General features: G+C 35.5%; 2 protein-coding genes, 1 long non-coding RNA gene and 1 pseudogene across 19 annotated transcripts; all 4 read left to right on the top strand.

Moving 5' to 3' along the window:
- Positions 1–22,217: 22,217 nt before the first annotated feature.
- Positions 22,218–24,907, top strand: LOC145107335 (scarecrow-like protein 13). Its single transcript, XM_079044206.1, has 2 exons — positions 22,218–22,327; positions 23,048–24,907. The coding sequence occupies exon 2, from the start codon at positions 23,161–23,163 to the stop codon at positions 24,790–24,792; it is 1,632 nt and encodes a 543-aa protein (XP_078900332.1). The 5' UTR covers positions 22,218–22,327; positions 23,048–23,160; the 3' UTR covers positions 24,793–24,907.
- Positions 24,908–25,928: 1,021 nt separating this feature from the next.
- Positions 25,929–29,064, top strand: LOC145107333 (uncharacterized). 14 transcript variants are annotated; one of them, XM_079044198.1, is made up of 8 exons: positions 25,946–26,381; positions 26,476–26,659; positions 26,799–26,904; positions 27,095–27,201; positions 27,287–27,400; positions 28,128–28,225; positions 28,315–28,744; positions 28,841–29,064. In XM_079044198.1, exons 2-6 carry the CDS (start codon positions 26,543–26,545, stop codon positions 28,137–28,139), a joined length of 456 nt encoding a protein of 151 aa, XP_078900324.1. In that variant the 5' UTR covers positions 25,946–26,381; positions 26,476–26,542; the 3' UTR covers positions 28,140–28,225; positions 28,315–28,744; positions 28,841–29,064. The 14 variants fall into 14 exon arrangements, with proteins under 14 accessions (XP_078900331.1, XP_078900324.1, XP_078900320.1 ...); XM_079044194.1 differs by having other exon boundaries at positions 26,466–26,659; XM_079044201.1 differs by having other exon boundaries at positions 25,946–26,659; positions 28,514–28,543; positions 28,638–28,744.
- Positions 29,065–35,399: 6,335 nt separating this feature from the next.
- LOC145107332 (uncharacterized) lies at positions 35,400–38,169 on the top strand. Of its 4 annotated transcripts, none has more exons than XR_013707821.1 (3): positions 35,400–36,302; positions 36,374–37,234; positions 37,329–38,169. It is a non-coding gene; the product is annotated as an uncharacterized LOC145107332 (long non-coding RNA). The 4 variants fall into 4 exon arrangements; XR_013707822.1 differs by having other exon boundaries at positions 35,400–37,096; positions 37,182–37,234; XR_013707823.1 differs by having other exon boundaries at positions 35,400–37,234; positions 37,329–37,370; positions 37,706–38,169.
- A 6,317-nt stretch (positions 38,170–44,486) lies between these two features.
- LOC145104992 (kirola pseudogene) lies at positions 44,487–44,950 on the top strand (annotated as a pseudogene).
- The last annotated feature ends 27,139 nt before the right edge of the window (positions 44,951–72,089 follow it).

The raw sequence follows: 72,089 nt of genomic DNA, 5'->3' as shown, positions 1-72,089 counted from the left end.
AAATAAAATTGGAAATTTATAAGTGTTTAGTTACTCTGTATTTTCATTATACTTTTAGTGGGAGTTTGTGTCCTATCCTACCCGTTCGGCTAACAACCCTCCACCAATTAAGTAAGCGGTGGGTCATAGTGGACCTCCGTTCAACTGTCATTTTATAGGCAGTTTCCTTATACCCCCCTTATAGATTGGCTTCGTTAATGAGGCCTACTAACGGTAAGACTGAATTTTTAATTATACATATATAATATATTAAACTTTTAGTGTTATATAGTATATGGGTGTATTTTAAACATTTAAAATACTTGGTGGTTTAATCTATTAATTAAACTAGACTTTTAATTTAATTAAACTCAAAGCATATAATTATGGATTTATTAATACTCTTTTAATTAATTATCAACAAAACCATAATTAAAACTTTTAATCCTAAACTTAAGTTATGAAGTCAAAAGGTTTAGTATTTAATATTTCACAATTAAAACTTTTTAATCAAATTTTAAATTCCAAAACTTGAGGGCAAGTTTTGTAACTCTTGAAAACTTTTAGAATTCCATAAAATAGACTTTCCAAGTTCCATAACTTGAGAGAAAGTTATGAAACTCTTCAAAGCCATTTAAATAAAATTTTGTAACCTTTGAAGACTCTTGGAATTCATAACTTAAGGAGTTAATGAATGAGACTTTTCACATCATAACTTATGGAAGTTTCATAAACTCTTTAGATCAAACTTTAAAAAAAACTTTTCATATCCATAACTTATGGAGGTTTCATAAACTCTTTAGATCAAACTTTTAAAACTAATAAAATAATCATATCATTTTATCTTTTAATAAATTGACCTAATTCAACCCTTGTAGCAAAATGATGTAAATTTTACAAATAATTAGTTTTTCATAAAATCAAGTAATTATCTTAAAATTTGGCAATCATCATGTTACTGGATGGGGATAATCATTATCATATCAACAAAATCAAAATTTATGAACCAAAACAGTTTGTGGTAATTATCATAATCCAATTGAGGCCAAAAAAACCCGAAAAACTGCAAACAGCCTATCCAACTCGTCAAGTCTGATAATGGACTCGTCGAGTTGGTTGATGTTCTTCATGGACTCGTCGAGTTCATGTATGGACTCGTCGAGTTCATGTATGGACTCGTCGAGTCCACTGTCCATAGTGCATATTTTCAGTTTTTCCAGCTTTGAACAATTAGCTATGCATCTATATAACAGAAAACAACCTGGCTTTGATACCACTGTTGGGTTTTATGTACTAGAACATTCCTATGGTGCACATACAACCCTAAATGCTTTGGATCTAAGTTTTCTCTAGTTATACATGCAATAAAAATTTCCAAAGCATTAAGCCTACAACTAGCATACATTTGATATATGAATCATAAAATACTAGTTAGAAGATTACATCTTTGTTGTAGCTTGTAGAAGTTGGTCTTTCAAGAGCTTAGCACCCCAAGTGTTGTGCCTCAAATAAGTCACAAACATCATGAACAATTGGAGAATAATGAGAGAGGTTATGGAGCACACAAAATCTTCCATACTTAGAATGTCACTCTTGTTTTCATTTTGGCTAATGAAGGGTTACATTTATAGTGTGGGCTTCCTAAGGTTTAACTTGTAAACCCTATTACATTTACTTAAGCCTTTAAGCAATCCAGTAATCTATATGATGGGCCTTATGGACTAACTCTTCATGGACTTCCACATATAATTAGTCCATCCTAATCAATATGGATCATTGGTCCAAACTATAAATATTACTGATTGACTTAATCAGTCCCCGTTAATTTAATTAGTCTCTTTGATCACTAAATTAATTCCAAATTAATTCTTGATCAATACTAATTAAATAATATGATTTCTCAATTAATATATTATACTTATAATATATTAATAAATCACAAATAACCTCTTACTCAAATATCCATCCTATCAAATTGTCCTGATGAAGGCAACCCGAAAATGGACCATGCTACTATCGGGTCAAGTACATACCAATTATATTTATGGGCTTAGACACCTAATCCAACACTATGGGCAGATAGAAATACAACAAAAATGACAACATGTCAAACCCCATACTCCTTAGTATTTGGAGCAGAAGCCATGATCCCAACTGAATTTTTGATTCTGACAGCAAGATACTAACTCCATACTCAAGATAATAACAATAGGATCTTGGCTCAGGATCTTGACACGATTAATGAACTAAGGGATCTTGCCAAGATCCATGTCATTTCCCATCAATAAAGGATTGCCAAAGCTTACAATAAAAATACCAAGGTCATAAGATTCCAAGTAGGTTACTTGGTCCTCCGAAAGGCGTTTCAAAATACCAAGGATCCTAGGGCAGGTAAACTGGCATCCAAGTAGGAAGGACCCTATCTCATTAATTCAGAAGCACCAAAGGGGCATATTGGATGGCTATTATAAAAGGTTGTATCTTTCCAAGATCCTAGAATGTTATACACCTCATACTTCATGTAATTCAATTTCATCACACTTGATTACGATAAAGTCAAGTTATACACCTACTCCTTACCCTTAATTTTCCCTTTGATTATTTTTTCTCAAGGTCATTACTGAGTTAAGCATCGGAGGGGCGTTAGCCAAGCCAATGCCCACCCCAAGCTAATATTTTCAATATACAAATACTTAATGATCTTGACAACCATGAATGTATCATCTCTCCTCCGATCAAGGGTACCTAATCCCATCTAAGGTTTAAAGAGTTAATGACCTCTTTCATATGTGTTTAGGTTTCTCCGCCCCACTTGAACGTATTATATCTAAGTATGGAATGCGGATAAGTGGATAATTTCACAATTTAGTAACTTAGTAATCCTCTTATCTCTGAACATATGTTAGATCCTAAGTGGTAATCTATGGTTTATAACATTATCATGTTATCTTACGATTTGGGATCTTCCCCGGTATGATCTAAGTTGGGATCTTCCCAAGTATAATCTAATTTGGGATCTTCCCTAGTATAATCTAAGTGGGGTTCTTCCCCGGTATAATCTAAGTTGGTATCTTCCCCAGTACACAATATAAGTTGGTATCTTCCCTAGTGAATTCTTAAGTTAGGTTTTACCCCCGAAAATGTATTTAAAGGATCTTCCCCAGTCATTCTTGAGTTAGGATTTCCCCAAGAATGTATTTAAAGGGATCCTTCCTAGTTCAAGTCTCAATATTATGAAACACCAAGACCTTTCAACATAAAACTTCTCCAAAGTCAGAATTCCGAAGAAGAGATTAAAAAGAAAAATGAAAGTTTGGTTAAAGTTTAAGGAATGGAATTTGAAAGATATCATCGGGTTCTATCCATCCTTATCTTCTAATCTATGTTTACTAAAACACTATGCCTGAAATTATCCCTAAAATGAGGAAAAGTTATCATTGATAGTTCCTTTTCTTCTAAAGATTCTCCTACAACTCTTAAGACTTTTTAACCAAAGTTTATCTCTCTCAAACCTTAGGATCCCAACTATTTCAAGATCCTGATCAAAAGACTGTCTATCTTAGATTTTAACATCCCAATAATTTTTGTAAAACCTAAAATTCTTAAAATCTTTAGGATCTTAATGATTCAGAGATCCTTAGACCCTTAGAAAAATATAATTTGACCCTATATATTTCTACAACCAAACCATTCACATAGATAAAATAATTAAACCTAAAGCATTGAAATTAAACCATTCACATAGATAAAATAATTAAACCTAAAGCATTGAAATTAAAAAGGGTTACCCACCAAAAGATTAATTATTTACAAACCAAATTAAAAAATTGTTTTTAACTTATCAAACCTAAATATTATTCAAGGTTTGATCACCACCCGCTGGAGTTGCCTTTGCCTCCTCCTTCATCACTTCCTCTTTATTTTCTCTGTCCTTTTTCTTCTTCCACTAGCCCCACGAGATCCTTACTAACACTAACTTGCTTGCCAGTTAACTTGTCCAAGGCGTCACTGTAAGGACCCGAATTTTCTTACTCCGTCTTTGACGTTAGTTCCATTACATTTTCGTGTTAAGTTACTTTTTATTGATTAAATTTAACTTATGGGGGCTAAAGTGTAGATAAATGACTTCTTGATCATGTGTATGGTTCATATGGCCATTTTTACACATTTTGAGGGGCCTATATGAAAAATGGACTCATATTATACCACATTTAACCCTAATCCAGGATTAATATCTCATTTGCAGCTAGCAAACCCTACCCTAAGCCTCCATCTTCTTAAGAGAGTGTTCTAGGGTTCTTGCCCTTGGTCGTGTGTGGAAGTGAAGAAGAAAGGTGAAATATTTGGTGTATTTGGTGGACTTGCGGTGGGATTCATAGAGCTTCTTCCTTAGCATCCTCTTGGTGGTTCATTTCTGGATCTCCAGAAGGTAAGGACACTTATCTAAGTTCATTTTTGTTGTCCTTAAAATCACACACAAGGAAAGACCATGAATGATGCAAAATTCTTGGTTTTGGTGTGCTAGATTGTCCCACTCTTGTCGTTAACATTGTACCCACTTAGAAATTGTCTTGAGGGGTTAAGATCACCCCAATAGACGTTTTGATCGAACCCAAATTAAGCAGAATAAGTTCATCAATCGATGATAAAAAAAATCTGTAACTGTCCAGTTTTCACAACATTAACACTTCCTTATCACGTCACGACGCCGAGACCTAAAACGATTTTTATCGCTTTTGTTTTCTTAGTCACGACATGAACATACCCTTTGTCATGTCGTTATGATGTAGATTTGACTGGTCTAACCCTAGCGGTCGCCTTGTGTCACGACATGGACATCCTAGTGTCACGACATGATGATGGAACTGGTCGGGCCAAAATCACAATGGACCCTAAGCTCATGGTGTGACAAGTTCTTGGTCATGACGTGAGACTCGTTTGGACAGAATCATTTTGATTTTTATGATATGTTTTTGATAAGTTCTTTGGGGATTCTTTTAGGGCATTAGAGTTCTTGTGAGAATGTGGTTTTCCTGTATTCATAACTCCACATAACTTGGAATAGAGGTGAGTAATTTCTTGTGTGGTTTAAGCACTAGTTTGGAAGGAATTCATTCACTTTTACTTGTTTTCTTGTCTATTTGATGTTGTAAACTGAATGTAAAGAGTTAAACATAACCTGAACATGTAAATTTATTGATGAACACAACTGAATTTAGGAAACCTTGTATTCTAGAGTTCTTGAATTAAACACTTGTTGCAATTTTATAGGGTTAGGTCCATGCTAGAAAGGAGGAATTTTGTGTGGTTATATTATGATGATAAGCATGTTATGTTTTGTCACCTTTGAATGAAACTAGGGTATGCATGCTAGATGTTGTTTGGTTGTAGGGAGCATTTCATTATATGCTATCACATGTTGCTATGTATTCATATGTTGATATACCTTGATATGTGTTTGGAAGATGTAGTATACCATGGGTTAATCATTATAATAATTCACTAGGATGATTACATAATTATACTAGTGAGGTGTATCTTTTACCCATATGAGAGGACTTAATAAATTTTCTAATTAATCAAATAAAATGGGAAATACATATAGTGGGGGTAAAGGATAGTAACCTAACTTAGGTACGTGACCTTACAGGATATCACAGTGGAAGGATATCATTGGAGGAAAATATCATAATACAAGGCGACGTCCAATGGTTTTCTAGCTGACCATTTCGAGACATGGTCCTGGTGTATGTGGGTATATTAGGACTGGAGTGATGTTGATGATCTTGGATGTCATGTACAAACATCACGTTTAGGTGTAGGTATGCTCGTGGAGGTACCCAATACCACCCTCAAATGACAATGCATCGTGGTTGTACATGCAAAGTCGGAGTAGCGAAGGTGGAGAACCAGGGATAGTGATATGGGTGGGAGTCGCGCCCCATTTTATACATTAGGTCGCCATGTCACGTTAGTAGTGAACATGGTCTTTGTAACGCCCGCGTTTCCAGATAAGCATTATTATGATGATGTAATAGTTAGGGTCAACAATTGTAACCTGTTTGATGTAATGATGAAGAATTATTTGAGTATTATGTGATTTACGTGTAAATTATGTGGAATATACGTGCTTATAACGATATAATAAAAAAGAAATAAAATACACGTCTAAAATAGAATAATAATTAGACCTAATATCTTTGAATAAAGTTGAAGTAGTCGTAACAAGGATTCCAGAGATATAAGGAACGCTAAAATCCGACTTATAACGAAGAAGTTATGACCCGTCTAAGTTTCACGATTAAACTGGCACAACTCCCTGTATCGTAAAAAGTAAATTTTTGACAAAATACTTTTTATACTTATAGATCTAAATAAAAGTCGTAGTAGACGTTAAACCGAGAGCGTTCATATAGAGAACATCCAAATTTGACTTCATTTGAGGAAGTTCTAATTTTTCTAAGATTCAACGTAGCAGTGTACAACTTGGAAATCGAATTTTAGATCGATTGATTATTAGCCGACACAATCTAAGTTAGAATTGACGATCTCATTAATAGGAGTCCAACGATAAAAAGACAGTCGAGAACGGAATCCGTATGTAGAAGTTATGAATTTTACACAGTTATTAACAATGTAATCTTCTTAGAGTGTTAAATTTAAGATCGTTAATGAATTAACTGATGGAGTCAAAAGGAAATGTATAGTACTCGTAAATACCTACGCATGGATATAAATAACGAAAAAAACGGAGCTCATATGCGACAGTTATGAATTTTTGAAGATTTGCAATTTTACTTTCGTCCGGTGTCAGCACCAGGCGAAGCCTTGGTGCCTATGCAAGCTCATGACGTGAGAGGCATGTCTCACGATGTGAGAAGGCCTTCGGCAACCTATAAATAGAGCCAAAATTCACTCATTTATTCATACCTTTCCATTCCATTCTCTCCCAAACCCCCAAGATCCCTAGGCCTTGTTCTAGCATTTCCTAAGGGCTAGTAGCAAAGCTCCGGAGCGCCAGAAAGCCCAAAGAAATAGAGCTTTTGGTGTAGAAGTTCTGCCCGTGCAGAGTCCAATTTCTCGCTAAACCTCATGTAAGATAAGTTATGCTTACTATACTTTAAGTATAACTTATATTTAAGTTCATTATCGTTATTATGAACCTATAAACAAGATTTATAAGTGATTCCAAGTCGTTATACTGATTTATCTACTTATGGGGATGATGTCTAGGTTGGATTTAGTGAGGTGTTTAAAGTGGGATTTCCAAACAGTATACTTTGTATACCAAACAGACCCTACCTCTGATATGATCCTACCTGGTTGTCCTCTATCAGCTATAGATCAGTAGACTTTGAATTAATGATGAATCTAGACTAATAATTAGTCACAATAAATATTAGACCAAAACTTAGTGATAATGATACTAGCTTACGTTAAAGGAAAAGACAGTTTTTAGAAGCGAAGTGTTGTCCGAATTTCGAATCGTCACTTTAACAAGTGAGTGCACAGTTACTTCATCTTACACATAGATATGAAGTATTTAATATAAACTGCATGCTATATGTACCTATTATATGTGTTCTTGATATCTATGTTTGATGAATGATTTATACATGTTTTACTTGATTTAAACTGCATACGTATTTTATACCAATAATTATGTTGGGTAAAGATGGGTAGATGAAAGATGATGAAAGATGAAAGATGAGATAAATGATAAGATGCCTTGACTTTAAAGATGATCCAGTCATCTGGCGGAGTATAGATGACGACCACAGACTATTCTAGACACTCTAGTGGAATACTGGCAGACTCGCAACCTGTAGGTGTTTTTGAACTGAGTGTTCACCAGGTGTACTCCATCCCCCTCATGGTTGCCTTACTGACATATATTGCTGATGAATCCCTTAAGAACTATTGTCTATCCCGAAGATAATCCTTAGGATAGCTCCCTTAAATTAGATGCTTTATGGACATAAAGTGAGGATAACGGGAATGGGTAATCGGGTTGAATGATTTGATGAAAATAAAGAATTTAACTATTATAGGTTGAAAACCCTATGTGCTCACCAGGCTCCCAAACTTGAGCCACTCAGTTTCTTATAATACAGGTAGTGGCACAAGAGCACATGTGTGATGATTAGATGAGAGATTTATGGACATCCCAGTAGAATAATAGATGTTTGTAAGGTCTATGTTATTTCTGTTTATGCTTATGTATTGTATTGATGATGACATCCCAACGTTTTTAATACAATAAAAATACATTTCTTCGGAAATGCTTTAATAATATCTTTATCATTTTTTGGGAGCAAATTCCGCAATATTATTCTTCAAAATGATACTCTGATTTTTAAATAAAGCATAAACTAATTGGTCTTTTCTCGCTGTGAAATTGGGGATGTCACAATATTTATGTGGGGAGTGTTAGCGATGTAGTAGACCCTAGTCAGCAAGGGACATTAATAGTTATTAAAGAGAAGCAAATTAATTAATAATTACTATGATGTAAGAATGTACGGATTAATTAATATATATATATATATATATATATATATATATATATATATATATATGTTAATAATTATCGATATATGCTGCATGGATTGATGTGATTACATGACTTGACATGGTGTATGTGCATGTTTTGTTTCCATGCTTATGTGCTTGAGATTAACTCATTGTGCTGATGCTGGCAATTTGTTTCTTGCATGTTGTTATGGCTTTTGCATTGGTATAGGTAGCTTGATATTGATGGCCTAGTGAGGTTGGGAACTTTGGGTGGTTTTAGTTCTTTGATTATCAATGATGATACCAGTTTGAGACATGGTGTGATGTTTCATTTACATTTGGTTTTGACATTTTCTTTAGTTTGGTTTTTACAACTTTGGATTTTCATGGATTTTTTTCGAAAGATTTTCTAATTTATCATTGATGATGTTTTTATAAGACTTCCGCTAGCGTTTTCTGATAAAAATTGAATTAAAATAAAAGAAATTCTTTGGGTGAAAAATCACGGTGTTACAGTCACGCTAACTGCTACATTCAGGGATCTCGCATATCCTTTCTCCACGTCCTACGCCATCTTGATCTTCGCCTCCCAAACAGATTCGGCGGTACTGCTCTTGAGCTCAACGATCATGTCCTCAAACTCTTGGGCATGCTCATCTTCCTTCTCTGCATTTTCCTTGCTTATCTTCTCCACCCACATCAAGAGATCCTTGTTGGTCGTATTCTAGATCCTCTCCTGCTCCTTCAAGGTGTGATCTGCCTCCTCAACCCTGAGCCTTAGATCCTCGGTAGATCGAGAAACATGATCTCAAACCTAATAAAGATCATAATTAGTAAATTAAAATCAAGCAAAAAAGAACTCAAAAGTACTTACAGTCTGTGAGAAAGAGATCAACTTCTTCATAGCCTCCTCTGCCCCAAAGCTCTCCAGGATAAGATCCAGGAACTCATACAACTTTCTCTTCCTAGATCCATGAGTCTTTGTGGTCAAATAAACCGCATCCCTATTTGGAGGAAGAGAAGAGGGAGTCTTTTCTTTTTTAACCATGAGTTGACCACTAGACATGGCCTCCTCAAGATCTAAAAGGGCGAAGCGAGTGCTAGAACGTGTGGCCTTGGATCCTAAAAATTACAAAGGATCTTCCTAAGTTCAAGATCCTCAAAATAGAATAAATGAATAGAGGATCCTTACTAGTAGACATTGGGAGAGTAGTGGTTGAACTTTCTTGAAAGGTGGACTGTTCAAGCTTGAGGGATATTTCGACTACATGCAAAGTGAGAAAGCTCTCGATCTTCTCTTCAGTCTCTTCGGTGGCAAGAACGAGTTCCCCAAACTTGGTGGCTGCATAAAATCGAACAAAATAAGAAATTGTGAATTTCAGGATCTTTAACATAATAAATCAAATCCTACCCTTTTTGACCCAGTTCATTGGTAGAAGATCGCTGTTGGGGAGAGAATCACGTTTCACAAAGAAAATTTCTCTTCCTAAGCACCATCATTTTGTTTTGATTTCAAAATTCAGTGTGTTTTGTTAGTTTTAACCTTGAACGTGAAGACCCAAAAGTTTGAAGATCATAAACATGGGCTAGTTCCGCCGAACCCATGTCAAGACCCTTGGACTGATTGAACCGGTCAATCCAAAAAAGGATCCTCTAAAGCGCAGACATGGTTTAGATATAAGAGATTTTGGTTACCTCAAAAAATACAGAAAACGACACCGGAAAAAGGATAGGTTAAACCTAAGGAGAAGGGATACTCGGGGAAGCAAACCCAAGTAGGAGAAACAAAATCCGGTTGGGCGTGAGCATCGAAAGGTTTGAAAACAGTGTTAGTAGGAAAAGCCCCAATTGTTTTCAAAGATTCAATGTCATCGTCGTTGAAAGTGTAGGTCTGCTCATATGTCAAGATTTTTTGATCTACAAAATCCTCATTAGAAAGATCAAGGATGCTTGTGCGCGAGCGAAGTATCTTTTTACCCGTGGATCAAAAAAGAAAGCATGAAGAATAAGAGAGAAAGAAGCACAAGATTTACCTTAAAGAAGATTGGTAATGCTTGAGAGAAAGCTGGAAGAAGTAAAGAAGCATCGGTAATTACTATGCCCTATTTATTCGAATTAGACCGGAGAGAGAGATGACATGATAGGATAATCATTCCTATTAAACTGATAAAATTCTGTCCGTTAGAGTTTAAATTTTGAAATCATTATCCCAATTTAATTCTAAAATAAGTTATACTTTTTAAATATTAGGAATTAATTCAAACATTTTGCAAGTATAATTTGGGGGCAATTGTTAGGGTTCAAGATCCTGAAACATGTCCAGGATCTCAGATCTTAAAGTGGAGTTTGGATCCTGAAACATATGTTTTAACGGGTCAGGATCTGAATATTACCAATATTATTTCCTAATGAGATTAACGAATATATTTCTTGTTTATTATTCACATGTGTAGAAATAGTAAACACAAGACACGTCTACACTGAAGAATCAGTCCAGTCAAGTTTAAAACCTAGAGTTACCAAGTCAAGACAACGTGCAAGAGCTTGTTCAACAGGATCCCGAGAATATCGGACATCTAGTTAGTTAACCTAGGCTATAAATACACATATATAAATCGCACAACACAAACCTAGAGTAATTGAATCACTTGTACTCGTATTCTCAAACACATTTCTATAATTTACATTTCAATTAATAAGATTAAACAAGGCACATGGTCAGTATCACCTCCCAAGGTTTTATACTGGAGATCCTAGCAAGGATCAAGGGCTTTCCCGGTAAGATCGTTCGTGTCACTTTCATTTCATTTTCACATTCATATTGATCGTCACACCACACCATCTCATACATTTTGGTTGATATTTCCTTGATCGTTTTTTGACCAAAACACACACACACACACCCACCCCACCCCCCCCCACACACACACGCACACACACACACACACACATATATATATATATATATATATATATATATATATATATATATATATATATATATATATATATATATATATATATATATATATATATATATATTCAAGCATATGAAATCAATATCAAAGTACAATGTTATATATGGGACATGTGATATCAGGTAATGACCACACCTCAAACATGTAGATAAGCTTCTATACAACTGACTTGTTTTAAGAAAAGTCAAGATTATCCAAATAAATATAATAAGGATAATATATAATCAATTAATTAACCTTAAAATTGGTACTTAATATTTACAATCTTATTTAATTCATTTCAGCTGTTAAATACTCATAACATGTCCTTAAGGTAACAATGGAAGCAACCAAATGATCATCTGATGCCTCAACATCAAGTTAGGAAACTATCAATGATGTTGGACAATATGATACATGAATCATGTGATTTCCAATGGGAAAACATAGGCCATGTAAAGTACATGTTTTTTTGTGTGTGTGTGTAAGAAAGCCAAAAACAACAACCTACTATGCTAATTTCGAGTTCAACACTTCTAATACCATTTTAATGACTTTTGAATGTTTATAATAGTCATTTTTTGTGTAGGAGCCCTCTTTATGTTGCTGAAAATCTTTTTTCGGGACATAGCTCCTAACAATAAATCAAAGGTAGTTTGACCGCCCGTTGTCGGTAAAAACAGTTATTTAGACAACCAAATTTTTGTTTTCCTTAATATTTTGTTATTTCACAATTTATTTTAGTCGGTATGGATTATAAGACCACATTATTATCAATTTTTCGTGAATCATGTGATCGATTATCCTTTTCAATTTTAGTAAAATTATACCAATTTTAAGTTTTGAAAATTTAGCAAATACCTGTTAATTTAAAACCCTCATATAATAAAAGATGAATGCAATACTTAAAGACATGTTAAATTAGTAAAGTCATTGTCCCTTTGAGATCTTCTAAAGTAGGTCTTTATTCCTTCATATGAAAATTGCATAAAAGATATTACGTTTATACAAAATTTCGATTTAGACACTCTATTTTTTGCTTACTAAATTTACAAATTTGTTGTAAATTTAACCAATTGACTGATTTACTTAAGGTGTTTCATATTTCTCAGTTGCTGACTTGGAAAAAAGTTGATGTGACTTGTACATATGATACTAGTTAGCAAACATTTGGGTTAAAACGAACCCTTACATAGATCTATTCTTACTTTCCTAAATTCTTCTTCTTTTCTTATCTTAAAGAATCATGATTTTATGCAATGGCTTCCTAAAGTTGTTCAAGTGGTTCATCATCTTATAGTGGTGTAAGTAAGGCAATAAAGGTTGTCCATAATAATATCTCTTAAAAGAACATTTCCTTGTCTTGCTTACACCATTATGGGATGATAACTTACTTGAGAGACATTGGGAAGCCATTACACATAATCACAATGCTATGTGAGAAGAAAAGAGAAATGAAGGAAAGTGAATACATATCTACGTAGGGGTTCAATTTAATTGGAATGAATGCTAACTATAATCATATGTGGAAACCATTCAGATTTTGCCAAGTCAGCAAGTAAGAAACATTAAACACCTGAATCAAACCAATTGATTAGTTAAAGTTACAACAAAATTGTAAACTTAATTATATAAATGAGAAAAAATACAGTGTTAAAATTAAAATTTTATATTTAGTTTGTTTTATGCAATTTACCATTCTTTTATTATGTGTAACATGTTTTAATTGAGGGTCTTTTTTTTGGAAACGGCAAATAGTATTATAAATAAATAAGGGCCATACAATAGCAAGTCGCTATGAATGGAAAGTACATAATAGAAACAAAAGAAGATAAAAAAAACGGTTACAAAAACGATCAAGACTTTAGAGTTAATTAAGCAAAAGGAAGGGTGAAGCACTGCAATTTGCCCAACATTCCAAACCATCACCCCTGTATTTATTCCATTCAAACGATTGGTGTATGATAGAATCTGCAGTTTTGGTCGGATTGACACCAATCTTTTTGAATATTTTATCATTTTTTGTCATCCATATATTCCAAATGGTGGAGTATATAATCATGCAGAGCGTGTTCCTTTTTTTTGGACAATTCCCCCATGAAGCAGCAAAATCAATGAGTTCTCTGACATTCCTGAATTGCATTTGTTGAATCCCGCACCATCGAAATATCCAGTAGTAAACCACCTTAGAAAATTCACATTCAACTAACAGGTGAGATGTGGTTTCATGACCCGTGCCACATAGTTGACAGTTCCTGTTTTGAACATCAATACCCTTATGAATTAATGTCTTAGTAACTGGTATTTTGTCCATAGCCGCCCTCCAAACAAAACATTTGACTTTTAAAGGAATAACCTTTGACCATGAAATTATGGGTCCCGAGATTTGGTTAAGATATGAATCCACCAATCGCCTTAGGGTGCTCACCACAGAGGGTCAATAGATATTTTTATGTTTCATTTAGTCAACATATAAGTATAATTTATTATATTGTTTCAAAAAGTGATCGACGATTCATATCCTTTAGTCAATAAATAAAGGGATAATCAAAGACCATATAGATTATAGATTAAGGTTTTTATTTATTTATTTATTTTTTAATTTGGGATTAAAACCCAACTTTATTTTCCTTTTTCTGAAAAAAAAAAACTTATTTTATTTTCTATTTTTCGAGATTTAGCCCTTATAATTCTTATTTTTTCGATTTACTCCTACTTTTCTTTCGATTTAGCCCCTGCATTTTATCATTTTTCGGACTAAACCATAACTTTAATTTAAAAAAAAACCTTTACAATTTTGTTATCTTGAAAGTTTTCTTGCACTCGGTTCCATAATTACATGGCTGATGTTTCCAATTTTATGATGGTTTGGGGTAAATCTAGAGAGATTGTACTGTAACTCCATTACTTGACGATTGCATAAATTTCTCTTCCACGTGGCATCATCGATGTGGTGAGAAACGTTGTAAGCCCATGTAATCATAAAGCTCGATGATGGAAGAAGAACAACTCCTCCCTTCTTCCTCTTCTCTTATTGTCTTTCTCATCTTCCATCATAGAAACTTTTTGGGTGTTGTGATGTTTCAGAAATAATGTTTTTATGGAAAGAAGTATCGACAACACGTGATTTTTGACACAATTAAAGATTTTTTGTTTTCTTGGTTAAAAAGTAGGAATTGGAAAGTTGTCGTCTGACTAGCTAAAAACCCAGTCAGCGCCTTTTCTTTGTAATTTTTCTTTTCAAGCTTTTTGCTAGAATTTTATTTGAAAAATATGCATCTGTTAGTAACTCCCTAATCATGCTATATCTAACAACCGAGCATCTAGACTTCCCACTATGCAATTGGCCATAAGCCTTAGCCAAAATGACAATACTGTCACAACTAAGGAGAATAAAAAAGCCAACAAAAATAACTTTTACCCTTCATTCGCTCGTTATAACCAACATAAAAAACTCAAGGTAGATAACCATTGATTAAACTGATGATCGTTATACATTTTGGGTTGAACTTTTCCATATCATTACATGAACTTACAATGTTCTTGACCAATCGTCAACCAGTGGATTTACGAGACTATCTTTCTAGATTTACTCTAAACCATCTTGAAGCTAGAGCATCTTCTATAGAATTATGAAACTAGATGCAAGAAATATTCCAAGATAACAAAAATATAAGGGTCTTTTTAAAAAAAATAAAGTTGAGGTTTAATTCGAGAAAATAAAAAAATGTAAGGGCTAAATCAACAAAAATAAAAATAAAAATGGAAGACGTAAATAGAAAAATAAAAATTGTAAGGGCTAAATCATGAAAAACAGAATATATATATATATATATATATATATATATATATATATATATATATATATATATATATGAATTTTTTCAAGGAAAAAAAATAAAGTTGAAGTTTAATCCTGAAAAACACAACATATGATTATTTATTTATTTATTTATTTATTTATTTTGTGATTAATCCATAAATAAATATATCTTATGTGTTTCATAAAATAGTTGGAATTTTAAATTTTAAAAAATAAAAAATTTTAATGTTAAAACTTAATACAAGTCTATTTTAAAATTGGGTACAGCTTTGGATTTACCAAGTTATATGAAGTTTATACTTCAAACTTGTCAAACTCCCCGAACATTCATGTCAAAAAAGTTACATCGTTTATGTATTAAAAGTTGACTTGTCCTCAATTGCTTGTCAAACAATACGAATATGAAAATTTATAATTAAGATCTTAGGCTGAAGTATGCAAAATCATATTCTTTACTCAAGAAACGTTATGCTTGTCTCTTCCATATTAGTTGCACAATCGGTTGACTACATATAGCATACCTAATAATATAACACAAACATGTAAATTAGTTAAACATTAAAAGTTTAATTAATTATTTGAGATAGCTTATGAATACAAAATAATTATTATCAATATCTTATAAAAGATACCTAATACAAATAGGGATGATAAAAAACTAAAACCAGATATCTAACCAAACAAAATGATGTTTGATTTGACTTGTTTAGTTTTCGATTAATTCGGTTTAATTAACAGAATAAGATTATTTTATTCTGTTTAGTTTTGGTTGAATTCTTATTATTTTGGTTAACGAAAAACTGAATAAAACAATATAATTAATATATATTTAAAGTTTATATCTATGAATTAACATTTTATATATAAATTTATAGATTAGTTACTAAAAAGATTTTAATAATTAATTATTAATTATTAACTATTATAAATTTATAAATGTTTTATATTTTATATTAAAAAACAAGAACCAATTACCTAAATTTCAATTAACTCATGGTTAATTCTTTCATCTTCATATACAATTAATATTGCGTGTCTCCACGGGCTCTTCAAAACAACACCTCGTGAGAGATTGAATAAAAGACCATACGGTATTCTCAACGAGAGCATCCGTGGTCCATGTGGCCACGAGAAAATTTCGTGCACACCACCCCGACATTCCGTGGTCGTTGTTCTTCGTGTTCCCAACGACGAGTTTAAACGGAATATATGATTGGTGATTGGTTTATTGACCGTTGAACGGTCAATTGCCCCCCCCCCCCCCCCCTTCAAACTCAAATCAATATACATAAATAAACCTTCTATTTTTCACCAAAACTTACATCTTCATTCTAACATTCATTCTCTAAAACCACAAAACACATGCACACAGATTCCACAAAACATATGAAATTCTTAAAAACTTTTGACTCGGATGACGACGTAGAATTCGTCGAGACATTCTTCAACGTTGTGCAACACATTCATGATGAAGAAAGTTCGAATGTTGCTCGTACAAGGTGTTGGGAATATTAGGGTTTGTGGTGGAGATCTGGATACCGACTTGGATCGTGATATCACTTTCCAAACTGATATTTCTACCCTATGTCTGGGTTACAAGAAATTCAGCCTAGGATAATCCAAGTGGACACTTACGATTCTAGGCACAAAAATCGGAAGCCAAAATGCTAGAGGATTCTGTGAAAGTATGATGAAAAACGAGAGCTTAAGATCGTAACCCTCTTATGAAAAGAAGAGTCGTTTATATAATAAACGATATTAGGGTTTCATTAGGTTGGGTCGTCATTAGTTGCTTTGGAAGCAAGTAATATTAATCCGGATTTAATGAGGATTTAGGGTTACCAAAACTAACGAGATTCATTAGTTTTACCATTAACACCCTCAAGAAATTGAATTTACCATAAACACCCCAGCCAGGGGCTCTGCCCCTTGGACCCCGTTAGGGGCGCTGCCCCTAGACTCCACAAAAGGGGCGCTGCCCCTTTGGAAACCCCGGATCCAGGGGCGCTGCCCCCGGACCCCCGACTAGTCGTCGAACCGGCTTCCAATTCGATCTTATACATGCGTGCACTCCGCACAACCCTTGTGCATATAATAGAGTACAAATTATGAAGCCCTTAGCTCACATGTTAGTTTCAGTTACTTAAAATGACATGGTGTGACAACCCGAAACTTTGTCCGTTTCCGTTTCGTGATTTCCGTTAATAAAATTTCAAATTCGTTAACTTTTCCGTCAAACTTTTTGGTTTAGAAAATAATCTAGTTATATTCAATTAAATTAAATTATTTACGAGTTGGAACCAAAAATCGCACGGAAACCCGATTATCTCGAAAAATCAAACATTTCTGGTCTAAGTGAGATTACGACCGTAAACCTATTTACGGTCAGTGAAGAGTGGACCCCCCACAACACCCCTATAAATACGATGCCTCCACCTTCATTTGAACATTTCTGGCCAAAAACTCTCTCCTTCTCTCTCTAAGAACCTTAACCGTAAACACTCAAAACGCCTTCAAATTTCGGAAATCATCGAGAAAACCATGTTTGGGTCGCTTTGGAACGTCTCAGGGCACTCATCTCTTCGAAATCAGCATCCAGCTCTGGTGTTCTTGAGTTTAAGGTCAGCCTTCAGAAACCGTAAACTCTGTTCTTGAGTTTACGGTCCGAGCCTTCAAGAACCGTAAACTCTGTTCTTGAGTTTACGGTCCGGGCCTTCAAGAACCGTAAACTCTATTCTTGAGTTTACGACCGTAAACTCACCGAGCCTTCAGGAACCGTAAACTCCTCTTCGACCGTAAACACCTTTTAAGTGGTGCTTTTGACTGAAAACTCACTTTCATCGATTCGACCAAGTCCCGGTAACATTTCTCAACCAAATTCAAGTGTACCTCTAACACGTTATCTAACGAAATCGCTAATTTAGATACATATATGTATTTATTTGATAATAGGATTCCGTTAAGTGTCACGTACAACAACTCGAGGATCTTCATTTCAGTCAACGATTTCACAACAAGAACTGTGAGTTCATACCCCTACATTTTCCGTATTTTTAATGTTTTCAGGGGGGAATACAAGCTAAACATAAATGTTTTCAAAACTCATGCAATTCTCATACTTTAACCCTTTTGTACTGTGTTGAGCATAAGGGACGTTTTCACTAAAATTGCATAGTTTTCCAGATTCGCTATTCACTATACATGCAAACTATAATCGGTATAGTTTGGGATTTTCTAAACATAACGAGTACTGAAACTTTCACTACTAAACATATGCACTAAGACAGAAATAGTTTACAGTTACATCACCACTTGATCATGGCTTTTCATAACTGTAATTATCATTATATACGGTATACATACGGATTTTCACTACGATGGAACGCTACTACACTACATGTAAACTAGATTGTACGATACTGTGAGGCGCTACTTCACTACTGTACCCTTAGGTGTACAGGGATAAATCCTACCACTGTATAACCAGAGTCTCCTGGAGGGAGAGCGTGAGATTTGTGAATAGATCTATTCGGGACTGACAATCCCACATCTTGACTGCTAGCTACAGTTAGGCGGGCATGCCTGAGATGTACAAATGTCATTTAACTCGACGCCTGAAGAACGTTGGAAAGGTCTCTAGTCATATCAAGCATGGTTATACGACTCACATTATGTATAAATCACCTTTAGTTTACAAACCTGACACTCTTCAACGGTTTTATTTATACTAAATAGAACTAAAACACACTACGTATACTGGCCATGCCAGGGTTTTCAAGCAGAGCCACTTGCTATGGCTATGCATTCAAAATATTTATACTTCATGATTAGCTTTAGCTAGTCACATGAGGTGGTATATTCGCTTATCAATACAGTTTTCAGTAACGAACATTCATGGTTTTATACGTAAACGATAACGCTACATTTTCACTAAAGAAAATATCGGATTTTCTTGGAAGCATGCTGATATTCATGGTTTATTACAGAACTGGTAATACTACATTTTCACTAAAGAAAATATCGGATTTTCTTGAAACTTTACAACTTTTTGACTAGCTCATCAACAAGTTTGCATTACAAATTACCGCTTATGAAGTCACCAGCTTTATGCTGATATTTTCAAACTGCTTGTATTCTCAAGAAATCAGTAGACAGGTACTTGCTGGATTTTGAGGAACTGAAGCATTAAGAGTTTTTAAGTTTTTACTATAAAAAACTATTGGATGTAATTTAAACTAAGTTTCAAACTGATGTAAACATCTTTATTTAAGTATTCACTGTAATGGTTGTGTTGCTATGATTGCTGTTATTCATTGGTTGTGATGCTATACATGACGTCCTCCGCCCCGGAACGCTTCTGCCATCGGTTTCGGGGTGTGACACATGGTGACACTAAAATCACCAACACAAGGGCGGTCGTCAATCGTGATCGCCAAGCCGCACACGACTTATTGGTACATGATTACTTTGCCGATAATTGTCTTTATAATGACGATTCTTTCGAACGTCGTTTCCGTCTGAATAAGGCTATATTTTTACGTATTAGTAATACTTTAAAATCTCGTTATGATTTTTTCAAACAAAAACCCGACGCTAGAGGAAGAATGAGTTTTAGTAGTATACAAAAATATGCGGCTGCTCTTAGGTATTTGGGATATGGTATATCATTTGATGCATCTGACGAATACTTGAAAGTATCTGAGAGGACCGTAGTTGAATGTGTAGATTGGTTTTCTGCATGTGTGTATGAGGTTTTCACGAACAATATTTGCGCAAACCTACTCAACGTGATATTGAGAGATTATATTCGGCTCATGAAGAGAGGCATGGATTTCCGGGTATGCTTGGCAGTCTAGATTATACGCATGTGGCTTGGGAAAAATGTCCAAATGCATGGCGTGGTCAGTTCACTCGAGGAGATATAGGTGAACCAACTATCATCCTAGAAGTTGTTGCATCTCAAGATTTGTGGATATGTCATGCCTTTTTTGGAGTAGCGGGGTCTAACAACGACATTAATGTTCTTGGACAGTCTCCTCTTTTCAACGATATTTGGACCTACAAAACACCTGATATGACGTTCACGGTGAACGACACGCGTACAAATACGGTTACTACCTTGGTGATGGGATATACCCGGATTATTCTACATTGATGAAGGCATACTCGGTTCCTCGAAGTGAAAAGACAAAGTTGTTTACAAAAAAACAGGAATCGGCGGGAAAGGATATCGAGAGGGCATTTGGAGTCGTTAAGCAGACATGACATGTAGTGAAATATGCTACACGACTCTGGGATAAAGAAAGAATTAAACGAATGGTCCTAGCATGTATTATAATGCATAATATGATTATTGATGATGAAGGTCGAACGATTTGCACGTATGATCTGAACGACGTTGTCATTCCAATTGAGGAGTTCGTACCCGGAACGAATGAGTTTTTAGAGCAAGTTGTTAAAATTCATAACAGTGAAACGTGTTTCAATCTTCGAGAAGATGTTGCGGAATATTTGTACCAACGTAACATGAACGAAGATTAGTTTTTTTATATGTATGTTTGTTTGTTTTTTTAATTAATGTAATATTTTTTCCTAGATTAATTACGTAATGTAGTTTGAAGTTGTAATTTTATTTTTATAATTAATGAAAAACTAGTTTAAAAAAATGAATGTTTTTTAATTATAAAAAATGTAATTTTATTGTATTTTTGACTTAAAATAAAAATAAAAATAATGATGTGGAGTGGTGTGTTAGTGGTAGGTATCCCATGTTAGTGGTAGGGAAATGTGGTGCTGATGTGACACCCACCACATATATGGTATGTGGTGGGTATATAGGATGACCTAATATGTTATATATTAGTATATTTTCTTCATTTGCAAAATGTTTAGTAAGTTTTTATTCGTTTAGTTTAATATTTATTTTACATATGAAATTATATTCTGTTTAACCGGTAAACCGAACTGAATAAACCGTAACCGAATAAACCAAAATCGCTTAAACCGAACATTATTTGGTTTGGTTATGGTTAGATTTAAGATATAAAAAACCGAAAAAATCGAACCGATTTAACTAAAAACAAAAAAAAACAACCGAATAACACACCTAAATACAAGAATAAAAAAACATATACAGTACACTTAGAATATCACAATATGATCATTGTCCATCACAATGTATTTGGGATAATCATCTACTAAATAATGATTGTAACATGTGGGATGGTATTGTTCTTCTATCTGAGCCTATATATTCTAAGTATTTATATGAACAATTTAATGCAAGAATGAAAATTTGCTATTTTTACTAAGCAAATTAAAATTTTATGGATATAAAAGATCCTCAATTTATAAGTTATCACCGATTAGATCTATGTAAATCAATATCACTATGATATAAGCTCCTAGCAAACGTAGTGCACTTGGTTGCCGAATAATTTAGTTACACAAATAGTTAAAAGTTCAAATCTTAACAACCACAATATAAAAGTTTTATTTCCAATTCATACTATATTTTTTGCCATTTAGACAACAATGAATCTAACACGATACTTCTTAAATGAGATAATATACTAATAATCACATGAAGAATGCTTCTTTAGCAGAAAAAAAAAAGTAAGTAAGAACAATGATACGTATATTTGAACACGTTATAATCATTTTTTTACAAGAAAATTACATAATCCATAATAAAAACATAACATCCAAAAACCAGACATGACTCATAAATCAGGTTTCATAATATATAGAAAGTGGCAAGTCTTCTCCAATCACATTCACCTTAAAAAGAAATGTAAACCCATCCAAAGTCACTTCCACAGTTCGGAGTGACCATGACCAAATATTTTTGGTAATATTAGAAATGTGCAGGGGTATTTTCGTCAGATAAAAAGTTCTCTCTCATCGCTTACAGCATATTTATGTACTAAATTCGTCATCATCATCTAGAAATACTCCACCATTCAACATTCAACAAGAGTCGGACTCTCTCGTTTCCTCTCTCTCTCTCTCTCTGAAAAATAATCAAATCTTTGAACAATCCGAACATCTAAAGGTATGTTTTGTTGAAAAAACTTTGTACTATCAATTCAATGTTCCAATCATTTTCCCCGATTTTGTTCTTCATATTCATATATGATTTCTTTAGTCTTTGATGGATTTCTGATTGATTTAACAAGCTTCGGGGTATAATTTGTTTGACTAGTTTGATGATTCATGAATTTGGGTAGATGGGGTTGTGTTAAATCATGTTAATTCAGAATTATATGCCTTAATTTCAAATCTTGTATTGATAATTTCTTCTGTTATCATAATTAGGCTTCTTAATTCTTATATATTGGCACAAAATGATTTGTTTTGAAGAACATGAATTACTTCTTCTCTTTCATCTAATTTGATCATTAGGTTTTGTTTTCCTTCTTTGATTTAATAAAGTTAATTTGTCTTTACGTTTCTGTAAAAACGCGTTTTCCTGTGCGATTTTATCATTAGAAAACAATGTAATTTTTTTCTAGTTGTAATTATCCCCATTAAAATTAGGGTTCTTTAGGATCATGGTACTATAATTCATTTCAACAATTTTCATCCATATCAAAATTACCACAAGGGTTTTAATTTAGATAATATTTAGTCCTTTTTTATAGCAGTATTTCACTATTTCTGATACCATGATGCTTCTCGATGCCTGTATCATTACTCTTCCATAGATTCGAGATTTATTAATTATCTTTCGTCATCTGCAAGCTTCTCATTTCTCGAAACTTTTTAAATTCAGGAAAAACAGCTATCATTGAAGCCAATTTTATCGAATCAGATACCATGCACGCGATCTAATCGATACCAAAAGTTCAAATTTTGCCACTTTATTCGCCGATTTTCTTACATTAAATGCAAACATCCCAGAAACCTCGAAGCTCAGGAGCTGCCATTCACCAGTTATATCACCAATCAGACCAGATCGAACCCTTCCGTTTAACCGGTTCCCATTTCCAAATCTTGGACAACAATGGCTACCCCGGTGACACCGTCACCAGCCGCCACCAAGAAACCTCCATTGTTTCCGGCAACGCCTTCAACGACCAATTCTTCACCTTGGAATCATCTCCAGCCCTAGAAATCTACAATTCTCCATTCACCAGCGTCTCTTCAAACACCCGGAGCCCATTTTCCCCACAAGGCTCTTCCCAATCATGCGTTTCAAATCTCCACAACTCATCACCGGAAAACACATACGGGTCACCCATCAGCAATGAGCGATTTATAAGAGATGTGGCAATGGAACTACTTGGAGAATCCGATTTCGAAGATGGGTCAATCACAAGCTCATTTCAAAACGTCAATAAGAACAATAAATTGCTCCAAATGGAAATTTCAAATCTTGATTTGAAACAAACCCTCATCTTATGTGCTCAATCGATGGATGATGGTGGTGCTAAAGAAATCACCGAAACTCTCATGGAACATATTCAAACCAAAGTTTCAGTAACGGGTGACCCGATTCAACGATTAGGCGCCTACATGCTCGAAGGCCTTCGAGCCCGAAAACTCTCCTCGGGATCCGCAATTTACAAAAAACTAAAATGCTACGAACCAAGCCCAAAAGATCTCATGTCCTACATGTCAACCCTCTACGAAATCTGCCCGTATTACAAATTCGCGTACACGTCAGCAAACGTTGTCATCAAAGAAGCATTCCAATACGAAAACCACGTCCACGTCATCGACTTCTTAATCGCACAAGGCAGTCAATGGGTCCAACTCATTGAAGACCTGGCTCGGCGGCCTGGCGGGCCGCCGAGCCTACGAGTTACCGGCGTTGACGACGGTGACTCATCTTATGCGCGAGCCGGTGGGCTCGACAAGGTCGGCCAACGGCTCGCGCAGGTCGCAGAGGCGAACGGTGTTCCGTTCGAGTTCCATGCGGCCGCAATATCAGGAAGTGAGGTTAATTGGGGGAACCTTAGGGTTTACCAGGGTGAAGCCCTAGCGGTTAACTTTCCTTACATGTTGCACCATATGCCGGATGAGTCGGTTAGCACGGTTAACCACCGTGACCGGTTGATACGGTTGGTTAAAAGTTTGTCTCCAAAAGTTGTTACGCTTCTTGAACAAGAATCGAACACGAATACTTCCTCGTTTTCAAAACGGTTTGAAGAGGCTCTTGATTATTACACGGCTATGTTTGAGTCGATTGATGCGAAGCTTCCGAAGAACATTGAGTTACCACGGGGCGATAGGCGGAGGATTAGTGCGGAGGCGAATTGTGTGGCTCGTGATATGGTGAATATAGTGGCATGTGAGGATACGGACCGGGTTGAACGACACGAGCCGTTGGCTAAGTGGCGGTTTCGGTTTCAGGCGGCCGGGTTCACGGCTAGCCCGATTAGCCATGCGGTGGCTCAAGCGGTTCAAGGGGTTTTGAGTGAGTATAGTGAGGGGTATAGGCTTGGTGAGAGAGATGGTGCGCTTGTTCTTGGGTGGAAGAATCGACCGATGGTAACTTGTTCGGCTTGGAGGTGATTAGTAATGATTAGGGTTAATTTTGTGTAGGATTGAAGATGTATAATAATAATAATAACATGTATTATTACACACTGGTTTTGTATTAAAAGATATTTGAGAGTTTATTTGTGCATGTAATGTCTTATGTTTTTGTTTGTTGGTGATACTTTAACATATTGTTGTGTATTATATCTACGAGTTAGTAGTTATGATCTTGCAACATCTAATGCCTTTGAAGCTTTCCTAGTGTATTTTTAACGATTTATTCTGATATTAAAAACACTTGGTTGTTAATACTATAATAATTCTAATCTAGAGAAAAGAGACAAATTGGTAAGTTCTTTGAAGATGTTAAAGAACTTTTTGAAGCTGCCATATTTACGACGGCTCTGTATATGGTCGCAAAAAGTGGAAGCAGTGTTCCTAAAAGTCAGCGACAACAATCTTCTGTTTTTGTGTCGGTTTCATACTTTAAAAACAAAACTTTATCGAGTATAAATTTATCATTAAATAATAGTTAAAATTCAAACAAAAACCATATAAATGGTCCAAAACAACAGTAAGACCCGAATCTGGCCCAAAACATCAGCAATAATGGTCCAAAAACAGCAGCGAAATTCCACCAAAACAGCAACAAAATTTCAGCGAAAATCAACATTCAGGCTTTGATTACAAAGTACAAACCCGCAGAATGTTAATTTGATAAGTTTTTTGTTCAATGGAATTAATAGACAATTAAATCAAACTTGTAAATTACCAAATAAATGACAAATGAGTAAATGTATCGAGAAATCAAATTCTCGAGCTGTTACATTTTTTTGCAAGATCCACAATGTCATATATATGTCTATAACATGAACAAATATAAATCTAAGTATAAATAAATAATAGAGTAAATTATAAATTTGGTTTTTTAAGGTTTACTCAAATTTGGTCCAACTTTCTAAACATTCCCCAAGTTCTCCTTAGGTTTGTTTTTTGTTGCATATTTTGTCATTATTATATATATATTAAACTTATCCTAAAAGATGAATAGTGAACTGGTGAACAGTTTCACAAAAATGGCCCCTTAAGTATATTTTTTCTAAGGGGGGCATATTTTGACATTAGGTATATTCTTTGTGTATACGTGTTAGCAATCTACCGTCTCTTTATCTTCCCCCACTGTATTGCGTCTGCACGATCAGATCGATATGTTCTGGATTCTTCTCATATTTCTGCTTCATACTTTTCTCGCCATCAACCACACATAATCGAAACTCCACTAACCTTTGGTGGGATGAGCAACCTCCGACTTCTTGAGCATGTCGATGTTCCTGAAAAGCATCGATCGGCGCCGCTACCACCATCTGTCGTTCCGAGAGTTTGTAAGAAGCGATTGAGCACCGCCATCGCCACGTCTGCGTGGGTTCGTGTCAGATTAGGGCTCGATTCTGCCACCTCCAACTTCTTCAGCATGTCGATGTTCCTGAAAAGCATCGATCGGCGCCGCTACCACCATCTGTCATTCCGAGAGTTTGTAAGAAGCGATTGAGCACCGCCATCGCTACGTCTGCTTCAGTTCGTGTCAGATTAGGGCTCGATTCTGGTTTTAAGAAACATCTCAGGTGCCGCTACCCCTCTTTTCCTCTTTCAATCACTATTCGTTTTCCGTGCTTCATATACTTCTGCCTTCTCGACCTCCCAATTAGTTGTTCACAGATTTCATTGCACCCACCAATCCTCACCGTCGAAGCCCTCTAACTAACCTGCTCCGTCGGCTTCTTCTATGACCCAGTTCGAAACAGAGGAGATATCGAAGATAGGTTCCAATCAACCGCCGACAACTGCTGTACTTCACCCGTATGTTCTTCTCGGAAAGCACAAATTCACCCGTGAACTGAAGGTAACACATACAGTTCAAATTATACAATGATGTTATTAGATAACTCCGATTTCCTTGAAATTAGGGTTTAAATTCGACGAATTTGACCTTGTGTTCCCGTTATTTCTGTTGCATGTGGTGATTTTTTTACAACCGTCAGTACAGGTGGTGGCCAGTTGTGGAGTTGGGTGACATGAAATGCATCATGACCAAATCCGACCTGGTCACTGAGTTCTCCACCATCTTCGTGGAAGTTCTGCTTTGTGGTAGGTAATTTTGTGCTTTCTTTCTTCACTTTTCTTTTGTTAAAATTCATCATTGTTATTCTATTTGCTCCAAATTCCATCAGTAAGATTTCACATAATATATATGAAATTGTTTGCTTTTGTCAATCGTCGATACTTTTAATGGTTGTTCCCATAATATATATGAAATTGTTTGCTTTTGGATTACCAGGGGTAGACATGACAGGTGGCATGCCAGATATAAGCCTCATGTTGCAGAATTCTGTTGTTTCTCAGATGATGCAAAGCTTGCTTTCAAATCCCCAGTATATGGAGCAGGTACGTCAAACATGATATACACTATAGTTGAGGTATCAAAGTTTTTTATAATTTTTTTAATGGTATTGGTAATGTGAATTTGTAGATTGTGAGTCAAAACCCTCAACTTCGCAGTATGTTCGATTCTAACCCTCAATTGAGGGAGATGATGCAGAATCCAAAGGTGCTTCGTCAGTTAACTTCACCTCAAATGATGCAGGTATACATTTGTGGAGTAGTTTTGTTTTGTTGAGTCTATGAGTGATGGAATTTTGAGTTTGATGATAACTTGATTTATTTTATACAGCAAATGATGTCTTTACAGCAGCTACTACCTCATTTTACACTTTATATTTTATGTTAAATCAGATTAGATTACCTTAAACGTCTTATGAAAAGCTCTCATATATCAACATTCTATCGAAATCTCTTTTTTGGTTGGATATAGAACTGAATGTGACATACAATTTGTTTTTTATAAAAAAAATCAGCAGTTTTATATATTTACTATATTTTGTTTTTTATAAAAAAAATAGGAATTGAAAAAACCCTTTTCACCCTCTCTAGGAATGGTGATACAGGATAATATCTGGTCTCTCACATTGATAAATTTTTAATCATTCCAATTTTTAGTTTGATTTTTTTTAAATTTTATTATGTTTTTATTGCACCGCTTATGCTCATAAACTTTCACAATTTGCATTTCAGTTATATCATTTTATTGTTAAGTGGTTCCTCTAACTCCATTGTATTAACTTCCAACTTTGAAATTTATCAAGCTTTGTATGTGTATGGAATTAGTATGATGTTATAGGGTTAGAAATTAACTTAAGTACCATATGTTATCCTTATGTTTACTTCAGAAGAGGTTTCTTCCGATTTCGTTCGATTTGTAATTTTAATTATTTGGTTTGAAATTGGGTTAACAGATTACATAAATTCTTTAGGGCTATGTTTAATTAGCTCTCTCTATTGCGGTTGGACTAGCCTCTTTAGGGGCAATTTGGTCAATGTCATTCGTGTTGCTCCCAGCAAATCCATTGAGGTATAATTTTTTCTTTTTCTGTCTAATCTTCATATGGTTTAGTTGATGTTTGAATTGAAAGTGATGATTATATGCTATGGAATAATCAGAACAAAAACAAATGAGATGGACAAGGGTAGAAATGTGATTTTACTCTACCATATGATAAGTGGGTTTGTTGCAGTTCCAGTTCGTATTGAACTAACTGAAAGTGATTATATGCTATCTATGGAACTTCATCTGGCTTGGTGTTGTTTTTAGAGTATTTTTTATTTGCATATTACAACTGATATGTGATTTTTGTTCCAGGATGAAGTTGGAACAGCAACCCTGAAGACAGTTGAACTTGATGCATTTTTAATTTGATTATGAAGCTTCAATTCTTATTCCATTCTATTGATTGTTACTTTTTTTTTTTTTCCGATTTCCTCAGGTTTCAAAGTTAATATTATGATGATGGAAGTGGATACTGGAAATTCTCGGCTTTTAGAAGTTTCTACGCCTGCAAAAGAAGCAAGGAAGCATCCGGAAACAAAGGAAGTAAGTTAATACTGAAAGTCCATTGCTCTTTTCTCAAATATATTTTATAAATCAGTTATTTGATTTAGTAGCTATGATTTCTTGGAATGAGAGCAGAAGACAATGGATTGGGGATCTATTTCAATTCTCAAAGATCACAAAGAGAGAAAACGCCATAAGATCATGTCACAAGGCTTAGTTTGCATTCTAATTTCGTTTTTTGCCCAAATTTTGGTACGATGTCGACTAATTTTAATCTCAAAAATCAAAATTGATAATGTAGCTCAAGAATTCAAATGCATTTTTTGTTCCCTTACTCCACTCTTGGGGTAGCTGCTCAACGACTTATGAAGACTTGCTTTCAAATAACGACCATTTTCGTGAGCCAATACCGTTACCAGTAACAGTTGTTTTCTTACAACTCTTTCATGGAATCAAACATCACGAACATTGCAATATTTTTATTTTTTCACCCAAAATCAAATATTTTTTGTTAGATGTGTTCACTCAATATTGTAATCTTGTCTATATTTACAGAAAACAAGCATTTTAATCCCAAACTATTTCAGTGTAGTGAAATCTTCACTCTTGAGTATTTTGACTTATTGTAACACATTCAAAAGTCAACTTTGTACTGACCGAACAAAAGTTTTGTTTTTTTTTGTTTTTTTTTTTTGTTTTTTTTTTGCACATGATATTAGACTTCTTAGTTGATATATGGCTTCATGATGGTTTATATGATTAGATGATCAATTGGAATTTATCATAATGTTCAAAGAAACTATTATGAGCATTGTTCTTTTATCCTTTGATGGTTTTTTAGTATCAATTGTAAGTTAATAGCATAAAAATTGGCTTTCCAAAACTTAGGAAGAACCAAGAAGTTATAAGGTTTTGTTGTGCTCTATACTAAAAAAGTTCTATGATGCTGGCTCCTATAAAAATTGAGAATAAACATATACAATACGTTGACAGTTTTGAGAAAAAGCTAAGGTTTTGTTTTCCCCAATGTTTTTACAAATCTGATAAGTTTCTTGTGCTTTTTACTATCTTGAGGTAAAACCCACTTTGATTTACTCATGTTTTCCTCAACTTTAATCTCCGCTAACATCCTTCAGCTACCATCCTTTGGAATTTTAAGATGATTGATGTTAATCGTGTAACTTTTACAAACCCTAAGCAGTCATTTTAAAATCGTGGAAATCTTTACAAACCTTGAGCGGAGTCATTTTAAGATGATTGATGTTAATCCAGTAAATTTACCTTACATATATACATGTTACAAAAATAAAATATCCATTAAAATACAAACATTATTTCCTAATACATACTGAAAAAGAAAAAAAATAAAACCCTAATAAAAACCAAACCCTGCGGAGCGGGGTACCCAGCTAGTTGTGATTAACACCATAAAAAATAACAATAGGTTACTTTTTTACCATGTTTTGTTTTTATTTTTAGTCTTGTTTGTTGTTATTATTATTATTATATATATATATTAAATCCAAAGGAGCTTAGGAATAGTATCTTTTTAGGCTTTAGGTTTTTGCCACAAAAGTTTATTGAATTTGACACTTTTAGTCCCTAAAGTCAAAATTTTTACATTTTTGTCTTTTAATTAAGTTTTTGTGCCTTAAGGTTTTTGCCACAAATCTTTAATGACTTTGACACTTTTATTCCTTCCAGTCAAAGGTTTTACATTTTGGTGTTTTTGCCACAAATCTTTAATGAATTTGACATTTTTCGTCCTTGTAGTCAAAACTTTTACATTTTGACATAAAAAACACATAAAACTTTCTTTAAAATTTTGCCACCATATTTTCCCAACTTTGACAACTTTAACATTATTGTCACAACATTTTTGGATTTTATCCACCAATGTCCCTACTTTTCGTTGTACACTTTTGACATCTAATTTTAGGGGTTGTCGACTTTCTCCCCTATTTATGGTGATTTACAATTTCAGCACATATTTTTTAAAGTTGGCCGATTTTTTCCATATTACCCCAAAAACGGCGTAGCCGCAGGTTCTTTACTAGTTATTATTATTATTATTATTATCATCATCATCATCATCATCTGAGTTCCCGGCCACCAACACTTTGGTCATGTAAATATGGAAATCTCTTTGAAGAGACGATCCATCTTAGTGTTTTTACGGTTTCATTTATTTGTGTTACTGAGATATCTGATTTGAACATAGAAAAAAATCAAACTCTTTTATCTTTATCTTTACTTAAAAAACACTTCATTTATTTATGTGTTCGGTAATATGTTGCCGTTAACGGCTAGGAGATCCTAATACACACACATCTTACAAGGCTAAAACATTGGTTCAAGGTAAAAAGAAGAAAATTGTAAAGAAATAATTTATTGTTATGAATTATTATTTAGAGAATGACTATTGGATTCTCCATATTCCCCCATTACTCTCCATAATTAGTGAACATTATAACAAACATTATTATGAGTTTTATGAGTGTAGTTATGCACCACTATAATGAGCATTCATATCATACATCACCTTTCATCTTCTTTGTCTAGTATAAATAGTGAATATTATGTATTGTAAAGTTTGATGATTTCATCACAAGTATTGGAATAAAAGTTCTCTCTACTCTCATGTCTTTCTTTACTTTATAATTTATCTTGTTATTTGATCATATTTTATAACACGTTATCAGCACGACTCTACCATAGAGCTCTAACTCTTTATCGCTCTTATTATTTTCATTTTCAGGTATGTATTTTTTATAAGTTTACATGTACAATGCTTACAAATTATTTTATGAAATTTATTAACTAACAATTCCTGAACATACAAGTCTTTATTTTGATTAGTATTTTCACTATGAAAAACTATGTTATGCTAGAGAAAATTTTCTCTACTTTCCATGCCACCAACATGCTCCTGCAGCAGCAATATCGTGAGGAAGATTTAAAAAGAATATATTATGAATTAATCTCATTTCTTCTTGTGGCTGAATAAAACTATGAACTATGGATGAAAAATCACCAATCAATCCCGACCGGTTCTAGTGCATTCCCTGAAGTGAATGCAATATCATATAATCATAATAGTCATGGGTATAATCGAGGTCGTGGAGGTTATTATCATAAAAAATAACAAGATTACAAGCAACCACCAGAAGTTGGAAAATAGCAAAAATCCACATCCTAATGATAAAACTGGTCAAGGAAAAAAGAAAGTTGAAAATGTTTGTCACCGATGTGGAATGACCGTTCATTGGTCTTGTACATGCCGCTTACCAAAGCATTTTGTTGATCTTTATCAAACTTATCTAAAATCTTAAGAAAAATATCGAAACAAATTTTATTCAAAGTGAAATTCGTGAAGATCAACCTGAAATGACACATTTGGATGTTGCCGATATTCTTGTCTACCAAGAAGGGACAAGTGGTGATATGGATGGTGATTGAAGAATAATGTGTAGTTTTGTTTCATGGCATTTATTATGTTTTTATGTCATATTTGTTTCATGAGAAATGATTTCGTCATATTTGTTTTATTTATTTATTGAAAAGAAATATGGATATTCGCAAAAGAAATAAGAAAGATATATTTCTTGCGGACAATGCAATAACACATAGCATTTTTAATAATGAAAAATATTCTGCTTACTTATCAATTAGAGAAGCAAATGTTAATATAATAACAGGTAATGCAAAAATGATTGAAGGCTCTGTAAGAGCGAATATAATATTACAATAAGGGACAATAACTACACATGTGACCATCTAGTTGACGCGTCAATTAAAACCATAAAATATCTAAATGGTCCACATGGTGTTGGATGAATTAGTCCATATATATCCTCTTGAATTCTTTCTAAGAAACTAGGACTTTCATACCCAACTTTATTCAATGATGGACTGGAAATTAATTTTCCTTGAGAGCATGCAACACAAGACAATTCATTATCTTGAAAAATCTTCTGGTTTTGTCAAGGAATGACCACTTGAAGTTTCATTTATTCTACATACCATAATTGATTCGGGATGGCCCAACCGGTCATGCCAAACTATGAAGGTATTATCATACCTTTTTTATTTTCAATAGCATGAATCATTGTAATATTTGTATAGTACAATCCGGAGGGCAATACAGGTAATTTTTTCAAAAAAAACTTTTCTTATCCGATATCATTTTTGTAATGTTGAGATAATTTTTATTACCATCATTAGTTGTTTCAATAGGATATCCGTTAGACCGAATATCCTTAAAACTTAATAAATTTCTTGGTGATTTTAATGAAAATAATGAGATCTCAATAAATTATGTCATGACAGGAATAAGATGGAACCGAAATAAGATAGACGTCGACAATAATTTTTCATATCATGTTCCGCGCGAGATTATAAAGAAAATGAGGATCTTGAATCTAAATCTATTGAGAAATGTATGAATAGAAAATATTGGCCAAAATGGAAAGATAAAATAAATAAAGAGCTTAATTCTCTTACTCAACGAAAAGTTTTTGGACCTGTAGTCCGTACACAAAACAGAGTAAGAACAGTGGGACACGAATGAGTATTTGTGTGCAAAAGAAACGAGAAAAAAATGAAGTTTTGAGATATAAAGTAATACTTGTTGCACAAGGTTTTACCCAAAGGCCCGAAATTGATTATGAAGAAACGTATTCTCCGGTAGTTGATGCAATTACATTCAGTTATTTTATAAGTTTAACAACATATGCAAAACTGGAGATGTGTCTAATGGATGTATTTACCGACTATTTATATGTTTCACTTGAAAATGATATTTATATGAAAATCCTAGAAGGGTTTAAGGTGCCAGAAGCACAAACTTCTAATTCTCGTGAAGTATATTTGGTAAAATTAAACAAATTTTTGTATAGATTGAAACAATCTGGCCCTATGTGCTTCAATTGTTTTAGTACATTTCTGTTGAAAGAGTGCTATAAAAATGATCGATTAAACCCATGTGCATTCATAAAAAGATCCAGATAAGAATTTATCATAATTGATGTTATTGTAGGTGATTTGAACAAAATTGAAACTCCTAGAGAATTGGAAAAGGTCACTTCTTGTTTGAAAGAAATTTTTTGAAATGAATGATCTTGGTAAGATGAAATTCTATTTGGGTCTTCAAATTAAGCACACAAAAATGGAGTTTTTGTACATTAATATCTAGAAAAGGTGCTAAAAAGGTTTTATATGAATAACTCACATCCATGAGTAACCCGAAGGTGGTAAGACACTTAGATGCCAAAAGGACCAATTTCAGCATCATAAAAAAACATGAAAATCTTCTTGTTCCCGAAGAACTATATCTTAGTGCTATTGGTGCACTAATATATCTTACTATTAATACAAGACCTGATAAATCTTTTGTCGTAAACTTATTAGCAATATATAGTTCTTGTCCAACAAGAAGATACTGGAATAGAGTCAAACACATTCATTGATATCTTCGAGGTACAATGGATATGAATTTATACTAATCAAATTCATAAAATGCGAAGTTAATTAGTTATGCAGATGCTGGATATTTATCTGATCCACACAAAGCTCGATCCAAAACAGGTTATTTACTCACTTGTGGGGTAACGCAATTTCTTGTCATTTTATTAAACAAACTTTAGTTGCTGCTTATTCTAACCATGCAGAGATTATAACAATTTATAAGGAAAGTCATGAATGTATTTGGTTAAGAAATTTAACTCAACACATTTGCAAGAATTATGGTCTAACTTCTAACAGGGATGTTCCAACCATACTATATGAAGATAATACAACTTGTATAGCTCCATTCAAGGAAGGACTTATCAAAGGAGACAAAACCAAGAATATATCACCAAAGTTTTTTTTTCACTAATGATCTTCAAAAAGAGTGTGACATCAACATCTAGAAAATTCAATCCAGTAACAACTTTCCTAATTGGTTTACTAAAGCACTTCCTACATCGAATTTTGAAAAGATGGTACGAAACATTGCTATGCGGTGCTTCAAGAAAATCAAGTGATGTGCTAATCAGGGGGAGTTGGAAACATATTGTACTCTTTTCCTTAGCTATGTTTTTCCCACTGGGTTTTCTTAGCAAGGTTTTTAACGAGACAATTGTTTCCAATATCTATTATTAATCATGTACTCTTTTTTCCTTAATAAAAGGTTTTTCCCATGAGGTTTTACCGATTAAGGTTTTAACGAGGCATGATACAATCGTCATTCAAGGGGGAGTGTTATGAATTATTATTTAGTGAATGACTATTGGATTCTCCATATTCCCCCATTACTCTCCATAATTAGTGAACATTATAAAAAACATTATTATGAGTTTTATGCGTGTAGTTATGCACCACTATAATGAGCATTCATATCATACATCACCTTTCATCTTCTTTGTCTAGTATAAATAGTGAATATTATGTATTGTAAAGTTTGATGATTTCATCACAAGTATTGGAATAAAAGTTCTCTTTACTCTCATGTCTTTCTTTACTTTATAATTTATCTTATTATTTGATCATATTTTATAACATTTATAATCATATTAATTTTGAATTCCTTTATCAACAGTTCTTCTTTTCTATTGGACCAAATTTTTCTTTTTATTTTCTTTACTCATTCGCTGTACCTTTCTGGTGGTATACGTGTTATTCCTTGTACCTTTTTGGTGGTATACGTGTTATTCAATGCTCCCACCCCCCATTCTTCCAATTAGACACCGACAATAGACGATCGCTCATCACCGCCTCTCCGTTTATTGATTTCATCTCCAACCTTCTCTCTCATTTCAAATCCACCCCACTCTCCCTTTTATCCTTCTCTCTGATTTCTCATACATCTCCAGCGACACTGGTTGCTACAGCCTCCGCCATCGACAACCACCTCCACCGTCCCTTGAATTGGCACCATCGCCTTATTTGGCAATTAGAATCGGTGGTGTCGTACTGGTCGGTGCTATAGATTGCGTCTCCTTTTTGCTTCTTCTCTATCACCGCCACCTCCTGTAATATCGATTGGGGATTCTTTTGGTTCAATTGGATTGATTTCTATTTAACCTCTCATCCGCCGCTTCTTCTCAATCCACAAAACTTTCAACCGCTTGGAATGTCGGCAATCCAGTTTCCTCCTTCCACCGCTCCCTACGCTTCTCCTCTTTTTCTTTTGAAAGAAATCGACACAAAGCGGCCACAAATCAAACTCATGGGAGTTTGGAGTTCTCGATTCCACTATGATACCACCGGAGAGTGCAGTCGATCGATCGCTCAGTTCGCTTCTTCGATTCCGCCATAGCCGACGCCGCCGACTCCGCCGACTACGACTCCGCCTCCACCACAGAACACTCCGACGAGTCTGCCTCCACCACTGCAGAAGTCGGCGAGCCCTAATTTCGTGCAACTCTACTTCGACTACGGTGTCATCCACAACCGACGAGTCCTACTTCGTGTTGGGTACATTCAATGCTGGTAATTCCTAGGATAGGGCTTTCTAACGATGCAACACCTCGACCAGGTTTTCTTCTGGATTTGGATTTTCCGATTTTGGTATTACCTCAATTGTTAGTGTCAGGATCCGACTGCTAGAGTTTGAGTAAGTATTATGATTAATGACTTTTACTTTGTACTCATGAACTGAACTAAATCAAAAGCTATGTTTTTTAGAAATGGTTTTCATTCCCGTCTCCTTTTGTAATATTGAATCGATGGAAAACAAGTCGCAGGGCAAATAACTTCTCGCCACCACCATCAGATATTGGACATAGAAGGCAGCAAAAGGTAGTCAATTTTTCCCTCATTAAACCTTTCCAAAACGGATTCATCTGTAGTCTTTCAAAGAGGAGACTATTTGGGTTTTCCTAAGGTGTGGATTTGTTCTGTGATCATGGATGGTTGGAGAGATGAAGGTGTTAATCACAATTAACAGGTCACAAGAAGAAGGTCAATTGAATTTGCTGCTGGAAATGTCCGTTTCTGCATTGGGTTCCTACACTTTACTTTTAGATGAATGAGAAATATAAAGAACACCATTCAATTTACTGTTGAAGTCTGCAATTTCTTTATTTCATGATTTAGACAATATGAGTTACCTCACATGTTTTTTAATATAAAGCAATTGATGTGATTTCAATGGTGGATGTGATATGGTTTTGATTCAGGGGCAAAATTTAACCAACTAAATGAACCAAAAAACAAGGCAGGGGCAAAATTGTCCGGCGGATTTGAAGGTAAGCTTGGATCTTTTGACCTTCATAGAGCTTCTTTACCAGACCTTGTATAGAAGCCAAACTATATTGAACTAAGCTTTTATGTTTTAATGACAAATAAAAAATGGTGTTGCATGTGTTTCTGAATTTTTTGGTTATAGCAGAACAATTTCAAATTAAGGTATTAAACATGATTTATTTTATTTATATTTGGTACAACAGTTATATAAGTGATATGATAGAAAGTTTATTGTGATGTAATGCAGACAGTGCCACTGTTTCGAATATGATGAACAATCAGATGTAGCAGAACATGAAGGTAAAAAATTGTGCCACAAGTTTTATGTTTTTTATTACCTGGATAATTTTTGTTTGATGCTTTTGTGGTTTGTGTTGGTCATTATAAATTGCAGGTACCTCAACGTTTCAGTAAGAATATAATTTTATCCAAAATGGTATCCTTTTTACACTTTTGCATGTACTGTCCTTCAAAGATCTCTCTGGTTATAACATTTTCCTACTATATATTGCTAAATTTATTCTTCTGCTTTCATTGCATTCAAAATTGTTTGTTCTCCCTTTAATTGATTTACAATAGACTACGCTTTATTTGACCTAAGTTGTTTACTTATAGTGTGATGGCTTAGAATTGAGATGTGGTTTAGGTGATGTTTGTGTATATGTGTCTAATTATCATCAAATTTTCATGTGTTTCTTTTGATTGAATGTTCAAATAATTAACTTATATTATATAAAAAAAAACTTTGCGAATTATGGTTTTTTGATACAGGTATTGAAAAGATAGCCATTGAAGTATGGAGATTGCAATGTAATTTGCCCTAATTTTATGGGCTGTAAAGCAATTCTTAGTTAAATAAAGGGTTAAAGGGAACATATATGAGGTTACGAGCCTTCATTCTCAAATGCTAGGTCTATGACACCACCTCCAGTCAATCAGGAAATAGAGGAGGATATAATTCATACACTTAATGACATTGCTAAAAGAGCAGGACAAAGATGATACTTCACTAGAACAAATTGTCCATGGATGGTTTCTAACATTGTCCACAGAGTGGTTCAGCTTTACCTTTGTAAGTACTACCATCTTCTTTGGGGACCAGTGGCAGTTGAAGAAGAACAAAAACAGAACCTGGAGTGTTAAAACAGTGAATACACATTATTACCTTGGAATGTATAGCGATCTTAATTCGGATTTGGGTTTTCAATTTGTTAATGGAATTTGATAATTAGCTCTGCGAAAGCATCCAACATTCATCTAATCCCCGCAACGCGGGGAACCTTCCCTAGTTTATGATTAAAAAATGGTGAAAACTATTAATGTATATATTACTATATTCCACTTTCCTTTGTAATTAGTAATAGTTATTTATTGTAATAAAATGACTTAAAAAGATAATAAACTTTTGATTTTGTTCACGTTTAAATTTTTTTATTTTTGTATAACATATATCATCTGTTTTGTTGAAATTGTTCACATATTTATCCTTGTGACAGTGTGTTGTAGGTACAAGGATAATACGTGAACAAGTTTTTTTTTGGAAAGGGAACTTCCCTAACGAGGGTTTCCGGGCCAGCTTTCGCGCACCGATTAATCCCCGCTGCAAACATGAGACTTTGCCCCATGCCCTGGAGTCACTACAGGCGAACCTCCATGACCACAAGGGCTGAGTGGTAACAGGATTTGAACATGGGTCAATAGGTTATCCACCATATCTTCCACATGTCTTACCAAGTCACCACAACCAAAGTGGTTAATACGTGAACAAGTTAAATGATATATGATGTACGAAAAAATAGACTACTTGTAAACAAAATCAAGAGTTCATTACATTCCCGAGTCATTATATATATATATATATATATATATATATATATATATATATATATATATATATATATATATATATATATATATAGACACACACACACACAAAGCATCATACTCGATCCTTATGGTTTGCAAGTAAATTGTTATGGGTCTAAAAAAAATTCCAAATTGCATGGAAGTTTCAAAACAATCATTTTTTGTGGTTTTGGTCCCTAATAACCTGAAAAGATAGTTTTACCCTTTTAATTTAGATTATGTTAAAGAATTAAAATAAAGTCCTTTTTGGGTTGCCTTTATAACCAGGAAATAGCTAGGATTGACATTAAGGATGTGTTTTGCGTGCCACAACTAGTTGATAAGCTAGCTTATTTTTCGAGTTTTTTTAAATTGTCATGTTTTGGCAAGCCAAAAAGTAGCTAACAAGCTAGCTTTTTAAAAAGACTTTGAGTAGCTTTTTAGGAGTTTTTTAAAAATTTCCCAAATATACACTTATTTAATTACAAAAAACGTATTCTTCTAAATGTCCTTTTATGTCATTTTATATCTTTCAGCTAGCTTATCAACTAGTTTTTACCAAACGTTATTTTCTGTCAGATAGCTTATAAGCTAGCAGCTAGCTTTTCCGTTATCTGCTAGCTTTTTAGCTAGTCTGTGAAACATAGCCTAAGAGAGAGATAAAATGATTCGTTAATATATTATGTGATCAATATATTAATTAGAAATAGTTAATAATAGTTAATAATTGTAAGTCCCAAAACTATGGATCTTATGCAATATCAATCTTAATTGCTTAAAGAATGCGAAATGTTAATTAAGCAATGATTCAAGAACACACAAATTCACTTCAAATGCACACGATTTTATTAAGAAAAACCGAAAAATTGGCTGGTACACAAGAACTTAATACAACTGAGAACAATCTGATCAACAACTAAAAACCTATACGGTAATATATATATATATATATATATATATATATATATATATATATATATATATATATATATATATATAAACCTAATACAAAGACTATTCCAGCTAACCGAGAACATGTAAAAGCCCATTAACAAAATAATATTTTAAGCCCAAGAACAAATAACAATATAAACCCAGCATAAACCACAAAAATATGACCCAACAATCTCCCCTTGGTTTATTGCTGGCTAGCTTTATGGTTTCTCCACAAGGTGAACGCCAGAACCAGCTAAAGCTCCCGCCCACAACTTCTGATCAATAATCTTTGCAATCATGCCGATAAATTCTTTCGCAACAGCCTCAAACATTTCATTTTTCACCAGAAGTTGTTTCCTGGAAAAATTATGAATGTCACGCTCACCAAGTCTCAGCAAATCCCTAGGATCAACAAGACGGAACCGATCCTTTTCGGTCTTGATCACCATGGTTGCTGTTTCCTCATCATATACCCAAAATTGAAGATTATTTAAAGAACCATCAGGTATAGACTGAGAGAGAAGAATCTTTTTCGATTTCTTTGTAGGTGGCCACATAACGTTTAGCATGGTTTTGTTGGTGCGCGGATCGATGACACCCTTAACCTTTCTAACGAATGAGGACGCTGTCGACACGCCTGCAAAGTTATGCCTCGATTTGTCTTCTAGAAAATTTTTAAACACCCAGGCATTTGGATCATTTCTAGGATTGTGAAATAGAGCATAGACGAGCTCTGCAAGATCAACTTTTGTCCAAGACAAAAAATCAACCTTCTTCTCATAGTATTTAATGTTTCCGCTCCTCCGTTTTACAACCCACATATTCTTGTCAGCTTCAAATCCCCACATGCGAATACCTGAACGATCTCAATATCTATCAGCAAATTTTCTTTTCCCAACTTCTTTAATAAACATCTGAGGTTGATCACCAGTTGCATTCTGATCAGAATTCTTCATCAGAAGCATTTTATTTTTCCTCAACACACTTACATTCTTTTGTTTCTCCCTTCTCTCTTCTGCTGTAGCAGGTCCAGAAGATAAATATTAATCAATGTTGGAATCTGGGGCAGATCTAATCACCACCCTCTCAGAAGTCTCAGGTGCTTTTCCACTCTCAGAACTAGATGACTTGAACTCATCACCAAACTTTCCAATCAGTTTGTCTTTGAGATCAAAGTAGAAAGCTGTTACTCCACCAAGATTAGCTTGGAGTTCTGAGATCTGTTTATTCTTTTGAGAATTTTCTTGTTCTAGCTTCGAAACTCTCACATCCAATTTCCCGATTAGCAGATCATTTTCAATAGATTCCCGCTTCAAAATCAGTATCTCTTGTCTAAGCTCATAGATAGTGTGTTGTGAGTCCTCATCACCTCCTAGTCCAGAACTAATACATATATCCTTTCCTCTCGAATGAGGAATAGAGTCTTGAAAAGCAAAAATATTGGCCACCTTAATGGATGCATCATCATGCTCTGGAGGTGGTGGAGCAGAAGAACTTCCTGAAGCAAAGGTTTCCTCATTTGCTACGAAATTAAAGTCATCGTCAAAATTGGGGCTCTGAGCGTCTTGACGAACCTGTGCTGATTCATCAATTTGACCTTAAACATCTTCTTGGACTGGGGCTAGTTCAATGATTGGGCTTTGAACATCTGCTAGAACCTGGGCTGGTTCAACTATGGGAACTGATTGTTGTACTGGTTCAGTGATAAGCACTCCTGGCCTTGGATCTCTCCGTCTTCGCTTCTTTGGCACCAAGGAGGCATTTGGTTCATCTTTTTCACTCTCAGATGGAGATTCAACAGAAACATATACTGCTTGGGGATGCTTCCTTGCAGTAGACTATAGTTCTTTGATAAGTGCATCCATCTGTTCATGGTGTTGGAATATTCGGTTGCCTGAAAATATTGATTTCAGTCTTAGTCTCAGTTGGAGTAATCACAGCTTCATTGACTGGCTCCTTCGGTGGAACAGACAAACAAAAACTCATATCACTAATATCATCGGAGTCATCATCATCATCATCATCATCATCATCATCATCATCAATAGTGACTTCAACCGAAAGACTGATATTAGACCTTGATGGTGTCATATGTTCTTCTGCCACTATAGCAATTGGAGTATTAGTAGCTTGAACACCTGCTGTCTCTGAAAACTTTCCAAATTTAACCAATTCGTTCAATCCTTGAAAAGTGAATTTGGCTGATTTTCTTGATTGCTTCATGAGCCCAAAGGTGTATGGACCCAAAGCTTTTATATCTAAAGTGTCATATGACCTCTCAATTTGGGGATATTTTTCATTGAAGATCATTTGAATGAACCTGGGATACATAAAAAACAAGTCCTTCTTCTTCCTTTGAAGATTGCTTTTCATTTCTTCAAAAACAAACTTCGAAAAATTATAATCCCAGTCCATTTCAAGAGCCACAATAGCAGAGGTTGCAGTCTGACTAATTTCATCAACTCCTCCTTTCCTTCCAGAAATGCAGATCACAAAGCAATGTGCCAGAAACCTCCAGAAAGGTGGCAGCAGTTTCTTGATGGTGGGAGGATAAGTTCCTTCATAACACATCCTTTCAAGGGCTCCCTTTACTTGATTAACAGTATACTAAATTGGAAACACAGATACATCACCAAACTCAATCACCTCTCGGATAATTTGTTCGGAAACAATTACTTGAGTTCCCTTCACCATTGATTCAACAGAACCAACTCCATTTGCTCCATGCTTGTTGATTGAAGCATTCTTCCAGAACTCAGTAATTTGGTCCTTGTAAATGACTGGATTAGAACACAAAGCTTGGGAAATCCTGCAATTGTTTAAACCCGCGATCATGGACTTGAATTCATTATGCGCGACTGGTGGATCCAAAAGATATCCTGCGATGTTGTGAGTATCAACAAATTTCAACTGTTCCGCCATTTATCTACACCAGACAAAATAAGTGAGAACAATAAATTTATAACTAAAATAAAAATAAAAATTGTAAATTTAAAGTTTGCTCAATTATTGTTGATTTCGGTCAAAGTCACTACTCTATGCGTTTTCGGTCAGGTCACAGTTTTCATCGTTTTCGGTCAAACCACATTTGACCAAACGATTTCGGTCAACAATGTTGTTTTCGGTTAGCTCAATTAGTTTTCGGGTGGATTAATTCGATTTCAGTCAAATGAAACGTTTTCGGTCAAAGCAAAAAGATTTTTTTTGTCGGATCCGGATCAAACCGAAAACCTGAGAAAACCCAACGGTTCATATCACCGGAAACCACCGTCAACACGCCAGAAAACTCCATTAGTCACCTGCAAACACTTCAAAAACGTAATAAAATGGAAGCACAATGTTCGTACTATGCATACCTAGAGTAGATTTCAAGAAATTAAGTGAGATTCGAAGATGAAGGAAATTTTTCTCGATGAACAACAAGAAATATCGCCTAGGGTTTTGAGAGAAGACGGAAAAGATTTTGATGAATTTAGTGGGGGTTTGAAAAATGAAGCCGAAAACACAAAAAAAAAACCTTTTATACCTAAAATTTTGGGTTCTCGGCCTTTTGGCCCACCAAATTCAATGTCAATGGACTTAATTTTTTATTCGTTTCATAAATTAAAACAAAGACAAAATACGATAGAATAAATTTTAAAAGATACACTCAAAATAAAAATTAAAAAAAATATATTTTTGGATTTTTGATTTTTTTTTAAAAATAAATAAAACAGAAATAAACATATTTTTGGATTTTTAAATTTTATGATTTTTTTTGTTTGTTTGTTTTATTTTAATTCTCCCCCTAAATTTATGCCTAGAAGAAAAAATATGAAGAAATTTAACAAAAACAAAAATAATAACTAAATCTAAAACATTTTTGGGATCAAAGTTGTCAAACAATTCAATATCGTTTATCAGTAACACCTGCAAGTTTAGCTCTGGTCAATCACCAATATTGTGGTCCACTTAAACACAAATGATATTGACAAATTGTACAGATAATAAATGACAAGACATTGTGATTATATTCCTAAATAGACCATTTTGCTGACGATGACCAATGATATTGTTGTCCACTTAAATTCAGCAGCGAGATCTACAGACAACCTTTAATCATGAACCAATTCAATTTTAAGCTCACTAGAACGTGTTCCCCAGTTCACGACATATCCTAGCAATCAAAGAATTCCAAAGAGCTCTTTACTTTAGGTGAGTGCTCAATTATTTGAGAGAGAAGATAAATGATTATATATATATATATATATATATATATATATATATATATATATATATATATATATATATAACTGAGTTATTGTAAGAACATAAGAACTTATCAACTCCAAAATATAGATCGTTACCGGTTGTTATTAAACATAATGTTAAATTATAAATAAATTGGACGTAGTTGCGTATAGATGTATAAATAGACGTAAGAGACCATATTTTATTTACGAAAATATAGATTGTAACTGGTTGTTATTAAACATAATATAATTATGATGTTTTCAAACATATTCTATTTTCAAAGTGGCAATTTTTACATTATCTATTTTAGCTGGAGTTAAAAAAATAATAATAAATAAATAAAGGTAAATAACCAAGCTAAACACTCGATATAAAGCCGCTAGGAGCTCAAACATTTATCATCGTTCACCTCTTTTCTTCTTTCACTTATCAAGAGAGATGGTTCTAAGTGGTAAGCTGGTTAAACAGGTTTCAATCAGACTAGACGGGGATCTGTTTTATGAAATATATAAAATATAAACAACACAGTATATCTGAAATGAGTCCCGGTAGCATAAAAGATGTTGATTTGCATGATGGTGAATGGGGTGTCGTTGGATCAGTCATCATTTGGAACTTTATCCATGGTAAGCTCATTGATATGCATTACTTTTTTTTTTGTTTAACAAAATAACATCTTCTTCATTCTAAGTGAACTATTTACAATATATTTCAAATCAAATGTTAGATGGTAAGGAAAAAGTGGTTAAAGAAGTGATTCAAGCGATCGATGATGATAGAAGATCGTTGTCTTTCAAGGTGATTGGGGGTGATTTAATGGAGGCTTACAAGGCCTTCTTGGTAACAATACACGTGGACATCATGGGAGAAGGGAACTTGGTAACTTGGACTTTCGACTATGAGAAAGTCAAAGAAAATATTGAAGACCCACGCACTTTGATGGATTTATGCCTTAGTGTCACCAAAGATATTGAGAACAGTCACATCGTTAACTCAAATTAAATCTCATATAAGTATATATATACAATTTCTGAGAGTAAACATCGTTGGATCTTTTATGTTTGTTTCACTGGATATATGCTTTATTTCTTGTGTGTCACCTACTCAACTACAAATGATCTTTGTATTCTAGTGCACAATTATATCAATAAAACGAATTTGTAATATAATTCTTGGAAAGTCGAATTGTAACCGGGAATTCCTTCTCTTGTATTATTTATTTAAAGTTTTCAATAACTTTCTATTGATGATAATATGTTAACTTTAAATGACCAAATGACAGGGAATTAATAAGTATTATTTGATGAGTTATATTTATACCCTGTTAAATAAATAAATACTTAATTAGTGATGTCCCTTATTTGTTTTATATGGAGAATGGTACTCAAACATATATTTTAAACAAAAGACCTTTTTCTTTATATTATAAAAATTCTAACTACGTGGAATGTTTCGTTGCCGAGACAATCAGTTATTTAAACAGTGTGCTTTCTACTATTATAAGGTAGTGGTTGCTATCTCCTAGCTGAATATAGAACAAGATGGAGTATTACAATTGAATAAAAAATGTCTTTTTCGCCATAAATGAATAAATAATTAGAATGAAATATTTTCTTAAACGTGACTTGAGTTGCCTGATAAGTAGCTTGTTTATCAATAGTTGGCTGACTTGTAGCTAGCTAGCTAACAATCCATTATAGCTTGGTCGTCGGTTAGCTGGCGGAATGGAGGTTCGGTTCTAGCTAGGGTTTACGTTGTATTTTGCATATAAATAAAGACTTATAACTAGGTTTTCAAAAAGGTCAAGTAGCAAAGTAATATCGTTTTTAAGGTTGTGAATAAAAATATTTTCTCATGCCCGTAGATGTAGGTCATATGTAACGTCCTAATTTTCAGACTAAATTTCTCATTTTTAAAATAATATAAACGACCATTTTTAATAAAGTTACATTCAGATTAGACAATTTGTTCATAAACTATTATTCATAAACCAGAGTTATAAAGAAGACAATGCAAAATTTCAAATCATAAAATTGTTGATGTGTGTGTACAGTCCCGCCTTCATAATCCAATAAGTATTTGTAAATCATTTAATCCACAACTGTAAACACAAAACTTAATGACTTCCCTAAAATATCACATACAACGCAGCATAATAATCAGCTATGAGTTATCAACAGCCCTGAGACTATCAGTAGTCCAGAATATCACATACAACATAACAATATGAACAACTATGGGTAATCAACAACCCTGAGGACTATCAATAGTCCCAGTGGGCTAACTGCACACTCTGTGGATTAACAACACATCTCATGAGTTATCAGCAACCCTGAGGACTATCATCAGTCTCATGGACTCACAGTAGTCCAGGAGTTATCAGCAACTCGGTTTATATATCACAACAATTAACAGACAAGACCTAACCGGTCAACATGTATACACTACCACACATACATATATAGTGAGAAGACTCACCTCGCAAATAGCAGCTAAACACAACAACTCCTATACAACGAAGACCGATATTACAAGGCACCTAACAACAATAAAGAGTACCCTCTCAGTCTACACTCTAAAACCCTTAAATTGACCAAAAGTCAACCATGGTCAAAGTAAACGGTAAAAGTCAATCGTGACATCCTCAATTTCACGGCCAGAAAAAACCGGATTTGTTTATCCTTTATTTAAAATCACAGTATCTTTTTGAAGAATAATATTGCGGAATTTGTACCCAAAATATGATAAAGATATTATCAAAGCATTTCTGAAGAAATATATTTTAATTATATTAAAAACATTGGGATGTCATCGTCAATACAATACATAAGCATAAATGGAAATAGTATAGGCCTTACAAACATCTATTATTCTACAGGCCTATAAACCATAAATCTCTCATCTGTTCATCACACATGTGCTCTTGTGCCACTACCTGCAATATAAGAAAATGAGTGGGTCGAGCTTAGGAGCCTGGTGAGCATATAGGGTTTTCAACCCACAATAATTAAATTCTTGATTTTAATCAAATAATTCCACCCAATTACACATTCCCGTTATCCTCACTTTATGTCCCTAAAACATCTAATTCAAGGGACCTACCCTAAGGATTATCTTCGGTATAGACGATAATGCTAAAGGGACTCCTTAGCAAATATGTCCATAAGACAACCAAGAGGGGAGGGGTGTATGGAATACACCTGGTGAACACTTAGTTCAAAAACACCTACTGGTTGTGAGCCAACTAACGTTCCACTGGTCTGTCTAGAACAGCCGTGGTCGTCATCTATACTCCGTTAGATGACTAGATCGTCTTTAAAGTCAAGGCCTATCATCATCTATTTCATCCTTCATCTCTCATCATCTTTATCATCTTTCATATACCCATCTTTACGCAATATATTTATAGGTATAAAAATACATATACAGTTTAAATCATGTAAAACATGTATAAATGGTTCATCTAGCATAAATATCAGGAACACAAATAATAGACACATATAGCATGTAATTATCTTAAATACTTCATATCTATGTGTAAGATGAAAGTAACTATACACTCACTTGTTAAAGTGATGACTCAAAACTCAAACAACACTTCGCTTCTAGTAACTGTCTTTTCCTTTGACGTAACCTAGTATGAATATCACTAAGTCTTAGTGTAATATTTCTTGCGACTAATTATTAGTCTATGTGAGAACAAGATTCAATGCACGGACAAGGTTTGAAAACTCAAACCTTGAATTAACCTTTAAGATCAATGTCTGCTTCTAATATGTTGGTCTAGTCAAGTCTGGTAAACCAGTCGAGACTTGAAGATAATATTCAACAAAGTATTCAAGAAGTAAAATGAAGTAAAACCGAGTATAATCAAAGTAAAGACGATTTAGAACAAGTAGAATGTAAGTGAAAGAAATTTGACTTGCAAGAGAGTTTGAAATGATGTGAAAAGAATATTGATTACTTATATTCTTGGTACATATTACATGAAACATCTACTCCTTAAATAGTAAGGGATATACATAGTACAAACCGAGAAACATTCTAAGGACTAGTTAATGATAAGTGTTTGACAAATATGAAACTTAAAACATTTGCTGAAATTGTTCTAAGAACTATTACCTCAGCTAAAGACAAAAAACATTAAATGCTTGTACAAACTCAAAGTTCGAAATATCTTCATCTCGGATTCAAAAGGACTTAGGAGCTCTTCACATCTCGGTCTTGAATTGACTTCGGATCTGCTTTGCTTCGGATTGCTAGAGGTTTACTTTTCATGCATTAACAATCTCCCCCAAAGTGAACTTAGAAATCATCAAATCAGTTGGCATCCTCAGATACAAAAATATATGCATTGTGCAGCCAGCTTCGTACTTCTAAATACCATTTAAGTTGATCAATGAACTTCTTCTTCACAGGCTCAGGAGCGTCACTTTTAGCAGCATTGACGATGAACTTTTGAAGGATGTTTGAAGGAACGATATGTTTATCAAGAACTCGGAAAAATTCTTTTCGGTTGGTCTTCTTCTTCAGATAGACGTATCCGAGCTCAGGTTCTTCAATGGGACCTTCTGCCAAGATTTAAGCTTCAGGCAGTTCATAAGTTATCTTCGTTAACACATTTTTTGTCTTGAACAAGTGTGCGAACTCGATGTCGGATCTGTAAAATTTAGCTACATAGTCCTTCAAGAAGTTCATGGCAGCATTATCAGCTCCGATGCTCGAATGATTGGATTGGCGATCTAGGAGGTGAGCTGAAATTGTGAGAATATCATTGGGGTTGATAGATGGAAAGTCAGCATCTGTGATAGTGATAGTAGCTTCCTTGTTCCGAGAGATGTAATATCTGTACAACATGCAATTAAGATCAAATTTGCTTTGAACCTTGTTTCAGAAACCAACGATCCTGGTGATCAGATTCTGAGACCACACTTCTTTTTGAGGACGTGCGTTAACAGAATAGAATGTTCTCAATCTCTCTCGCTCTGACCCGATGATAGTTTTTGGATCATCATTCGGATGAAGAAGAGCGAATTTGATGTAGAATTTTCTATGTAGAGAGATTGGAAGATCGATTTGGTCGTAGTTTACTATGGGAAGATCAAAGTACATGAAAGGTATAATGTCGAGGTCGTAAATGATCCCTTCTCGGAAAAGGGGGATATGCCCACCAACAGATTCGGATTATCTTTCAAGGCTTGAATCATGTTGCTTTCTTCCAGTGCTTGATCAATCCGCTCATGGGACCAACCTTCAGACTTCCTTAGCGTCCTTTCAGGGCTGTTTGGTTCAGAAGCAATTTCCTTCCCTTTATCTTGTGATTGATCGTTTAAGTCAGCAATGACTTGTTGTACCATTTCTGAGATGATGAATTATGGAGGAGGAGTGATCAGGGGCTCTTCAGGGAGATCATCTGGTTTCCGATAGGGAGAACCTTCATTGATCGGAACAATTCTCGGAGTTGGGATTGGTAGCAACATGGATTGTGCAGCTCAGAAGGCGTCAACAGTCAATTTTGTCATGATCTATGTCATTCTGCGACTTCTTTGGAGCACATCTGCCAAGGATGATGGCCAAGAAACAACATACCATATCCTCTTTCCTTCTTCTGAGAGAACCTTCGTTGGACATTCTGGAGGCTGAAGTCCAACAACAACATTTTAATTTGGTCATCTTCTTCTTCTTCTTCTTCTTCATCTTTTATAGGAGGTTCCATGGATTCAACCCAGATTAGGCCATCTTCATCGGATTCATCTCGGAGAGTGAATTTTGAGGCAGGTTTCCATTGGATTGTTTTACCTCTGCAACTTGGTCCTTCTCTCCCTCTTGCGTCGGAAGGCCCAACATCCAATTTAAGTCTAGCTGTGGCTTGAAAATCTGTTAATCGTTCGAACACACTCTGAAAACTCATGTTGATTTGTTTAGAGATAGAGTTGTAGGCTTCAGAAGTGGGGGCTTGGGCTTTGAGGTGATCAAACATAGAGGCCAAAATTGAGAGCATTTCATCAAACTTATTGTTTGAAACATTGAAAAAGTTCCAACATGTTCGGAGTAGCTTTATGAGGACATGTTGCATTATTAAATTCATTTCATCCTTCTTCCGAATTTCCTTCTCCAACCTTTGGATTTGTTTTTCATGAAGGATATGGGTTTGTTTGATCACTTCATATGTCGCACTGATCATATCGTCGTGAATCTTGAGCATTGTAGCAGTGGTGAAGATGTGGTGATCAAGGCTATCATTGTACTTCTGCTCGACTTCTTCCAAGGTATGCTTGAATCGGAGAGAGATAAGCTGATCAAGTTGATTTGCTCTGTCGACTTCCGTGGGGCCAACTTCTTTGCTCTTGGAAAGAGATTTTAGAATAAGTTCATGTTTGGAGTCGAGGCTGGTGACTTTCTGATCAAGCTTTGAGTCGAGTTGAGCTACAGTCTTGTCAAGAGAATCGACTTTAGAGACAACATTATCCATATTGTCTCAGAGTTCTAACAGGGAAAATAGATCCACAATGTTTTCGTCCAAGGATCTGGTGTCCAAGGTAGAACTCTCAGACTTGTAATCGTTATTATCACCATCTTTGACATCATGTGGTTTGGAAGGAGAGGGATTTGTCTCGGTTTTGTTGCCTTGATTGGGATTCATTTTAGCTTCATTTCCTTGAATTCCTTAAGCATTGGCATCAACTTGTATTTCTTATTCTTCTTGTTCCGAGGAGGATGAGGAAAGGACGAAATCATAAACCGACTTGGAAGAGGATGGTTTCTGTAACGACTTAAATGCTATAAAAATTGGAAGAGCACCAAGCAAAGCGCTATCATCATCAACCATGAACTCAGTGGAATGTTCTTCATCGGAGGGAGGCTTGAAAGCTTCTTCACGTGGAGACTTCAGAGGAGGATCATCCAAAATGATTGTTGAATTGGGAAATTCTTTTGTAGCTGCAGTCTGGGCTGGATTGGAAGAGATAAACTCTTGATCTGTTTCTTCATCAGTAGGAGTGGAGAATGGTAGATTGCTTTGGATGGCCCTATGACACATGGAGATAAGAATGTACTCCACTTGAGCTCTTGTTAGCTCCAGATGACAAGTGTGTGCCCTGTCAACAAATTCAGACCATTGTTCATCAGCAGTACATGGTCGTCCTTTACCTGAACAAAGTATCAGAACAGTTGGGGCTCTAGAAGTCGGAAGGACAACTCCAGCTTCTGAAAGCTTGGAATCCGAGGCAGAGGCCCCAGATTGTGCATGTGCAGAAGAAAGTGAGATAGTTAAAGAGACCCATGGGTATGTTCCAAGGGAAAATTATGTTGGGTTATACACAATCGAAGTCTCTATATGGTGTTTGAGAAAAATAGAGTCGGATGGAAGAGTTGCCAACGTGTGTTGTGGCAGATGACGAATAGGTCCGAAGGCTGTTTGGTTCGGAAGCCTATAAGTTCTAATGGCCTTGAAAGAAAGATATACCTCTTTAGGATAGGAGTTGGTGGGGATGGCTTCTTTTTTTTTTCTTCATACAGTTGTTGAATGGTCAGATCCCAGAATCTCAGACTTGATATCACGTTTGGCTTCCTCTTGATGGCAAACTTCCAAAAGTCTTGCCACAGTAACTCGGTCAAATGGACGATGTTTCTTCGTCCGGAGTAGATGTTGTACACGACGTACAACCAGTACTTACTCATGGTGTCAGTTCCACAATGCTTCCCTGATAATCCTCGAAGGTTAGATGCACCAACACAGTCCACAGACCGGGAACATCCAATTTCTTGAACTTCTTGGTTTTGAATTCACTGCTATACCCGATTTCATTCAAAAGGACTGAAATTCTTCAGAAATAGGTTCTTGAACTTGAAAACCCTTGGGGTTTTCTGGGATACCAATCGCTTTCAGAAACGTCTTCTTATGCACAGGGACAAACCTTTCACCAATGATTTTCGTTTCAAGAACGCCATCCTCGATCTTAATTCTTTCAAATGCAGTGTGAAGAATATGTAATGGAAGTTTATGGTTTGGAGTTTAGATAAGTGGAACAACAATGGGGTAATGGGAGATGAACTCGATCATCACTCGAATGGATTCATCATAATCCATGGGGTCGAGTGAGAAAAGTTGGGTCGTTTCTATGAGAATCGGTTCAGTTCATGATGAGTATGTGGAACCCTTGGATGATTTCTTCTTAGTTGTAGGTTTGGAGGTTTCCAGAATATTTTGAGAGGACGTCATTGTTGAGTGTTTGAGAGCTTGAAGAACAGAATGCAATGATGGTTTTTAGGAAGAAGATAGATAAAGCGTAAAGTGGGAACAATTGACATTCGAAAACCATTTATAGGTTGGGTATTCCGGGTCTGGTCAAAAGAAAAGCAATGATGACACCCAAAAGTGGAATGGGTTGCATTTAATGTGTTGTCGAAAATAGTATCCTTAAAAACTGTAAATTCAAAAGATGGGACGTCTATTCGTGCCAAAGAAGAAAACCGTCGTTTCATTTATAGAGTTAAAAAGCACTTTACCGGAACGTGTGTCAAAGCACGTTTATTGAGAATTAAAGGAATATCATCAAGAAAAATTACCGTTAATATAAATAAGAAAACATTTCAGAATTAAAAAAACTTGAATGAAAACCTTTAAAATTCTTTGTACAACTGAGAATCTCGGAACAAGTAGATTCTGAGACGAGATGTCATAAGATATTTTAGAAAGTATATTAACACATCATTAGGACATGATATAGAGTTCAAGATGGCACAATCTCAGCTGAATACCAGAGGTAAAAAATTCATGAAGGTTGTAGAGGACAATTTTCAACAGATTTAGATTCCGAGACATGAAGGATTAAAGCTTGGACAAGGATAAGAGATGAACGCACATTCCCGTTTCGGATTCAAATTCTAAGGTGAACTTCACAACACTTGATTTGAAATAAATTCCGAGGTGAGATCAATGCAAAAACACCAATGTAACTATATTGGTCAGGAGCTTCAAAAGATGAGGAAAGTTGTACAACTTAAAAGTAGAAGAAGAGGTTAGACAACAAGACACGTAAAATGATCCTATATTTTCCGAGAGGAAATGATTCCGAGGAGAAATGAATTTGACTTCGAAATTATTTGACTTTATGATGTTTCCATCGGAGAGTACAAGTCTCTTGAAAGAATTAAGGATCAGGCATCATTATACCCATTTTGTTCAGAAACCCATTAAATTTGGTTTCGTCAAATGCCTTAGTAAAGAAATCGGCAATTCCATTGTTAGATGGAACAAAAATAAGGTTGATGTTTCGTTTTAAAACATGATATTTAATGAAATGGTACTGAATATCGATGTGCTTCGTCATGGAGTGTTTAATTAGATTGTGAGAAGTCGCAATGACACTTTGAGAGTCACAATAGATTAGAATTTGTTGAAATCGATAACCATAGTCCCAAAACCTGAGATTTCATCCAAAGAACTTGCGAAGTGTAGCTTGCATCAGCAGTGTATTCTGCTTTGGCTGTTGAGAGAGCAATACAGTTCCGTTTCTTAGATGACTAGCTAACCAATCTTCCACCCAAAGATTGACAACCTCCTGAGGTGCTTTTTCTATCCAGTTGAACACCTCCATAGTTTGAATCAGAGTATGCCTAAAGAAGGAAACTTTCATTGGCTAGATACCAAATTCTAAGGCTCTTTGTTCCTTTGAGATATTGGAATATTTGGTTGACAGCCAAAAGATGAGACATCTTCGGATTGACTTGAAATCTGGCACATAGGCATGTTGAGAACATGACTTCCGGACGACTTGCGGTAAGGTAGAGTAGTGATCCAATCATTCCCCTGTACTTATTTTGATCAACAACAACACTTGATGGGTCCGAGAAGATATTGTGTCTGAAACCCGTAGGAAGCTTTGCAGAGGCACATTTGTCCATTGAATACTTTTTCAGAAGTTATGAAATGTATTTCTCCTGGTTAAAAAAGATTCCTCTGTTGGTTTTCTTGACTTGGAGTCTAAGGAAGAAACTTAATTCACGATTCATGCTCATTTGGATTCGACTAACCATTAACTTTGCGATATCAGCAACCATCGTTGAATCCATGGATCCAAAAATGATGTTGTCAACATAAATTTGGACTAACATGAGATGGTTTCCATTTGATCTTTGGAATAGGGTAGGATCAAGAATTCCTCTTTGAAAACTGGAATGCTTAATAAAATCAGTGAGAGTCTCTTACCAGGCGCGTGGAGCTTGCTTAAGGCCATACATAGCTTTTTGGAGTTTCTAACAATAATTCGGATAAGAAGGATTGATAAAACCAGGGGCTGTTAGAGATACACTTCAGTATCCAGTTCCCCATTGAGAAAGACACTTTTAATGTCCATTTGGTAAACCTTAAAGCCTTTGTGAGCTGCATAAGCAAGAAAGATTCGGATGGCTTCAAGAAGAGCAACAGGAGCAAAAGTCTCATCGTAATCAAGTCCTTCATTCTGAGTTAATCCTTTGGCCACCAATATTGCTTTGTTTCTGATAATAATTATGGCGTCATCTAGCTTGTTTCGGAAGTCCCATCTTGTGCCGACAATAAGATGATCCCGAGGAGGAGGGACGAGAGACCATACTTCATTTCTATCAAAATTTGCTAATTCTTCTTGTATTGTTGTAATCTAGTCAGCATGTTCTAATGCTTCCTTGATGGATTTTGGTTTAACAATTGAGATAAATGCCGAGAAGTGGCATTCTTTTTGGAAATTAATAGCAGAACGACTTTGAATACCAGTGTTGATATTTCCGATGACTTGATTTGGAGGACGATCCTTTGTCCATATGTGTAATCTCAGAAGTTCTTGTGCATCCGATGATCCGACATCAACAATGGGGCTGTGTTGCTTCCCCTGAACAGTTTGAATTTGAGGATGATGCCCCCCTGAAGTTCTGAACCGGATATGTCGACATCGTCTTCATTTGGAAAGTCAAAGAAGTTAGCATCGTCTTTGGTGTTGTTCGGAATAGGATCAAATTCAGCGAATTGATCTGTTGCATCTTGAAATCCATCCATATTTGATTCTAGTGATGGATGACCATGATGGGTTTTGAGAACTACATCATTCCTATGGTGCACATGCAACCCTAATGCTTTAGATCTAGGTTTTTCTCAAGTTATACATGAAATATTAATCATCCAAAGCATGAACCCTAACTAGCATACAATTTTTGAGATTTATAACATAAAAACAAGTTAGAAGAATACCTTTTCTTTGTAGCTTGTAGATCTAGACCTTCAAGAGCTTAGTGCCTCAATTGTTGCACCTCTAGTCAGTCACAAACACCAAGTAGCAATTGGAAGAATATGAGAGAGGTTAGTATGCTCTAAAAATCGACTAGGGTTTCCTCTAAGGATCAAGTGGCCGATTTTAGGGATCCTAGGGGTTCCTTATATAGCTGAGCTGCTAGGGTTTCTGACTGGAACTCTAATTCTTTGCTTAAGCCTTAAGCAACCCAGTAGATCCTTCCAGAAGCCCCCTGTGGAAGAAATCTATGTGGGCTACACATAGAATTTCGTCCATCCCTTCTTAGGGATCCTCAAGCCTAACATGCAACTATCATATAATTGCAAAATCAGTCCCAGTAATTTAATCAGTCTCTTTTGATCACCTAATTAATTTCTGATCAATACTAATTAATTAATATGATTTCTTAATTAATTTATTTTTCTTATAATATATTAATAAATCATAGTTAACCTCTTTCTCCATAATTCATCCTATCAAATTTCTATGGTGAAGGCAACCCAAAAGGACCATGCTACTATTGGGTCAAGTACATATCGATTATAGTTATGGGCTTAGACACCTAATCCAACAGACCATTCTCCCCCTCAACCTGAGAAGATTAAAATAGTTCGGAATCAAATGGAGGAAAGGTAGGGGTCAGTCCAGAAATGTTTTGAGAAATTGGAGCTACAGTTGATGAGGACGGTCATGATCGAGATTCCGAGTCAGGAGCAGTTTCTAAAGGTCCGAACAGGCTTTCGAAGTCGACTTCATAGATGATTTGGGAATTCGAAGATCTTGGTGATGGAGCATCGGACTCCATGGTGAGAGTTGTAACATGAGTTGGGCCAGAATTCCGAACAAAGTTGTCATCAAAAGTGGCATCAAATCTTTCTTCAAGTACACGAGTTCGACGATTCAGAACTCTATAGGCTTTGGATTTGGCTGAGTATCCCAAAAATATTGCTTCATCAGCTTTGGTTTGAAACTTGGTGAGTTGATCACGGTTGTTTTTTATAAAGCATCTACATCCAAAAACATGTAGAAACAAGATACTCGTCTTGCAACCATTCATGACTCATTATGTTGAGACGTCGATTAATGATGCTTCGGTTTTGAGTGAAGCAGGCAGTGGACACAACTTCCGCCTAGAGATAGAGAGGTAGATTAGTAAAGTTTAGCATTTATTGAGCGGTTTCAACGAGAGTTCGGTTTCTTCTTTCAACCATATCGTTTTGTTGAGGAGTGTAGGCAGCAAAGAAATTGCATTTGATGCCTTTGTCGGAGAGGAATTTCCCAATGGTGACATTGGTGAATTCCAAGCCATTGTCATTTTGGATTCTTCTAACAGGAAGTTTGACAAGAACTTCAATTCCTTTAATGAATTTAATACGTTCTGAGGCTGTTTCAGATTTTAGCCTAAGGAAAAAGACCCAGGTAAAGCATCTACATCCAAAAACATGTAGAAACAAGATACTCGTCTTGCAACCATTCATGACTCATTATGTTGAGACGTCGATTAATGATGCTTCGGTTTTGAGTGAAGCAGGCAGTGGACACAACTTCCGCCTAGAGATAGAGAGGTAGATTAGTAAATTTCAGGATTTATTGAGCGGTTTCAACGAGAGTTCGGTTTCTTCTTTCAACCATATCGTTTTGTTGAGGAGTGTAGGCAGCAAAGAAATTGCATTTGATGCCTTTGTCGGAGAGGAATTTCCCAATGGTGACATTGGTGAATTCCAAGCCATTGTCATTTTGGATTCTTCTAACAGGAAGTTTGACAAGAACTTCAATTCCTTTAATGAATTTAATACGTTCTGAGGCTGTTTCAGATTTTAGCCTAAGGAAAAAGACCCAGGTAAACCTTGTGCAGTCATCAACAATCACAAAAATGTACATTTTGTGATGCACAGTTTCTACCGTGGAGGGTCCACAAAGATCAATATGTAGAAGTTCTAATGGTTCCTAAATTGAATTTTCAATGATTACAGGATGACCTTTCTTGGATTTCTTCCCACATTCACATGCAGCACAGAGATGACTGTTTTCGAACTTGAGGAGTGGCAGACCTCAGACCATTTTACCGGAAACAAGATCATTCATATATCGGAAGTTTAAATGAGCGAGCCTCTAATTACCTAACAAACTAACTTCAGGAATGGTCTTTGAGAGAAGACAAAATTGGGGCTTTCCGATGATCATGTTGATGTCTAATGGATACATGTTTTCTTTCGATTGGATTTGATTAGACATTCTTTCCGATCTTCTGTCATGACGTAGCTATGCTTTTGCAGAACTCAACTCTTCAGTTTGCATCAGTGAGTTGAGCTACACTAATCAGGTTGTGTTTTAGGTCAGCTACATATGCCACATTGGAGACAGAAAAATTATCGTTGGTGAGGATACCATAACCTCTTGTTTGCGAATTTGAGTTGTTGCCATACGTCACGTAACTAGCATTTGGAGCGAGTTTGAGATCACGCAGAAAGTCTTTCTACCCCGTCATGTGCATGCATCAAGCACTATCAATATACCATATTGTATCTTGTTTGGAAGCACATAGTGCCTAAAAAATTAGTGGGTGTTGGAGCTTTTAGTCTCTGATTTAGGTTTAGGGACTTTGGCACTGGCTTTGGAGTTAGATTGTGACTTTTGAACAACTGGTGTCTTAGAGGGTTTGTTCTGAGAAACTTTGGGAAATAAGCAGAATGCCATGGTATTTTCATTAATCCAAAAATCGTATTCAACCGAAGGTTGTTTGGACACTGTGTTGTTTTGAGATGTTGTAGGAATCACTATGTCGAAAGAAGTTACAAATGCATTTTCAACCTTTCTTACTTTCCACTCAAATTTTTGTTTTGAATCTTTTGAGGATTTCTCAACAATAGTGTTCTTACCAACTCATTCTTTGCTTGCTGCTTGTGATGGCACATTCAGTTTTAGGAATGGTTGTGGTTTGAAAATAGTACCATCAGATTTACCAATAAATACAGAAGAAATTGTCCAAGGAGATTCAGTTTTCACGGAATTAGTCTCAACAGTAACCTTTTTCGGATTAGGATTGACAAACTTGTATTGAGCAATCAGACTAGGAGAATTTGATGGCCATTTAAGAATATTAACATGCGCAAAGGTATTGTGGTTCCTAGTGATTGGGCTAACTATCCAAGACGCTTTATTTTTAGATCTCTCAATGAGTTTGGAATCTTGCGTTGACCTAATTTCTTTCTTAAGGGCATTTTTGGCTTTGATCTTAGGGTTGACAATGTCTTTCTTGTTTAACCAAGGTTTATTCTAAGATTGTAATGATGACATGGAAGTTTGTCCAGATGATGGATCGTCAAACTTAGGCTTAATTGGCACTAGAGTTGTTTTCGAGATCACTTCATAATTATAGATACACGAGTCAAATGAATCATCACATATAATTTCTTCGTAACCGTCACTATATAATGATGCCCAAACAAAGTCTAATTTATCAGAGTCATGTCTAGTTGTCTCGGAAATTATTTACTCAACAACACAATTGTTCGGAGGACCGAAGTTCGGAATTTGAACTCCAGTACAGATGATGTTAGGGAATGAATCCGAAGAGTAATTTAGGTCCAGGGGTATTAGAGGCGGAAGAGGAATGGAATCGGGACATTTGACAACTATAGGTTGGAACTCAGGAATCAGAGATTGGAACTGGTCTGAAGTCTCAGGAAGGGACAACAATGGTGAGACAGGGGTATCCGAATGCTTGCGGGTCGGACGTCTCACATAAAAGTTAGATTTTTTTAACTAATTCTAGGGATGAACAATTGGTTTCGGAAACTCGCTTCCGAGGCTTGGTGCTTTGGACCATGGGTGACAAATATTATGAGTCACCCGTTCGTTTGCTTCAAGAATATCTATTGAATGATGTAAAGCATCAATTTTGGCATTGAGAAGTTTGTTATCAGAAAATAAAACATTTCTTTCACAAAAGGTGATTTCACATTTGTCTTTTAAAATGATATATTCATCTTGAGACATTACAAGCTCTCTTTCTAGTGATTCTATCTTAACCTTTCGATCTTCAAAGCATAATCTAAGGCGACTCGATTCACTCTCCAGCTTCTCACTTACTTCTATTGCAGACTCATAGGCTTTATGGATGATGGTCATATTTGATTGGATCTGGGTTAGATATGGTTCACAAAGATATAAATCAAAATTATTTTCAGTCATCATAGATCTTACCTGCTGAACGATGCCTTCTGCCTGGTGGATCATTGGTTGCCAAGTAGCAAAATTGCGGCTCAACATCTACATCGTCTCCTTCTAAGCCTGATGACCAATAGCCTTCATTACATTCGATCCACTGTCTTGCCATAAGACACATATTCCTTCTATTACTCACTTCATCCTCATCTCCAGAAGACCAATATCCTTAAACATTTCTTGACACAATAGTAACAAAAGCTTTCGCACTTGCTGCCAGCTCTTGGGCTCTGCGAGCATAGTATGCAGAATCCTTAACCTTTGGTTTTGCGAGTGGTTTCAGCCAACCGGCCTTTGGCAAAATGGTTACCATGTCCACACTTATGACAAACTATCTTGGGTTTGTCTAACTTCGAAATTTCACGGGATTATGAGGGATGACTTGATGAGGAGATGTTGGGTTTGTAAGCAGGTGGGTTCTCTGAAGGTTTAGGAAATAGTTGAGGATTATTTTGATGAGGGGTTTGGAATCGGTTTTGATAAGGTTTATGACTAGAATTCCATGGATGCTTGTATTTCATGGACAATAGAGCAAACTCCTATTGAAAGAAAAGTTCGGACTCAGCTAGATCGAGATCATGATTTTCTGAATGGTTCGGAATAGGTGGAGTATCTGAAGTAGGGAATGTTGGTTGAACAGGTGGAACATGTGGGATAGTTCCGAATGGATCTGACACAGATGGGTTCGGAATAAGTGGTTTAACACAACTAACCAACGTAAGAGGACCTCCTGACAGTTCTCTTAACGTTTGTGCAACGTTAGATTTGTGGCCTCGTAGTTCTTAAAAGAGTTGATAAAGCTTCAACTTTTTCAGAGATCCATTACACTGAAGACGTGACTTAACGTTTCCCCAACCGTTTCCGAGGCTATTGATAAACTTCATATTGTACTCAAGAGGAGTTCTGATTATACAGTGTGCAGTCATGTTGTTTACAACAATTCGATACCTATTTGAAGCCAAGGCTACACATTAACCTGGAGTAGTGGTGAAGGTATCAAAATTGTTGATAACCGAAGTCAGACGTTTATCTTTTATATTATCGAAACCTTCGAATAGATCCTGAAGAGTGTCCCAAATCTCTTTTGAAGATTTGCACAACTTAATGTGCTCAAAGGGAGACGGAGGAACACCAAACACTAGCTCGCAAAATGGAATCTGGTATGCATGCAATATGTCGATGTCTGTAGCAGTAAGAGGTGTTGGGCGTTGATCTTCTTGGCCCATGAGAGTTGTAGCAGCATCTCTCACCATTTTTCTGACCGGAACATGAGGACCTTCTTTCACAGACCTCCATATTTCTTCACCCTTTTCCTTTCCAAGTAAAAATATTTCCATCCTAACTTTCCGGTGATCATACTCTTCAACAACTAGCAATGGGGCACGAGAAAGGCAACCCATGTTATTTGCTATTTGCATCGGATACATTTGTTGAGTTTGATTAGGAGCAGCCATTGAAGTTAAAGTATTAGATAAGAATTGGTATATAGAAGAAATTTTATCCTAAACACAGAAATGATTAAGATACCAAGGTAATCTCAGATCAACTATAATCAGTTCTTATGGATTCAAAGGAGAACCAATCAAGCTCTGATACCAATGTTGAGAACAAGATTCAATGCACTGAGAAGGTTTGAAAACTCAAACCATGAATTAACCTTTAAGATCAATGTCTACTTCTAATATATTGGTCCAGTCAAGTCTGGTAAATCAGTCGAGACTTGAATATAATATTCAACAAAGTATTCAGGAAGTAAAATGAAGTAAGATCGAGTATAATCAAAGTAAAGACGATTTAGAACAAGTAGAGTGTAAGTGAAATAAATTTGACTTGTAAGAGATTTGAAATGATGTGAAGAGAATATTTATTACTTATATTCTTGGTACATATTACGTGAAACATCTACTCCTTAAATAGTAAAGGAGAGACATGGTACAAACCGAGAAACATTCTAAGGACTAGTTAATGCTAAGTGTTTGACAAATTTGACACTTAAAAGATTCGTTGAAATTGTCCTAAGAACTGTTACATCAACTAAAGACAAAAACCATTAAATGCTTGTATAGACTCAAAGTTCGGAATATCTTCATCTCGGATTCAAAATGACTTCGAAGCTCTTTACATCTCGGTCTTGAATTGACTTCAGATCTGCTTTGGTTCGGATAGCTAGAGGTTCAAATTTCATGCATTAACAGTATAGATTCATAATTAATTCAAAGTCTACTGATCTATAGCTGATAAAGGACAACTAGGTAAGATTATATCGGAGATAGAGTCCGTTTGGAATACATAATATACTGTTTCCAAAGCCCACTTTACACACCTCACTAAATTTAGCCTTGTCATCATCCATGTAAGTAGATCAATCAGTATAACGACTTGGAATCATTGATAAATATTGTTTATAGGTACATAATAATGATAATGAACTTAAACATAAGTTATACTTACAACACGATAAGCATAACTCAACTTACAAGTGGTTTAGCGAGAAACCAGACTTTGCGCGGGTATAACTTCTAAATTGAAAGCTCTATTTCTTGGGGATTTTTGATGCTCTGGAGCTTCACTACTAACCCTTAGAAAGTGCAAGAACAAGGCCTAGGGACCTTGGGTGGTTTCAGAGATATTGGAATGAAGAAGTGTAAAGAAATGGATGAAATCCGGCCTCTATTTATAGGCTGCCAGGAGCCCAGTACGCTCTGCGTACTACAAATTATGTTTGGTGTAATGGGTACGCTGGGCGTACATAAGCATTACGCTGGGCGTAATGTGCCACATGTCACCATCTGATCGCAAGTCGTGGGGAGGAAGGGGTGTGCTAGATCGCGACACGTGTCACATCTCTGTTAATCCGAAAATTAATTATCTTGTAAAGCTCATAACTTTCGCATACAAGCTTTGTTTTTGACGTTCTTTATATCCACACGTAGATATCAATGGGATCTACAACTTTTATTTAGACTCTGTAAGCTAATTTCGAATTTATTTTTAAAGTTATATTTTAACATGCTTAAGTTAAAGTTCGTTAAAAATTCATAACTTTGTCATCTGACGTCCGTTTCAACTGTCTTTATATCGTTGTGCTCCTATTAACGAGATATTCAATTATTATTTAGATTGTTTAGGCTAATAATCGACCGATCTAAAATTCGTTTTCTGAGTTGTGTACTGTTACATTGAATCTTAGAAAAATCATAACTTCCTCTAATGAAGTCAGATTTGGACGTTCTCTATATGCATGCTCTCGGTTTAATGACTACTATGACTTTTGTTTAGATCACTAAGGTTAAAAAGTAATTTATCTAAAATTTACTTTTTACGATACGCAGAGCCGTGTCGGTTTAATCGTGAAACTTCAACAGGTCATGACTTCTTCGTTATAAGTCGGATTTCAACATTCCTTATATCGCTGGAATCCTTTTCATGACTACTTCAACTTTCTTCAAGGATATTAGGTCTAATTATTATTCTATTTTTAGACTCGCATTTTATTCATATTTTTATTATATCTTTATTAGCATGTATATTGCACGTAATTTATATGTAAATCACATAATACTCAAATAATTCTTCTGCATTACTTAAAAAATAGGTTACAATTGATGACCCTAACTATTACATCATCTTATTAATGTTAAGCAAGAAACGCGGGCGTTATAATTCTCCCCCCTTAAAATGATTCCATTTCGGAATCATGCATCAGCAAATAGATGTGGGTAGCGACTCATCATGTCACTTTCTGTTTCTCAGTTGAGGTTCGGCCAATTCGAATGTTTCCTTCGTAGTAGCACTATTTCGATCATCTTGTGTCACAACTTCTTTGTCTTACGGTCAAAAATTGCTTCGGGCTCTTTGATTAACCTCTTACCTTTATCAATCCTTAACTCCAAAAGTGGAATTATATCGGGAACTTTTTCTGTGAACTTCCTTAAATAACACACATGGAAAATGTTATGAATACCGTCCAGTTGTTCTGGTAATTCCAGCTTGTACGCTTGGATCCCAATCCTCTAGAGAACTTTGAATGGTCCAATAAATCTTGTACTTAGCTTTCCTCTCTTTCCAAATCTTATGAGTCCCTTCCGCAGCGAGACTTTGAGCAACACCAAATCTCCAACTTTGAAAGTCATTGGTCGTCACTTCTTTTCAGCATAGCTCTTCTGGCGATCTCGAGCTGCTAACATCATTTGTCTAATCACCTTTAGCTTTTCAGCAGTTTGATGGACTATTTCGAGACCCATAAACTGCATTTCTCCAGCTTCAAGCCAACAAGACGACGTATGACACTTCTGTCCATACAAGTATTTATAAGGTGCTTTTTTATCCTCAAATGGTAACTATTGCTATAGGAAAACTCTACCATGGGTAGATGCTCATCCCACTCACCTTGGAATTCTAGGGTATATGATCTTAACATATCTTCCATGTTTTGAATTGTCCTTTCGCTCTTATCATCGATCTGCGGATGGTAGGTTGTACTAAAACACAAATTCGTACCCATTTCCTCTTGTAGACTCTTCCAAAATATTGATGCGAAATGACTGTCACGATCCAACACAATCTTTAAGGGAACACCATGAAGTCTTACTATTTCTTTTACGTAGGCATTTGCAAGCTTATCCATAGACCATCTCTCCTTGGCTGCTATGAAGTGTGCACTTTTTGTGAGTCGATCCCCGATTACCCAAATTATGTCATGACCGTTCTTCATCCTGGGTACTTTAGTCACAAAATCCAAGGTGATATATTTCCACTTACGCATTGGAACGAGCAAAGGTTCTAAACTCCCATATGGTTTCTGATGTTGCGCTTTAACTCTTGCACATTTTACACACTCCTCCACATATTTTGCAACATCGAGCTTCATCTTCGGCCACCGGTAGCAAGGTTTCAGATCCCTATACATCTTAGTGCTGTCGGGATGAATAGAGTACATGGTCTTGTGAGCTTCTTCCATGAGAATTTCTCTCATTCCTCCCATCTTAAGCACCCAAATCCTGTTTTGGAATACCTTCAACCTTTGGCCGTTCGTACCGAACTCCAATGTTTTTCCTAAACGCTCTTCTTTTCGGTCATTTTTCTCCAAAGCTCATTCCTAAGCTTTCTTAATGCTTTCCACAATTGTTGAGACAATTTCTATGCTTAACTCTCTTGGCCTTTTTATATCCAGGTTAACTTTTCGACTCAGAGCATCAGCTATGACATTCGCTTTACCAGGGTGGTAAAGTATCTCATAGTCGTAATCCTTGAGTAGTTCTATCCAGCGTCGTTTTCTCATATTCAATTTCTTTTAATTAAATTGATACTGAAGGCTATTATGATCAGTGAAGAGTTTGCACTTTGTGCCATAAGGATAATGCCACAATATCTTTAATGCGAATCCTACCGCTGCCAACTCCAGATCATGAGTGGGGTAGTTATTTTTGTACTCTTTCATTTTTCAAGATGCATATGCTATCACTTTATCTCTCTGAGTCAGAACACACCCTAACCTAACTCCAGACGCATCACTATAAATTGCAAAGTCTTCAACTCCATCAGGTAAAGAAAGAATCGGTGCTTCACACAACTTCTTCTTTAATTTCTCGAATTTTTCTTCATGTTTCTCACTCCATGTATATGACGCTCCTTTATGGGTCAAAGCTGTCAACGGGGTAGCTATTGAAGAAAAGCCTTGGATAAACCTTTGGTACTATCCAACTAATCCCAAAAAACTATGAATCTTAGTGGGGCTTTTTGGTCGTTCCCATTTCATCGTTGCATCAATCTTTGCTAGATCAACCATTATTTCTTCCTGGTTAACCACGTGACCCAAGAATTGGGCTTCGCGAATCCTAAAATCACATTTGGAAAATTTTTCATACAACTTCTCATTCTTCAAAACTTCTAATACTTCTCGCAAGTGTTTACCATGCTTCTGCTAGCTCTTTGAGTAAATCAGAATGTCATCTATGAACACTATTACGGATTTATCGAGGAATGGTTTACAAACCTACCCTGTTCATCAAATCCATAAATGTTGCTAGAACATTAGTTAGTCCGAACGACCTAACCAAAAACCCATAATGTCCATATCTCGTTCTGAATTCGGTATTCTCGATATCTTTCTCTCTCACCTTCATCTTATGATATCCCGACCTAAGATCGATCTTTGAGAAATAGCTCGCACCATGTAGCTGATCGAACAGGTCATCAATCCTTGGCAATGGGTACCTGTTCTTCACCGTTGCCTTGTTCAACTCTTTATAGTCTATGCAGATCCTCATGCTCTCATCCTTCTTCTTCACGAATAACACCAGAGCTCCCCAGGTTGAAGAAATAGGTCTAGAGAAACCTTTGTCCAACAACTTTTGAAGTTGCATCATAAGCTCCTTCATCTTTTTCGGTGCTAATCGGTATGGTGTTTTTGCTATCAGTATGGATCCTAGCAACAAGTCTATTTGAAACTCTACGTTTCTATCAGGGGCAATTCAGGAAGATCTTCGGGAAAAACTTCCAGATAGTCAAACACTACGGGTATCCTTCGCATCTCCTTTTTCCCCTTCTTTGTGTCGATTACAAATGCCAAGTATGATGTACATTCTTTGGACAAAAACTTTTTGGCTTTCATCAGGGATATGATTCCCGAATTTACTCTACGTTGGTACCCGTACACCATAAATGACTCTTTTTACGGTGGGTTTACTCTCACCATCTTTTTCCTACATACCATCTCGACATCGTTTGCACTAAGACAATCCATTCCTAACACTATGTCGGAACCGTTCAACTCAATGGGCAATAATTCCTCATGGAATTTATTCCCATTCAAGTAGATGACGGAATTTTTAATGAAATCGCTAATAGGTATGAATTTTCCACTAGCAACTTCCACTACTAGAGCACTATATAGTTTATCTACACGAAATTCTAGTCTTCTACCAAATTTATAAAGGAGTAATTATCACCATAATCAAACAATATATTGGTAGGCAATCTATTTACAAGAAACGTACCTGAAGCGACATCTGCTTCCTCCCCTGACACATTAGGCTTTGCAACCTCTTTCTTTTCGGGCAGTCCCTAGCAATATGCCCTTCTTCATTACATTCGTAACACACCTTCTTGTTGGATGTACACTCATTGGCGTAATGACCAGTTTTCCTGCACTTAAAATAAGTCAATTCCTCACCACATTTCCCAAAGTGCTTCTTTTTACACTTCTCACAACATTTTGCTTCACCTCCTCCTCCTCCAAACTTTTTGGAACCAGACTTCAAGAACCTGCTTTTCTTGTTGGATCTTGAAGATCCCTCAAACATCCTCTTCTCTCCTATCTTAGCTCTCTCCAGACCCTTCTCCCTTAACTGGGTCTCAACATTCTTAGCTGCCCAGATGGTGGCTTTCAAGGTGGTTGCTTGTTTGACCATTGGACCAAAGTCTGCTGGCAATCCCTTAGTAAACTTGTTGACCTTAGAGATTTCAGTTGGAACCAAGTAAGGAATAAGTTCATTTTCTCAGTAAACTTTGCAGCATACTCGTTGACACTCATCCTTCCCTTCTTTATATTTAGGAACTCATTGTTAATCTCCATAAGATCATGCTCAAAGAAATATTACATTTTCAGTTGCACCAAAAAGTCTTCCCACGACATCTTACTAGCTTCTAATTTAGGCATGGTATCAGTCAGTAACTTTCACAAACTTAATACCCCAGTCTTCAACTGTCTAACCATGAGAACGGTCTTCTGCTTGTTGCTGCAGTCGCTACTTTCAAACATCATCTCCATCTCAGAGATCCAATCCATGACTTCCACCGGTGTTGGGCTTCTAGAAAGATTTGGTGGTTTGGATGCCATGAAATCCTTGTACTTGCATCCACGTCCATCATTTCCTCCATCAGGTTTGTTTCATTTAACCACACGTGGCTCTGCTTGGCTAACAGTCTGCTTGTAGTTTCCCTCCTCAGACTGTCCTTCATTCAACTCAAGTTGCACAACATGTACAGTAGGTTCATCCCTATTATTACGCAACATTTGTCTCATCTCCTCCCTTTGTTCAGCCATCATAGCCCAAATCATTGCTTGGACTCTTGCCATCATGATTGGATCAGGTGCAGCTGCTACCTCTGGTGCACGCTTAATCACTCGTGGCTCAGGCTACTGATTACTGTATCCCAATCCACTTATATTTCTCACCATTTCGATCTATACACCAAATTAGATGTTGAGTGTACCGTTATGAGAATTAAGATAGGGAAAGCTTTATTTACGATAGACTTATAAATCTCCTTATCACTCCGAACAGATACATGCCAGTCATAATATCGTAGTTAAATGTTTAGAAATTTGAACACATAAAATTTCTAGATCCGGTCGACAATAGACCATAGATCTGATAGCATCATAAACCATATAAGGCATCTAATAGCATAAATCATTTAGCACATGAAAGAAATTTAGGCATCTTCCTTAAATATAGCAGACACTCATTTCACAGTCATCGCTTAGCATTCTCAGTTTAAGTCTACAAATCCTACGAATTCCTAGTTCGCTTCAACTAATGCTCTGATACCAACTGTGACATCCCCAATTTCATGGCCAGAAAAGACCGATTTTTTATGCTTTATTTAAAATCAAAGTATCCTTTTGAAGAATAATATTGCGAAATTTGTTCCCAAAATATGATAAAGATTTCATCAAAACATTTCCGAAGAAATATATTTTAATTATATTAAAAATGTTGGGATATCATCGTCAATACAGTACATAAGCATAAACGGAAATAGTACAGGCCTTACAAACATCTATTATTCTACTAGATCATCTTTAAAGTCAAGGATTCTCATCATCTATTTCATCTTTCATCTTTCATCATCTATATCATCTTTCATCTACCCATCTTTACCCAATATATTCATAGGTATAAAAATACATTTACATTTTAAATCAAGTAAAACATGTATAAATCATTCATTTATCATAGATATCAGGAACATAGATAATAGGCACATATAGCATGTAATTATCTTAAATACCTCATATCTATGTGTAAGATGAAAATAACTATGCATTCATTTGTTAAAGTGATGACTCGAAACTCGGATAGCGCTTCGCTTCTAGCAACTATCTTTTCCTTGTACGTAACCTAGTATCATTATCATTAAGTCTTAGTATAATATTTCTTGCAACTGATTATTAGTCTAGATTCATCATTAATTCAATTTCTACTGGTCTATAGCGAATAAGGGACAATCAATTAAGATTATATGAGAGGTAGGGTCCGTTTGGCATACACAGTATACTGTTTGGAAAACTCACTTTAAACACCTCACTAAATCTAGCCATGACGTCATCCCTATAAGTAGATCAATCAGTATAACGACTTGGAATCACTGATAAATCGTGTTTATGGGTTCATAATAATGATAATGAACTTAAACATAAGTTATACTTAAAGCACGGTAAACATAACTCTACTTACAGGTGGTTTAGCGAGAAGCCGAACTTTGCGCTGGCATAACTTTTAAACCGGAAGCTATATTTCTCGGGGCTTTCTGACACTCCATAGCTTCACTACTAACCCTTAGGAAGTGCTATAACAAGGCCTTGGGACCTTGTGTATTTGGGAGAGATTGGAATGAAGATGTGTGAAGAAATTGGTGAAATTCGCCCTCTATTTATTGGCTGCTAGGAGCCCAGTACGTTGGGCGTACTACAAATTATGTTGGGCGTACAAAAGCATCACATTGGGCATAATGTGCCAAACATCGGCATCTGATCGCAAGCCGTGGAGAGGAAGGGGGTGTGCCAGATCGCGACATGTGTCACACCTTAGTTAATCCGAAAATTAATTATCTTGTAAAATTCATAACTTTTGCATACAAGCTTCGTTTTAAACGTTCTTTATTTCCACGCGTAGATATCGGCAGGATCTACAACTTTCGTTTAGACTCAGTCAGCTAATTTTAAATTTATTTTTAAAGGTATATTTTAACAGCCTTAGACAGTTAAAGTCCATTAAAATTCATTACTTTGTCATCCGACATTCGTTTTCGACTGTCTATATATCGTTGAGCTCCTATTAACGGGATATTCACTTCTCATTTAATTTTTTTCATTTAATAATCGACCGATCTAAAATTCGATTTCTAAGTTGTATACTACTACGACTATCGTTTAGATCACTAAGGCTAAAAAGTAATTTATCAAAATTTTACTTTTTACGATACGTAGAGCCATGACAGTTTAATCGTGAAACTTCAACGAGTCGTAACTACTTCGTTATAAGTCGGATTTCAACGTTCCTTATATCTTCGAAATCCTTTTCACAACTGCTTCAACTTTCTTCAAGTATATTAGGTCTAATTATTATTCTATTTTAAGACGCATATTTTATTCTTATTTTATCATATCGTTATAAGCACATATATTGCACATAATTTATACATAAATCACATAATACTCAAATAATTCTTCGTCATTACTTAAACAATATGTTACAATAGTTGACCCTAATTATTACATCATCTTATTAATGGTTAGCAAGAAACACGGGCGTTAGATCAACCTCAGTAGGTCGCCACCTTGTGGCCCCTCATAGGCCACGTTATGGGTGCTATATGAGAAAACAGTCGGCAACCCCCGGGCCACTACGCCGTGGCGGCCAAAATGCCACGTTGTGGGAACTTTGCTTCCACCACTTAACGCATTCAACTCTTAATCTGTTAACTCACTCCTTCCAACTTTACAGAAAGCTTCCTAAGGTCTAATGCATCAAAAAGATTCATGTTTTTCAACCATGCATATCCAATGCAAGTCTAGAGCTCCAACTTAGGTCAAAATAAGGAAATAACACAACAATATCATGTAAGAAGCTCAATATGCCAACAAACTCCAGATATGAGACATATGTATATGAAGGGACCTCAATAACCCATAAATTTGCTAACTTTATAGGATCTATTCACTCGTCTCAACCCAAACGAGGAGACAAGTGGGTAGAAACCTAGATCTAATGCTTGAATGAAAAAGGTAGAGACTTTGTACCTCCAAAAGGTCACAAACAAAGTGAAATTGCAAGATCTATGTTGGAACCAAGCTCCCAAACACCAATATTAGCTCCTTCTTTCTTCAACCTTCACAAGAATGGCTTCAAAAACTCAACACATACATATGTAGGCTAGGGTTTTGACCCAAGTAGTGCACCACTCCCGAAAATAGTGCACCAATCCTGAAATTAGGGTTTTGACCCAAAATGGCTGCCACGTCATGGCAACATGTTGTCACGTCATGGTATCACACCAAAAGCGCGTTCTTCTCAGCTAATTCCACGTCATGGCTCACCCAACGCCACGTCGTGGCCACACAAAATTTCCAAAATTTGAAATGATTAACTTATCAAAAGAATACTTGCAAACTGGATATTATATCATATTGAGTGAACCACATAAATATTGTGTATTTGTCTACGTGTGATTATTCTCATTTATTCCTTACAAGTGGTATTGGAGCTACGCTTTGTTTTTACGATTAAATAGATGTCGTCCTGCATATTCGAGTTGGATAAATTCAATGTATTGAACGACTTCACTTTATGAAAAGTGAAGACGAGGGCTTTTCTGGTTCAACAGGGTTGTACGACAGCTTTGGAAGGAGAAACAAAGTTACCAAAAGACATGGTTGAGATGCTAAAGAATTATATTTTGGAAAAACACATAAAGTTATTCTGTTAAGTAACTGATAAGGTGTTATGGGAGGTTGTCGATCAAATGACTACTACTAGGCTTTAGGATAAAATTTGTGATAAGTATCAACATAATTCTCTTAAGAATCGACAATATCAGAAGCAACATTTATATACCCTCCATATGTCTAAAAATACCCAGGAAAAGGATCATCTGGATTCCTTGTTGTATTAGGAAATGAAGCATAGGGTTTCAAGTAATGAAAGAGGTTCTTGTTCAGTTTTATTTGCTAGCAGGTGTAGAATACAAGAAACAGAAGTTGGAAGCATGGGAAAGTCATGTTTCAAATCTAAAGCTTCATTAAGATTAAATGTTATAACTACAAGGAAAATGTCACTACATATGAGATTGTCCACAACATGTAAGGTCCCAACCATGTAAGGTAAAATTTTCATTTTTAATCAACCAAACCATTTATTCACTAATTCCCAAAAGATAATCAAAGTATCAAAGAGCATTTCAAAATTAAATCAGAGTAAAACAAACTCATAAATGTAGAATCTCCAGTGGATGTGATGCAATCATGTCTGTCCCTTTCCCTTGGAACCAGGAGTACCTGAAACATTTAAATATAAAAACGTAAACACAAAGCTTAGTGAGTTTTTGAAAATACCACAAAACATACATAACATACACAACATGTGAATGTTGTGGTCCTCCCACAGTCTTACAATCACTCACTATTGTAGTCCTCCTGCAGTCTTCATAGCTATGGTCATCCCATGCCATGGTCCTCTCATGGTCTTTCATACAAATGTCATGGTCTTTCATACAAGTGTCATGGACCTCCCATGGTCTTCTTGAAGGATCTTGTATGCTCATGAATCATATTAAACTGATATTGATATTTAACATATGATACTAATGGGTCACACTAACAAAAACTTGATACAATTGATTATTTATTAGAAATTGATTTTTAT

The sequence above is a fragment of the Lactuca virosa genome, chromosome 4 (assembly GCF_052849685.1).
Source record: "Lactuca virosa cultivar CGN04683 chromosome 4, Lactuca_virosa_CGN04683_v6, whole genome shotgun sequence".
Taxonomy (NCBI): Eukaryota; Viridiplantae; Streptophyta; class Magnoliopsida; order Asterales; family Asteraceae; genus Lactuca; species Lactuca virosa.
This window is presented reverse-complemented; position numbering and strand designations above follow the sequence as displayed.

What these genes read in the sequence shown, in the direction of transcription:
- LOC145107335 (XM_079044206.1), top strand. Translation starts at nt 23,161, where the DNA reads ATGCAAACATCCCAGAAACCTCGAAGCTCAGGAGCTGCCATTCACCAG.
- LOC145107333 (XM_079044198.1), top strand. Translation starts at nt 26,543, where the DNA reads ATGACCCAGTTCGAAACAGAGGAGATATCGAAGATAGGTTCCAATCAA. An exon ending in CGTGGAAGTTCTGCTTTGTG is followed by an intron (nt 26,905 to 27,094) that starts GTAGGTAATTTT and finishes TTGGATTACCAG; the next exon opens with GGGTAGACATGACAGGTGGC. An exon ending in ATCCCCAGTATATGGAGCAG is followed by an intron (nt 27,202 to 27,286) that starts GTACGTCAAACA and finishes GTGAATTTGTAG; the next exon opens with ATTGTGAGTCAAAACCCTCA.